The sequence below is a fragment of the Coptis chinensis genome, chromosome 6, assembly GCF_015680905.1.
Source record: "Coptis chinensis isolate HL-2020 chromosome 6, ASM1568090v1, whole genome shotgun sequence".
Classification (NCBI taxonomy): Eukaryota; Viridiplantae; Streptophyta; class Magnoliopsida; order Ranunculales; family Ranunculaceae; genus Coptis; species Coptis chinensis.
The window spans coordinates 82,497,710-82,569,798 of record NC_141461.1 but is presented as its reverse complement, the minus strand read 5'-3'; the positions used below and the strand labels follow the sequence as shown (position 1 = coordinate 82,569,798).

Genomic DNA, 72,089 nt, shown 5'->3' with positions numbered 1-72,089 from the left:
GTGATAAGCTATTATAATTCAACACACTATTATAACAATTATCCTATATTTTAACAAAATTATGTAAAATACGAGTAGTTTCGAGTAGCTCGCGAGCTACTTGATTTCGAGCTCAAGCTTTAAAACGTGCTCATATTTGACTCATTTTTAAATGAGCGAGCTCGAGCCGAGCCCGAAACGAGCCGAGCACCGAGTTGCTCACGAGCATCGAGCCTGATGACCAGCCTGATGACCAGGCTCAAGGTAATTTGCGTTCATTTTCTCTTCCCCACCCCCTCCCCCCCCGTCATGTCCTATAGGACATACAAGTAGTTTTATCAGTTTAATAGGGACAAGTCGGTAATTGTAGTCGAAATGGATGTAATAGCATTAGGGCACGTCTCGGGTAGAGGAGTCAGAAAATCTCTTGGATCAGGTGCTTAAAAAGCAAGAAAAAGGATTGTAATAGTTAAGAAGGCGGTTCTAGTTTTCAAGGAAAACAGAGATAATTTTAAGTGTTCTTTGTTTTTGTTCCAGTTACGATTTTCTATTCACGATTTGGTTTTTGGTTTACTGTTACGATTTTGTGGTCTCAAGAATGTCAATCTAATACTGACTTTATACATAGTTGGAGTGGTAATTGATATGGCCATACGAGGGCGTTAACAATGATTCTAAGTTTCAAAGTTCAAGTCTTACTCTCATGGCAATGAGAATAGAAATGCAGCATATATATATATATATATATTTTTTTTTGCTAAATGCAGCATTATATCTTGTTGAATGGATATTTTTTGCTCTCTAGCTATATAAAGTAATGGCACGATTGATATTTTGTTCAGAACATGCACCATGAGTCCATGATGTATAGGCTATCATTTATATAGAATTATAGATGCTATATGCAGATGTTCATGAATAAAATATGTTTATGCATTCTTTCATCATAGTGATGGGGGTGTTTTATTTTTTTTAGAGAGTTGGAAGCCATAGATTGTGGAAACAAATTCTTTTGGACGATGTGCTGCATAGACTTACCCATCATACGACAAAGATTGTATGGTTTTTGCCCTTTAAAGAAGGTAAGTTATTCTTCTACACCTTTTAATAAATTTTGTTTATTTCTTCCGATGAAGTTTTTAAAATTTGTTTTTGAATTGGGTTGGATATTTGGTAAAAGGAAACATATTTCTTTTGGTATGCAACAAACTTGAGAAATGTGATAGATAGTACTCATGATTAGAATCCCAGGAGTCAAATGAGTGTTATGGGAGACAAGAAGCTTCGTTGAGGCCTCCCAAGGGCTTAAAATTCAAGGTGGGTGGTTCAGAGATTGAAATTCATATTTTCAAAAATCACATGGTGGGGATTGATTGTTTTTGTTCCTTTCAACTTATGAAAGAAAAAGGTTATTGCATGTGTATCAAAACTCCATTTTTGACGTTTGCACTTTGCACCATAAGGGTCTTTCAAATAATTGAAGAGTTGATTAACACATACACCCTCTTTGGTGGTTGTGAAGCGCGATATTATATTAGCATCTATTATGCTATACTTATGGGTCTTATGTGTAAACATAAAATTACATGCTGTCTTCTTAATTCTTCTGGTTTATTGTCCATTTCCATGTTAAGAACAATGCGAAAGTACTTTTTGAATATATATTGTTCCATGTCGTTATGTTCTTTTCCAGAAATGATATGATACATGCTTTAGTGGGACTAAAGGTTTTATTTCTTGTCTTGTTGTGTATTTTTTTTGCTAGTTAAGTTGCTTTGTATATTATAGAATGGATTAAGATAAGAGAAGATTACAAGGTTTCCTAGAATGATTCCCAAGTTTAGTGTAACAATAAGTAGACTACAAGACATTTAATTTCTTAGGCATTCAGGAAAATCTTAAGTAAACAATAGTAGGGTCCTCCCACATATAGATTTGTAGGGGTTTCTCTTCATACAAAACAAACACATCTTTTTGCAATTTTGCTACCTGTTTTGCAGCAAAGTTGGCTTCTCCATGTGTGTATATCATACAAAACTTGAGTTTCATCCGACATAGCTTTCACCTTGTATCAATCTCTAGTTCCTAAGGGATCATAATTGAACCGAATGCACAACCAAAGAGTCAAACTCTACCCACACTGATACTCGCCCTTTCTCTATAGCAAGTTCAATATTTTCAAGTATAGCCACGACCTCAGCTCGAAACTTACTAGTAACCCCCAATCCATTGCTCCCATCGTCCCATTTTTTTGGTTTGTTGAGACCATTTTATATGATATTTTTTATTTAGAATTAGATAATTGGAAACACCACTCATTTATTATATAAAGAAAAGAAGTGAGTGCACATCCTCAAATATAGATCAATTCAACTTTTCGAAGTGAAGGAAATTCTTCCCTAATTTTTTTTTCGAACTGGGTGTCTAGGCTAGCTTACACGCACCTCGACTAATCCCGGGGCCCTAGTTGGAAATTTGACCAGGTACTGCCTCACCAGTGGCCTTGAGGGGAATCGAACTGGTGACCATTGGAGAGCAAACCCAAGGCCAAACCAACGGTGCTACCCCTTAAGGTAAAGCTAGAAAACTGTTAAAAGAAAATCAGTATATTGCTTATTCATGTTTTTCCTAATAAGCAAAAGATATTAATTCTTAAAACCAAAAAAGATTACAGTCCTGCCCCAAGGCCTCATAACCACCCCCACCCACAATACTACAAGTGCAGTAACCAGTACAAACCAACGAGATAACACTTATGACCCAAACCCCAGTCTCTGCATTCTAGCTCCCTCAGCTTAGAAACTGGAATCATAAATCAGTGAATTTGCAACTGGAATCATAAACCAGTGAATTTCCAACTGGAATAAAGTAAAAACGTCCCTTACGTCACGGTGCAAAATGACTAGATTATAACTCCTGAATCCTGATATTAGTTAAATTACAAAGTTGTCCAGAATTGAAATGAAAAACCAGTAACAAGGTCCCATAAAAGAAAAAAAAAATTGTTGTCCATCAACAAGACAACTAGACTCTCAAAACTAGGGCTGTCAATGGATTCCCTGGATCATAGTGAGGGTGATCTAAGATACACTCTGATCCTAACACAATAAGAACTTGTAGTTTGTACAATCCAAATACAATCTGATCAAAACAGGATCAGAATCTACAGATAAGCATAGCTCTGAACCAATTTTTTACATATTTAGTTTACTAAAGAGAATGGGTCAGTATGGAGTGGATTAAGGTTGATTTGAATTTGATCCCTTAATGAATGGACAAATTCACAATAGATCCAAATCCGAGCCAAGAACCAAATATGTTGATCCAAACCAAACTTTACAAGATTTGATTTATGGGGCCACAAATTGAAACAGTGTACCACATTACCCACTACTGAGGAATTTTAAAGAAGATACATTATAAGTTTCCTTAGGCTGAGTCCAATGGCTCCATATCCCTTTAAAAGTAGTGTTAAAGTTAATAAAGTAGAGCTAAAGTCAACAAAATAGAGCTAAAGTCAACATATTTTACTCTCTATTATTATTTTTCTATGTATATATACAAAGGATTCTACTCTCTATCTCTATTTTACTCTCTATATATAGAGAGTAGAGATAGAGAGTAGAATCCTTTGTATATATAAAGAGGAAATTAATGATAGAGAGTAAAATCTGTTGACTTTAGCTCTATTTTTAAAGGGATAGGGAGCCATTGGACTCAGCCTTACATTAAACTGTTCATATTCAAAAATTTGCGTGTACTTTTGAACATATTGGCAGACTACTATAGTTTTCTCTATAAAGGTTATAAATAAAGCGAGTAGCTCTCACGGGTTTGCAATCTTTGCATTAATTTCTAAGTGTGTTTCTTCCTGGTTATGGATTCTTCTTCTTTTTTCTTTCTTTTTGTTGTGGATTGAAAAATTGATCTTCTCTTTATTCAATGGTGTGTAATTTTCAAATCTTAGAGTGTTACTGCAGTTCTTTATGGATGTTTGGTAATTCTTACAATTTCTTTTCCGATTCATTTCCAGATGTGATTGAACTTACCCAGTGTTTTCATATGCTCATCACTATAGATTGAAAAGGCATTTATGGACACGAAAACAGGAGAAGGGGAGGAGCCACACTGTAGTTTGAACAATGACAGAATTAGCAGAAAAGCTTATTTCAGAAACTGCTTCGTCTAAATCCAAATTTTGCTAGGAAGGGTAAAGCAGAAAAACAATTGCCATCTGATTCCAAGCAACAACTTATCAGTAAAAGATGCATACAGCAGTCATTACTTCAAAGCGAACACATAGCAGACCATAGAATCCCCAAATATCTACGTTTTGTAAATCTGGATGAGAAATTTCTCCAGCATTGCTTGGATTTGGTAGAATTTAGAGCAGCCAACTCTTTAAGTATGATATGTAGTCCAGCAGTACCATGCAATGTTGCTGTGAACCTGAGGTCTTCAAAGCAGGTTTTCTATGACAACCATTTGGAGCCACATCGAAACATGAGAAGAAATAGAAGTGATTTGGGTAATTTTGTTGTTCATTGCCCATCAGCAACCCGGAGTGGACAGTGGATTTTGAAAACTGTTGATGAGAATGAGTGTGGGAAAAATGTATTGAACGATTCATTACTTTGCCATTTAGGGGCTTTAGGTAGTAATGTGATGGGGATAGTGGGACTGATTGATGTTAAAGCAACAAAAGACTCCAGTTTTATGAGCTTTCCTTCTAGACCCAGTCTTAGGTCACTGCAGAAGCCAGAGACAGGAACAGTGTATGTTGAGAATCCAAGAAGTGGATTGAAATCATTAAATAAACACATTTTTGCTATCTCAAATGGTGTCTCTACATCTTCAGACTAGTCATTGTCTTCCTCAGCCACTTTTTCTCAAGGTACACTTCAGCATGAGTGGGAGAATGGAGTTCCGAACTTTAAGTACTCGGTAGATGATCGAAGAGTAGTTTATGTTTCTAAAACTGTGGAGTCTGAATTTTCTGAAAATATGCCTCTTGATTGTGTATATTTATTCTATAAGAAAAAGGTTGGTGGAAAGGAAAAGGGAATTTGTGATAAGTCATTGGATCTTGTTGGAAAGATGAATGTAACAAGTTCTTTGACCCTCTACGCAGACTCTGACAATTCGGAAGTGATGGAAACCCAGTGGGTTTTATTTGGTGCTGATGCAAAAAAGTTTGGGAACTTTGCATGTTCAGATTATATCCTTGGCAAAACTAAAGTGTCAGTAAACAAAATGGTAGATATGTTCAGGCCAAAGCATTTGCCCAAGCATAAATCCTGCTCTCAATTTGGTATAGAAAGCTATGTGCGTGAGCATATTTCTTGGGAGGCAGATACATCAAGCAATGTTGGTAGGTTGGGTGCCAAGATATTTCAAGCAGGCCCACCTAATGTTGAGCTTGCTGCCATTGTTCTAAGAGAAGAAGCCCATGACAGTCATCAAGAAACAGTAGTCGGAGGTTGGGGATTGAAATTTCTTCAGAAAGCACGGGTCAGATGTGCTAATACTTCTCAAGTAGCACCTGTTTCTTCCGAGCCTTCACAGAAAAGTAGACTTAGAGATATGGGTGATTGCTCTACAAGCATGAATGTTATAATTCCAGCTGGTGCTCACGGTGGTCCTGGAACCAGAAATGGCGGTCCATCTAGTCTTACTGAGAGATGGCGGTCTGGTGGACATTGTGACTGGCGGTTGGGATATTGGCTGCCCTCTTACAGTTCTCACCAGCCGACCAAGCAAAGAAATATGGACTAATACCAGTGCAGAAGGGGAACACAATTCGCTAGATCTAATAATAGAGGTAATTCCATCTACCTATTTACTTCAGTCTGATTTCATTACTGGTGGATGGTTTCCATAATCAACTTAGAAAAGGTAGCTGCTGGTTACTTATTGTGCATTTTTCATTTATTTCTTAACCAAAACTTCTAGTCTTCTTTTTGATAGCAAAGAAGTCTGTCATTTTAGAGAGAATTCACAGCTCAAACATATCCTAGTTTCAAAATAATCAAGTCATGTCTCATTTGGATAAATGTAGAAAAAACTATAGCATTGACAAGTTGGCTAGAAAACCTATCGTGTTATCCTTTTATGTGCATGAACTTGTTTTGGGAAATATGTTTAGTAATGAACAAAGAGTTTTTTAAACTTTTCTTGGGTGTTTTATATAACGTTTGCAGCATACTTTTAGACGGTGGTTTTGTTTGGAACTGACATAAATCTTAAGATAGTTTTTGGAGGCCCGAAAGTATATTAAAATCAGTTTTTGAGCAATTATGACTTATAGGTTTATTGTGCATCACTAGGGCTGAAACTTTATATATATAAGGAAACCAACTGCTTAAATCATTTAAAAATAGGTACAACAAGTTCCAAATATCCCCACAAATATATATATATATATATATTTGTAAACCAATAAAATCATTTATTATATATATATATATATATATATATATATATATATATATATATATATATATATATATATATATATATGATTTAAGCAATTGGTTTCCTTATTTGTAAACATAATGAGATTTATACATTATTGTTTTCGGATTCTCTTTATTACTGGAGGAATTTTATGCTTGGATGTCGTGGAGACTGTTTTGTGCTCTAGAGTTCCAAGGTGAGTTCTAGATAAGTTCTCTTACTGAAATGGGACAATTATATCATAACGAATGTTAGTTGAACTTGTTGGATATGTTTTCATTGTGCTAGTGTTGGATATGCCCTGGGGATTATATATGATGTTTTGAATATGAACATTATCTAAAGTGAGAATAATGATTATTTTGAGCACGGTTATGTAGGGCAATTATGTTTTTGGTTAAGAGCTACGTAAGACTTGATTATAATCTTGAAAGATTGGATACGTAGGCAGTCTTATGTAAAGGTGTAGCCGCTATAGTACATATTATATATTTAGTTTTTGCGACCGATATATGTGTGCAATGGATGTAGTATTTGTAAATAAATTTGTGTTTTACGTATGAGTCAAGAAACTATATGTTTCTACTTAAACGAGAAACTATTCTGTGAGTCTCGGAAAGTAAGAGGAACTACTAGTCTTGATGTAGGGTTAAATAGTATTGTTGTATGCTTTTAAACTGTTTAAACTAAACGGTGGTCATGTGGTATTATATTTATATGTGATGGCGATCACGCTTGGATTTTATAGAAATTTAATATTTATTAGTGGTGGTGTTACCACGGGAACCTAGGGGTTCCAAGATACGAAAATTGAAATAGATAAAGCTTATATGGATATTGAACAATGGGTATTGAATGATATACCCATTGATATTGATATTGATTATTTGACATTAAACGATATTGATTATTTGATTAAACGATATTTGATAAAGCTTGTATTATTTGATATTGATTATTGGGTATTAAACGATATACCCTCTTGGAGCTTGTAGTGATATTGGTTTCACTTTAGTTTTATTTTGATATGATTCATTGGTTCCTTGAAAATAATTGTATGCTTGTGTGTAAATCCCTAGTCCGCTATAACTCGTTCGATATGAAAGTCATGTAATGACTGATTTTATTGTATGAAAATTCCTCAGGTGAATCTTCTGGGGTGTAGTTAACATGGTAAAATTCTTAGCTTGCTTGATCACGAAATTCCTTAGCTGTATTCTCCGAGGTGTGATTATATATATTAGCCCAAGTGTGGTTGTTAGCCCAAGAGTGGCTGTTGTGATATTTATGATATGATTTAGCGCGCGGATGCATAGATCCAAATTCTTTAGCGCCTGCGGAGCCTGAGTCGATATCCCACTTGAGATGGTTCCCTGTTACTGAGAATGGGAGCTGGTTATGCGAGAAGACACAGATGGATATATGTGTTAGTCACAGCAGTGTGTAGAGGTGCCTATCGTGGTCGCGAATAGGGATATTTGTGTGTAATATTATAATGAATTCAGATATGTAGTTAAGTGTGAATTTTTATAAATGTTAATTAGTTTTACTTGTTTAAAATATGTTTTGTAGAATGGTAAGTATAGTAACCTTCTTGTAGGGGTGTACTATATAAAGATATTTGAACAAGGTAAATCTATTTTATTTGCTGATTAATTTTTTTTAAAAAAAGGACGCCTCATTATGTATAGAGGAACTAACTGTCTTGATGTAAGTTATATAATGTTTTTAGTAGACGTATTAGAGAAACTAATGCCTTCCGAGGGAAGGAACTAAATTGTCTTGAGGCGTGAGAGTGACTTAACTGTTCTGGCATTCATTGAGACGGTTAAGTAGCTAGGTTGAGCAATGAAATATATATTGTTATGATTTACAAGTTATGACAAGATTTAAGTATATGAAATACAGAGGAGATTCTGTCGAAATTTTTGTAGGATTTTTCTGTTTTTGTTTATTTTGGGTTTTGTTTGGTTGTCTCGTATCATGTTCTGAGTTTCGTAATGACTGTAGATGTCATGTGTCTTTGGTATTTAGGCATTACAAAATTTGGGGCGTGACAGATTCCTTTCTAAGATGGCTTGTAATTCATTGTGATTTTCTTTCCCTTTAGTTCTTTGTTTTTTTGTAACTAACTTCACTTTTTTTTCAACCTATGTTTTTGGAAGACTATATGAGGCATTGCTAATCACAATGATTGAAATACAAAAAGATAAACGAAAATTTGAGTGTTGAAATATGAGGGCTAATCTTTTTCCTTATAGTGGGGAGGGCTAATCAAAAGCGGGGAGGGTGTCTAAATTTATCCCAAAAAAATATTGAGCTAAAGCTTTCTATGATATTGTGGTAGTACTTTTTCGGGTTGCTTATTTCAATTATAATTGTAGCGGAAGCAATTTATTATATTGTTAAATGCGTCATGTGACTATTCATAGTTTTTGATAATCTTGAATCATACAAGAAACTTATGTTATTACATAACACATACTTATATTTACGACATAATACTTGTTAAATTGTTATATAAATTGATCTGGCATGGGGATTATTTATTGGCTGCATATATCAAGGCATCATGCTTTTGTTGATGAACGTATGCTAACTCTCAGTGCTAGTCAAGTTGTTGGTAGGTTAAATTTCCTAGCCTACATTTTCATCACTAGAAGCTCAAGATCTGATGATGGTCTTTTGTGTTCTCCTTCATTGTAAATATAACACTTTATAGATTGTGCCATTGATTTTTAGTTGACAATTTTAAAAATTAGAGATGTGTTGTTCTTTTTCATCCTTTTACAGTTTAATTTGGTGTGTTTTTTCTTATAGCAGTTTGAGGCATCTAATGTTAGTACATGTTATGAACACATTTTTATCAACATCACATTTTGTGTAGTACCTCTAATTACTATTTTGTTGTGGTGATTAATTTGGTTATTTTAGATCTTTGTGTTTCTATTAAACTACCTTTTATTGAATGCAATTACTCTTTTACTCTTGATGATGTTAGTTCAAATACTTGTATAACCATATTCTAAGGATTTTATTTACAAGTCCGTTATGGATTGAAGCTGCATACCTTAATAATTATTATGATTGGTATCTGACAGTCCTGTTTCTTCATCTGGAAAAAAAAATATCTCGTAGCCGTTGGATCTTGCAACTGGGGGGTTGGGTTGGGTCTAACACTAACTGCAACTAGTAATGGGGGTAAGTCTAACTAACTAACCCTTAAAAGAATGTGGATTGGTTATATAGAGTTTCGATGTTTATTATTGGTTGAGTAATTTATTTGGTTTAATTGTGTATCTCGATGTGGTGGAGGTGGATTTGGCTTTATTTACAAATATAAGGATTTAACTATTGCGAGTATTTCAATAACTGGGCGAGGACAAGTGGCGTATTTCGAAGTTGATTTATTGCGGAGAAAGTTGCAAAAGAAGAGTTGCACCAGATTGATGATAGAAGTAGACTTAACATGCTACAATTACATCTTTCAATGTGTAATTAAGCCTAGATGGGGCAAGAACCAGGAAGCTAATGCCCTTTAAGCTCACGGTTGGAGTGAAGACGATTCCTCTTAATATGTTGTGGTTATGACAGAACATGTAGCATACATCGGTGTAGTTTTTAATCATACATGCCCAAATTATAATGTCATTTCATATGACATACTTAAGTTTATGAGAAAATAACTAGCGTGACTTAAAGTATGATGAATATATTGTCATAAGTTTTGCTACATGAGCAACATTACAGCTCGAGGTGATATTTATGATCCCAGTATTATCAATTGTACTTAGATTGATTTTTTCTTGGTAAAACAATTTATTTATTATGTGTCATATAGCAATAAGGGCAGTTGACATTAGAATATGCCCATTTTTGTTGCATTATACGTTTTTTTTTTGCTAAAGGAAACTTGATGTGTCATTAAAATAAGAAGGAAAAGCTAGGGTGTTGAGGATCAACATATGAAAAAGTAACACCAAAATTATGTTAGTGTCTTGTTTTTTCAATTTAGTGTTATGAGACCAAACTTGGTGTGGCATTAACAAAGGTTGTACTTATGTGATTACAAATTGCATAATATAAGTATGTGCCATTCCAAATGATATATAGGTACTTAGCGTCTTTAGGTGGAGGCAAATACATGAGTTTGCCTTTACCAATTCGGAATTTATCAAAATTCCATACCTAGGTAGAGGCAAATCTAGCCTCAAACCACTCTATTCGCATCTGTATTTGCAAATTTGACATTTCATTTGCTGATATGGCGCGACTTTGGCAATGTCGTGTGGGTATTCTTTTGACTTTTCAACTTATAGGGGCGACTTTGGGACTGTCGCGAGGGTTTTCTTTCAATAAACTATTGCCACTTTTTTGGCCAAAAGAATTTTTAAATAATTAAAAAACTAACTTGGGGCCCACTTTTAACAAAAAATAATTATAAAATAAAATTGGGTCCCACACTTTATTTCATTTGGTTGCTACCACCTAGAGTTGGAGACGGTTTGTGAGTGACTATTTATATTGGTGGATGCAAACTGTGGGAATTTGCCTCCACCACCTAGAGATACTCTTATGTCATTACAAATTATGTAATATAGGTCTATGCCATACCGAATGATATATGAGTACTTATGTCATTACAATTGCGTAGTATAGGTCCATATCATTCCAAATAACATATGGGTTCTTATGTTATTACAAATGGAGTAATATATATATGTCATTCCAAATGATATATTAGTACTAATGTCATTATAAATGGCGTAATATATGTATATATCATTCCAAATGTTATATGGGTACTTAACATCTTTAGGTGGATGCAAGTATATGGGTTTGCCTCCACCAATTTGGAATTTACCAAAATTCCATATCTAGATGGAGGCAAATCTAGCATCAAACCCCTCTATTTGCATCTGTATTCGCAAATTTGGCATTTTGTTTGAGGATATGGCGCGACACTACACTGGGAGTGTCGCGACTTTGGCAATGTCGCGTGGGTATTCTTTTGACTTTTCAACTTATAGGGGTGATTTTGGGAGTGTTGCGCGGGTTTTCTTTCAACAAACCATCGCCACTTTTTTGGCCAAATTAATTTTTAAATAATTAAAAAACTAATTTGAGACCTACTTTTAACAAAAAATAATTTTAAAATAAAATTGGGTCCCACTATTTACTTGATTTGGTTGCTACCAATTAGAGTTGGGGATGGGTTGTGAGTGACTATTCACATTGGTGGAGGCAAACTGTGGGGATTCGCCTCCACCGTCTAGAGATGCTCTTAAATCATTACAAATGACGCAATATAGGTCTATGTCATTCCAAACTAGTGAATGCCCGTTGCAGTCGGCACTCTAGACACATTGCTTTTGAACAACACCCCAAGAGACCATCTCTATAGTAGCATTGGATCGATGATATAACTATTTTCAACAGTTTTATACTTCTTAATCATTTCATACGCATACTTAAGTGAGCTTAATTATTGCAATTCTATGCATTTCATTTCTCACAAACCAACTCATTACACATACCTTAATTCAATACATATCAGAATGAGAATGATGAAAATAAAGGGAGAGAGTCTTCAATTAAAAGCATCATCATTTTTTTTTTTAAAAAAAATTCAGCAGAGTCTCCTTTGTATTTTCAACATTTCAAAAAACTAAATCCTGTCATAACCTGAAAATCAAACAATACAATTGTCATAATAGATCAACCATACCAAAATATATAACTTCATATTTATATACAACACAAATTATTTCTAAAACTAAAAGACAACTCATTAAACATTAAAGAAGACTTTGCATAATGTTTCACCTGGGGATAATTCTAGTAACGAAAGGGAAAAATTAAATAAAATAAATACTCCACGCCCACTGATCGAGTTCCTCATTTCTCTCATTCTCCCCTCTATGCATACTGTTCACACCATTCTACTACCATATGGATAAATGCGCCATAGAGCAAATACTACAATCATGTCGCTGAAAAATTATAGCAATTTAACTTGGTCCTGCAAACAAACCACATACACATGATTTTTTTTAGACTTGATACATTTAACATATTGTTTACAAAAGAGATGGTTCTCAAAATAAAATAATCTCTATTATTATTTTTAAGTATCCACGCTATCATAAAAAAAAATAATAAAAAAAAAAACTATCATAAAAACTTACATAGCATATATATGGATACAACATATTATTTAATTTCTAAACCAATAAAAGTAACATTCTTTAATTTCTCACTCGCCTTTTCTCATTGGTATCAATGTCTTTAGAGAAGAACTTCTGGGTATACGACATTTGTGGTACAATTTCTTGCATTAGGTGGAAGAAAAACAAATATTCTTTTTGAAGAAGTACATCTGGACATGGCCACATAGAGTTGCCCATGACTGAAAAACCGGTGTCCTCAAATTAATGCCAACATATTTCACTGACTGGCCTTGTGACTTATTAATTGTCATGGCATAAGCTAGTCGAACAGGGAATTGTTGCCTTGATAGTTTGAAAAACAACTCTGAATTTGAGGGAGCCAGAGATATTCTTGGGATGAGTACCGGAATTCCAGCTTTCTCTCCAGTCAAAATTTTGGCTTGAAGGACTTTACTCGCACATTGAAGCACCATAAGTTGTGTCCCATTGCAAATGCCATCTTTAGGTGCTATGTTCCTGAGCAACATTATAGGGCATCCAGGTTTTAACTTGAGATTGAAAGGTGGTAAGCTAGAAGGGTCGAGGGAGTTCAGAAACTCGGTGGGATAGTGAGCCCCACTTGGATTATCAATATCATCTTCAATGATTTTATCTGCAGCCAAATACTCGAGCGCTTCACCAGGGAACAAATTCAGTGCAACCTCATTAATTGCACTCACATCATCATTACGGGCAACAAGAATAGTATGATCAGTAAAGAAATTTGGAGACGGTGTGTCCATAACATCCAATTGGGGATAGACAGAGAAGATGAGTTCTTGGATATTGGTACACTTGCATATTCCATTCGGCAATTGTACGCATTCTTTAGGATTCGAACCAATCTAAATGAATCAAAGCAAAAAATGAATTCATTAGTTTCTAAAATAGTTCGTTTATATATGGAACTAATGGAGAAAAAAACATTCTAATTAGAAGGCATTAGTAGCACACCTCCAACAAAAAATCGGCGAATTCGACATTCTCGGACTTTGCCATTTCAAGCCGCATGTTCTGTACCAAGTGAAAAACTTCTAAATAACTCCAAAGGAAAGAGCGTCGTAGTGATGCACCAACAAATTGCTCTCTCTGGCCTAACGGTATAACAGGCAGTGTTTGTCGAAAATCACCACCAAGAACTGTAGTGATACCACCAAATATCTTCTTGTTTCCACAAATATCTTGAAGTGTTCTATCCACAGCCTCAACACAGTATCTATGTTGCATGGGCACCTTGTCCCAAACAATTAGTTTTGTTTCTTTAAATAGGTCAGCAAGGTCAGAATGTTTAGTGAAGCCGCAGAAAGTGGTATCCATCACATCAATTGGAATTTTAAATGTAGAATGAGCAAAGGCGGTCGTCCGCATAACAATAACTTGAGATGCAATTCCGATGATGCCACCATGATGACAATAAGACCCATGTTTGCGCGGTGCCTTTGCAATTGTATTATACAAAAAGTTTTCCTATATACCGCTCCATTCAAAAAGAAAAGTTTGCCCTTGTCACCAAATCTTGAATCGATCCGCGGCCGATGTAAGCATAAAGTTGTTCGTCATTAAGATGACTCACATCAACTGCGACCTCTTCTCCTATGCCTTCATCTTTGAAGTTGGCGTTGCTCCCAAAATGAGCCTATTGCCAACAATTTTTCTCCAATCCTTTTTTGGATTTGGCATGGGCGGGAAATTTTCCAATGTCTTCCCATATTCTAAAAGGACTTGTTCCACCAAATATAAGCTGTAATCAGTTATTGCTCATCAGTTGGATCTGGGATGTCGTGCTTTGTTCGAAGCCAGGTGTCCAAGATCATCACATATACTTTCGATGAAAATTTGCTCCAAAGTAGATCCGGTCGTAACGGATGACACTCTAAAAGAATTACACAAAACAACATCCGCAGTTGATATCCAGTTTTCATTATCGCCGCCTCTTCTAAGCATTGTATCCACTCATCATCAGCTTCCAACAGCCCACGGGCAATACATGTTTCTTTGTATGTGTTGTACATGGTATCACCAACTTTATAAAGATATGCAAAGGAGGTAGGCCCTTTTACAACAGTAAGTAGCAAGCGTAGATAAAACCGCTCCCTGGCATTGGGGATTGCAAAATACATCCTACCAATGGAAGGTCCCTGAGTCCTAGGAGCCACTCTTGAGAGTCTTTGTGGAAAACATAGTGTCGTGGAAACTCTTGATAGATATATGCGCGTGCATCTGGATCTTCAGCACAACGCTTAAAGAAAGCTGTCAGTGTTGAAGTTTGGTCTCTGGCTCGGGCAAGAATTGCATCCATGGGCTCTTTGCTATTGAAAACAACCCTATGCATACCTTCCAAATGAAGCGCCAATCGTTGGACACTTGGAAACTCTTTATGCATTGGATTCTGAAATAGATGTCATGCAGCTTTTGTTGGTCCAATGTACCTTGCATCGATATATTGCTGAATCTCATCATTTGTTCTTGCCCACCACCATTTGCTTTGTCATAGCCTTTGTAGATGTACTTGTTAATATATTTAACAGCTTGACACGATACACAAACTTCAACATTGATATGGCAATCAAACATTTCAGACAGATATGCATTGTAGGGAACAACATCTTCATTATCAACTTTAACCATTTAATTCTTCCTCTTCACAAAATATTTCTTGCCAGTGTCGCACTTTCGGTAAATGGAGTACCCTTTTTTATCCATAATTGTTTCCTCCACAAACTCTTTTGGATAGTCTTTGGTGTATCGACCATTTTCCATACATGAAGCACTCGGATCTCGATCACCACAGGGGCCATGAATCATGCACTTCTTCACTGTTTCAAACAATGCGGGGGGGTGTCGAGTCCGGGAATTCAAAGACATACAAATTTATCCACTTGCTCACTGTTTCGGATCTTGTCATCATGCGCAAGAAATAAAAGGCAATGCATGTGTGGAAGACCGCGCTTCTGAAATTCAATGGTATAGACATATGCAACCACCCGACCAAAGATATCATTCTTCACAATTTCTTTCATAATTGCTTTTCGTTTCAGCTTGAATACCCGTGCAACTATTTCAGGCCGAAGTGTCGGAGTTTGGTGTTCCTTGAGCGCATCTTTAATTTCCTGCCAATTAGGGTTTGCAGTCACCGTAAGAAAAATATTTGGGTGCTTATAGTGCCGGGTGATAGCCATTGAATCTTGAAAAATCTTGTACATGTGCCTTGGACTTCCAACATGCGAGGAAGGCAAAATGAACCGTTGGCCAATTTGATCAGGATTTAATCCCTCAAGTGCAACATCTATCAAGCACTTGTACACATCCGAACGGATGGTGTCTTGATTTAGTCTAATGTATCGCAGTCGGTTCTGTTCATATGCAGCCCAAGCATCAACTAAAAATTCATGCAACAATTTATACCCCAATAAGATAGATGAGTACTCTGTGGGTCGTTCAAACAAACGGTAGGCGTAATACAATAATTGGGTGAGTCTTGCATTGCTTGGAGCATTTCTCTTGACGTCCCACAACTTCAAATCAGGTGACCAACCCAAATCCGCATAAGGAAACAGAAGAACATAATGCAAAGGCAAATAAGCGGGATGACATTCGCTTATCCGTTCCAACTCATGCCCTCCTCTCAAGCGAAGTACAATATCACGCATGGCATCAACCTTACTCCCATCTCCAGGCAATATCACTACGATCTCATCAGTTGTCGGAAGATTGTACTTTCGTCTATCCGAACGCGGATCATAGTGTAGATGGACCGGAACATTGTTATTTTCAGAAGCATTTTCAGTTAAAATCTCAAATGCTTGCTTATAGATATCACAAAACTTGTGGGTATGCAGAAGAGTTTCTTGTACAGTTTTCAACACTTCCTTTGACAAATTCGGGTTGCGATTGTGGCGGTGATCCAAAGTAGCTAGGGGATCATAAATATAAAGTTGTGAAAACTTAGGTTCCATCCCCGGATCAGGTAACAATAAACAGATTTGGTGCTGCAACTCTCCATGAACAGTGAATGAGGTAGGACCACGTCCATGTAACACACGATCGTTAAATTTACAACCAAGACTGGTAAAGGCATTACACACATTGTATTGCCGAATCTGCTCAAGCAATAATCTTGCACGTTTATTAGATCATTCGAATAAAGATTTAAGTGCCGGAGGCAGTGGAGAAAGAAGCGGTAGCTTAACTTTTCCTTGTAAACAGCAAGTTCCAAATAAAGGTCGGTTGCGCTTTGATTTTGATAATTGTTCATCTTTCCAATGAAGGGCCGAACAAAATGGACAGAGAACATCCATCTTTCCCAGAAAGTGGCGGTGATTACTTCTCCCCCTCCCCATCTTCATTTTTTTTTAATACAAAAGTTAGCTCACTAAAAAAAATACTAAAATACCTATTAACAAGCATCAACCTCGTACATATATTGTTTGATAACGGATACATTTTTTATGATCATTGATGAAGAATACATGTTTGAATATGATGTTTGTAAATGACTCAATGAGTAAAGGAATTCTCATTATATCCGAAAATTGGATTATTATTCTTATAAGAGATGAACGCCGCATCTGCATTCAGGTGAAAATTTAAAGGGTTTACCATTGAAATATGCTCTTAGTGATAACGTGTGGCCTGGTGAAAATAATACATCTAGAAACAGATTATTTGCACTCAAGAGAAGAGCTCAATACTTCAATCAATATGTGTACATACAGTTGAACGCAAGTTAGTAAAGTTATCTTCTTATATATAATGGGAAAACTTGCCCCGTTTATTAGTCTCGAAAAAATGGCCGTTTAGTACCATGAACTTTGCTGGTTTTATCAATTTGGGCCAAAAACTTTTTTTTTTGAGCAAATTGGGCCATGACCTTTCTTTTTTGTATCAATTTGGGCCACCGGTGTATTTCCGTTAGAAAATTTGCATATGTGTACAAACGTCTGCTTATGTGTACAAACGTTTGTTATGTGTGCTGGACTTACGCATGGACCCAATGGGCCCAAATCCGCTACATAAAAAGACTGAAACGGTTCATTTTTTTCTAACAAACTTAAGCCCAAAGGAACTTAAGTTTAAGAAGTCGTATGCCCAAACTAAATAGTGATGATGTCATCATGCATCATCTCATCTTCTTCATATGACAGAAAGTAGATATTTTGCTTTAATACATCCCCTTGTAACGAGTGGTTCGTTCTCCTATACATTGTATGCTGGCTATTTGGGTTGGCAATGGAGACGCGTAAGGACTATTCAGAATGAGATTAATCAGCTCAAGAAACAGGTCCTAGCTACACCTGAAGGAACCACACCGATTGTCTTTGGTGTAAGCCCATCGAGACCAATATTCAACAACTCACTGAGGTATACCATATTAAATTAAATCCTAAAACTTTTAAAGTTTTGAACATAATCAACAAGTGTGTGCTAGTGTGGCAAGGAAGTGTTGCTAAACCAAGTTTCAATAGGTTTTTTGTTCAAAACCATAGAACCTTGCTTTGCAAGGAAAAACGTTTTCGATCTTTGGGGTAGCTCCAATTCCTTTAACATAGTATGAGAACGAAGTAAAGTAACTGTTAAAGTAACTGCTGGAAGAAGAACTCCAATTCCTAAAACTCCTAACAGACGAGAATCCTAAAATCAAGAAGCGAGAATCCTACAAGTTCGAATGTTCAGAAACTTCAAAACTAGTCGAACATCTTTCCCAAATGCTCCGTTCTGTTTTCCGACTCACTAGAAGCTCAACTACTTCATTATATGAGCCCCCCTTCCATAGAATTCTCTTTGACCTTACCAAGAATCTTGAACGTGCATTAACACTTGTTAGAAAGTGTAAAAAGAGTGGGGTTCTTCGTCGCGTTGTTATGATAACTTCAGGTACTGATTTCCGTAAACTTTTCAGTGTTCTTGATGCTTCTATTGGTGATTTGAAATGGTTGTTGAGTGTTTATGATTATGGTAATGATAGTAATATGGGTGGTGGGATTGTGTTGTCTTTACCACCTATGGGCTATATATGGCTAGTAATGAATTTGGGGAAACACTTTGAAATTTTGATGCCACGTCACCGGTGATTAGGTGTGTACTTCAATAGTGACACATAAGCATTTGGTCGGACACATATACATCCGGCATGCCAGATAAACATGTGAAGGAACGGAATGGTAATGGTGGCCCAAATTGATACAAAAAAGAAAAGTCATGGCCCAATTTGCTAACAAAAAAAAATTCTTGGCCCAAATTGATAAAACTAACAAAGTTCATGGTACAACGACCATTAGTCTCCGTATTCTACAATTTAACCCAATCTTTTAAATCAAAATGGTACCCCAAAAGTTTTACCCACAAAATTTCCTACATTGCACATTCAAAAAATCAGTCATTGCGTGTTTCCAACACTTAAAACTCACAAAGTTTGGAAATTCTAGTCGCACCGCTTTGCCTACAATTTTCATGAATAAACCGATTAAACCGATAATCCACCCCCTTTCAGAATTCAAAAAAAGGGCCTACCGTTCGTCGCCCTTTCTCTATATTCGTACACTTCTGTTGCAGAGAAAAAAATTCCTTCAATCCATCTTTGAATTCTCAGTTTTAATATATTCCTCTAATCATCCTCTTCTCTTCCTTTCAAATTAATTGTTACGGCTGTTTAACACTGCCGGAATGGAACAAGTTGTTATTCGTATGTTTTTTTTTAAAAATGTTTCAAGTTTTCATCATTTTCGTTCTTTCTTGGTTAATGTGTTATTTGCTTTATTTCGCTGCGTATCATCAGGTATATTGACACTTCAGGATTTAAATTTCATTTCATTGTCACTTTCTTCTTTTTGTTGTGAATGATTTTAATGCCCTAGCTACATGAAAATTTTCACCTCTGGGAATATACCAATCTTTTGTGGGTTTGTGTTTATCTTGCATGTTGATTCAAGTTGTCATAAGACATCTCTTTCCATCTTAAAAAAAAAAAATCCTCTTGCACTATGGATGCATTGCTTTGCCATGGAAGAGGTCAGCTTAGTGTTCATACTTTCAGATATTAGCGTTTAATTAACTTTTTTAGACGACGAGTATCTCCACCTGGAAGCTATGATCAGGGATACTATCTCACCAATGATGGATTCGAGACTCAATATCATGTAAGATTGGATTTCGATCACATAACCAATTATATGATTATGATGCCAATATTCCCTAACATGTACAGGTGTTGCTGTTGTGGCATCATCTCAAGTTTGCCATTCAGTAATAGTCATTCATGTATTTTAACTCCATAATCCTTACAACCCATACATGCCTGGTGCTACAAATGGCATCAATGGCCAATATTTGAGTCCGCATTCATATGTGCTGAGTCCCATGTCTGCACAGCCTATTGCTTCCTCTGGTTATTTCCCAAATCAACATTCTTATGGATTAGATGTGATGCAATCATATGTTTGGGACCCATCTTTTCAAGTTGTGGATGCTACTCAGGGTAACAGCTATGTTGGAATTCCACCAGTTCCTGGCTCTAAACCTATGCACCATTAATGGTGTTATGTAAGTCTTATAAAATTCCAGACATCCAATTGTTGTTTTATTTCTATTAGCTTCAAAATTTAATCCACTTTCACTCGCCTTCTTTTAGTTCTTTCCTACCATTCTTCTGTGGGCTTGACCGTTTGACAAGGAACAAACTTCAAACTTATCAACTTCTGATCTCAGTTGAATGTTTTCGTTTCCTATATTGATAGCATTGTTTTTTGGTTTATTCTGTTATGGTCCCGGTAGCGTTTAATGCAATTCTAAGGATGATTTTTCTTCTTCCCAGAACTATCATTCCAATGTATTTTTTTAGTTAAGGTTGCTGATTCTCATGGTGTTATTATGATGTAGAATGGACAAGAGGAGTTAATATTATATTTCCTCTATGTTTATTGAGAATTTTTATTTTTTTTTAAGTCCCGACTACGTGGTATTCATACCTGTCAAGATAATTCCTCAAATTTTAAATGTATGTCATTCTCTTCTTTCATATATTTGAAGGATAAAAATGGAAGGACTCATCACTCATATCCTGCCGACACGCCGTTCTGTGAAGAGGTACCATTCTTTTCCCTCCTTTCCTTTTGCTTAATAGTTCCGTTGCTTATATAGAAATTTTCTGTTTGCATATATAGAAAACTAGACGTTATCTTAGCTGTTTAAATAAAGTAGGCTAGGTCTCTATCCCCAGATTCACTGATTCAAGGGTTTTAGATGGGATGGTGGACTCATCCAACTCCGTGGGTCTCCCTGACGCCCTCTCGATCTCTTCCTTCTTTGAGTCAACCCCTCGCCTATCGAAGGCAGCAGGGAAGCAGCCTTGAATAGTGTGTCAACTTATAAGAATTGGTAAGGAGCGGCAGATTATACCCCCCTACTTAGAAAAAGTTGCCCAAGCAATTCGCACAAGAAGATATGAAGTGAACAGGACCTTCAAAAGAGTTCAATCGTTGATATTGATTTTAATTGTTTATTGACTTTTTTTTATTTGATTGAAAAATTCAATACTATCTGTAAATCCAGTGATAGCGGTTGTACGTCGACCAATGGTGGCCTTCTTATCACAAATTGTTATGTTGTGGGGGTACACTATTTTGAGAGCCTCTTCTCAGAACCATAGCATTCATTCGGTGTGTTTTTTAAAGCCAATAAATTTCTTTGTTATACATTGCTCTTTCTCATTGTGTGCACCTCATTCGTCTCCTACGAAGGTACTGACATTGCCTATATTGTTACTTAATTTTCTTCCTGTTTTTGGGTATTTAGTTCCCCCTGCATAAATTCTTTCCAGCCAATAATTTAATTTCCAGCCAATAAAAAAGCAAACGCTTAACCAAATTTGGTCGTCTTATTCTTCTAATTGTTCATCTTCTTCACTACCAAAATAACGAATCTTCACCATTGATGATAATATGTTAAATGGGTTTAAGGTCCGCTGATGATAATATGTGAAATGGGTTTAAGGTCATTTTTGTTTCATATTCGTATTTTCGTTTTCTTTTTTAATGCATTAATCACTTTTCATATTGGAACTTCCCTTTCATTCCATTTTATTCTTTTCTTTAATCAAGGCTCCAATTATTTCTGGTGGTTCATTTAATCTACCCTTTTTTTTCAATCAGAAAGCTCATAGTACCTATTGGTATTGATGCTGAATCATGTGGGAAATCTTGGTGAAAGTGTATTGGTTGGTAGCTATGTTAAAGTATATATATGCATAGTAGTATTACAAAATGTATTAATTGACGGAAGTCATTGGTAGAAGTAAATCACCAATTGGGCGGACAAGAAATTCTATCGCAGGCATTTGTGATTTCTCAACTGTATTGAGATTGAAAATATATCTATAATCTTCACTTTGAAGGAATGATCAGGTCTCATACATTGGTCACAATAGCTTCAGGACTTAGGGTGGCGTTGACTATCAATTTGAAGTAAGTCTATCTGAGACTACAAGAGTCGTGCTACTATTACCTCTGCTGGAGCCTCCAAGCAAACAAATCTCACTCTACCACCATAGCTCCCTAATTCATACTTTGGGTCTGCCGTTCTCAGAATCTCTCTGTACTTCTTCTGTAGTGCAGAACATCCAAGAGTAACTGTTTTAAAATTGACAATGTTTGCTTTGAGAACGACGCTCAAGGTTTCAAGCCATGGAATTCGATCTTCTTCTGAAAGAGGGATACTGTTGCCCATTTAATCTATCTTTATTATGTTAGTTGCAGTAAATTATGTTCAACGGAATCACTACTGTGCAACTTCAATGGAAGAGATGAGTTCAACGAGTTTTTATTCTTACTGTTCACATATTCAACCTTCTGATTTATTTATGCTTATGCTACAAATTTTGGATATGCTTCCAGAATTTTTATTCTTACTGTTCCTAAACATGTGATTGCACTCTTAGTTGAATATTTTGTTTTATTTTTAATTGACACTCCAGTGCTTTGAAAACATTTAAGCTTCTAAGAACAGTTTTCTTTGAGGTGATGTCATTCTATATTTCTGTGTAAGGTTAAGTCAAATATGCATGCTAAGCTTGGAGAACAAGGCCAAAAGGAGTGGCGATTGACAGAAGGAGGGTGGTGATGAGAGAAGGTTAAAAATGAAAATTTGTCTACTGAGAGGAGAGTGAGAAGAAAAAAAAACACTTTTAATATAGAATAGAATGGTTTAAAAAGTAGTTTCTTAGGAGGGTTGTTCCTTTGGAAAAGACCACAATCACCTTATTTTGTGTTGATTTGGACTTGGGATTAGTTTGATGACATCTTAGTTGACAAGTCTTGCGGAAACTTTTGGTGGACACAGATGAAGTTTAAGTTGGGACTCTCTATTTAGGCCTAAATCATGGGGAGACGTGGGTTGCAGGAAAGCATCTAAAATGCACAAGGGATTGTTAGTCAAGCATGGCTAAGTTTAATCGACTAGACTCTTTGTGGTTAAAGCTGTGGCCACTGGTAGTAGGGGGTGGCTCAAAGGAGTCAAAGGGGGTGGTAAACTCCTTTCTTGGGCTTCTGTGTTTTGGAGAGCGGTTCATTAGAATCACTGTATTACTCTTAATAAACTGGCCATCATATCTCTTATGCTTAAAAACAAATTTTGAAGGTTAATGACCCTTGACAATGACATAGGTATCTTGGTTAAACCTAGACATACCCCTGATCAACTGAGATGGATGGATACATTAAACTTCGTCTTTCCATCAGAAAGTAGTCAAGAGAACTTGGTTGAACTGCAATAATTTTTGAGTAAACAGAAACTTATTATGGAAGCCTCTTAACTGGGGACAAGCTTAGCCATAGAAATTTTCATGGAAACTTGATTGCTGAGGCCTTTGGTTTGCCTTCACCACTCAACTTAACTAGGTGATTGGACCATGAGAGAGTGTAGTTAACATTGATGAGAACGGGGTTGGATTGGTCGTAGGAGAGCTGTGGTATGGAAGCTCCTTTTAAGATATTCTCCGCAGAAGCTGAACTAAGGAGACCCGTTCCAAATGATGCATTTATAAAAATGTGCTATCATGTTCAGTAAACAATCATAATTGCATGTCTCCATTACATTGTAGATGCTTTAGAGAAGACTAATCCCTTAACCATCCCGGGGGCTCAAGTCCAGTTGCAAACAACAATAAATTCAAGGTAAAGGTGGACATGAACCTCATCCAACCCGGCCTGGGGAAATAGGGGCCTGAAGTGGAATGGAAAGAGCTAAAATACAGAAAAGAAAAATCAAACTCATGGCCGGAACAACACTTGCCGACCATGCAAATTTGCTCACCCCCAAATACACTCCAGCAGCGAAAGTACGTAACAGCCAACATTGTTAATGCAATGGACAGTAGGACCATGCTCCATCTGAGAGCAAAATCAAGCAAATTGAGGTCGCCTAAGTGCGCCCAAATGAGCATAATTGCAGCAACTATGGAGCTGTACATAGCTATGGTGTTGCTTATCCCGAATATATGGAACGTAGATTTTAGTAGAAGAGTTGCCTCATCTTTGTCAGTGTCATCGTTGTTGTGACCTCCTGGTAATGTAAAACCAGCGGCAAAGGTGATGGTGACAATTTGTGTCGCCATAAGCACTAGGGTGCTAATCCTGTCCCGAAAGTTTTCAATTGTGGCTTTATCATCTGGTGCATTATCTTGAACATTCTTTTGGAAGAATAGTCGGCATTGGCTCCTTGGTGTATTAGCATATTAAGGGCTACTACAGATAGAATCTGCAGAAGAGTGAAAATGTACTACTATGAGGGCTATTAAGATATCAAACAGTACATTACATGCTTTTATGCCCAATTAACTACTTAATGCATCTGAATGCACAATCACGTAAGCCATAGTTAAGCCTGTAATTGGTCTTTAGGGTTTGCATGAATTTAAACTTTTAAAGTAGCTTAGATTGCCATTCGATCACTCATATTCTCTTTCTGATTCATTATGATGCTATTCAGATTTGCATATCTTGCGACACACTCCTACAAGTACTAACTCATGTTCTTACTGAACACATTTGAGTTGGTCTTGCTTGAACCTTTTTAGTGTAAGCACAATTAACACGAAGGTATGTCTGTCAACTTTGTGATGTAGTCCTTTTGCATCAAAAAACTATTTAAGAGATGCCTTATACATATAGAACCTTATTTGTTCATTTAACAGGTGCACTATACATATGGAATTTTGCTTTAGCATTTGTCAGGATTATATAGAGACTAAACTTGAGTAATAGTATCATTTTCCTAAGTGTCACTATAAGAAGATTCGCCATTTAGTTCTTCTTAGAGCAGTATGTAAGCTTTGGCTTAGTAATGGGAAAAAGGATTCATGCTCCACTCTTCTTCATCCATATTGTTCCCCGACTTTCTCAAGCTCTTCTTTACTCACGATGGGCGAAAGGTCCACAGAACCTCACCGGTTCATCACTACATCCATGGAAATTCAGTCTAATCAAAGGTATGACTCTCCATCTTCTTCTTAATAGCATCAGTTGCTTATAGTTCTGTTTGGAAATATTCAATCTCATTGGATTTACAGAGCTTCGAAATAGAATTTTATCCACGGGATTGGTTTGTCTCTTTTAGGCGAAAACCATTTGTTTGATGCAGTTCTTAGGCTGTTGATGTAAATTGCTAAATATCTTAATGTTACAAGGCAATAGTTGAGTTTGAAGGTTGCCTGTTGTAGGGTGTTTCCTTCTTTCTTTTGTTGCTTTTTTATTTCATTCGGCTACCGTCTTAGTTAGCTGCTTCCATAGGCGATTGTTCTTAAAAGTGATTGTGTAGAATATGAGTCAAGGGGTATTGCACAGTTTATGTTTGGCCTGTGGGTTGGAATGCAACAACTCTCGAGTTAGAATTTGTTATATATATTATATTCTTTGTGATATGAAAACTCCTTGAGGGTTTTTGGGTTTTCTCATTACCCCTTGGAGATTTTGCAAGGAAGGTGAAGTTCTGCCATGATAGATGTCAAAGATGATAGGTTCGGTCGAAGAAAAAAGAAATCACAAAGAAAAAGCATCTTTATGGTTATTTTCAAATTCTGTTTTTGAAGTTGTTCCAGTTTTCATCGCTCTCGCGTCAAACCCCATCGTGCAACCTAGCAGAGATACAATTTTTCCCGTTAATTTTCCCCTACATTTTTTTTTATTAACCCATAAAACTAATTTAGTTATAAACTTGCTTATTATTATTGATGAGGTATAAATTGAGTAATTTTTTATTGATGATATTATTACACGTCAAATGTTGCGAGTAAGCAACACTTATCTGTATTTGACACAAACCATATACTGCTCTAGATGTGAATCATCTTTAAAAGAGCATATACAAGTGCTGAAGCATATTTTGAGGATGTTTATAGTGTACTGTGGGTGATTACGGGTCACATTGTCTAATTATATTTTCAAGATTATGTTTAGAACTTGGTAAAATTGGTTTGGAACATTAAATATAAACCGTTTTAATGGTCTATTTTTGTTGTCATGAAGGATATGTTTTTCAGACTCCTGTGAAGAGTATGAATGGTTGTTATTCTTCTCCTAGATTTCCTGTAGTAAAATGTGTCTATGGACATGTTGTTTATCTGTTTGGTCATTGCTACACATTCTGCTTCTCTTTTTGAGATGTTCCTTTTTCCTATTGGATACACCATGGTCAGTTCGTCTATTGAGATGTCGCATGGTCTACTTAATTCTTTTTCTACGTCTATGTTCTCATACTGCTTGGCCTCCATTATTCATTTCTTTTTTTTTCGAACTTCAGCTTTAACACGCAGAATGAGCCGACAGTAGACGGAGGAGGCAATGGGGCAGCAGGAGTAGTGGGGACAACTAATGTGGCAATTTTGCTTATTGCCCTTCATCTCTAAGTTTGTGCATTTTGTATAATTTTATTTTATTTCATTTTTGTGTTTGTTCATGTGATTCGACGAAAAACAGAATGGGGCTGGGGCAGGAATCATCCGGGATGGATTGGGTGCATATGGAGAGAGAATTCTTGGTTCGAGCTCTAAGTATGTGCAAAGCAATGTATGTATCTTGCTGATAAAATATTTCCAGAGTGCATTAGGCAATGGGATATACAACTGAGTTGTGAAATTTATGGGAAGTAAGATATTCTAATTCTTCTTTTATCCTTTGATCAGGTAAGAGAGTACTTCTCTGATCCTCAGTACTACTTCCAAGTGAATGGACAATACGTGAGGAACAAGCTAAAAGTTATTCTTTTTCCTTTTTTACACTGAATAAGCACAAAGTGATTTGAAATTTCTCTAATGCTGTTTTTTTAAAAAAAATTTCTCTTGGGATTTTTGTTTTGTTCTTTTATTAATCCACTTTTGACTCTTCTATTCAGGGCCATTGGACAAGAATAACTGAACCAGTAGGTGGCAGACTCTCCTATAAACCTCTAGCTTTTGACATAAATGCTCCTGACCTGTACATCCCCCTGATGTCATTCGGTACCTATGTGGTCCTTGCTAGCTTCAAATTAGGCCTCATTGGAAAGTAAGACTGCATAATTAGGGCCATACAATGTTTTCTTCCCCTTACGTATATGTTTCCAATGTTCCTCATTTCCTTCATGTGATGTAGGTTTAGCCCAGAAGCATTGAGCCTTCAGTTCACAAAGGGACTACTTGGATGGTTTCTGCAGGTACTGCTACTAAAGGTATCATTGTATTCATTGGGGAGTGGGGAAGCACCGTTGTTGGATACTTCTAGCAAGTCCCAAAATGTTTGTAAAAGGCAGGAGCATGAAAACAGAAGTTCTCAGATAACATCTGGAAGCGATACGGAATCGTCTACTTCCAATTTATGCATGAGCGTGGCAGAAGTTCTGTTTTATGTGCTTATGCATTGGGGTTTTCTTGGTAAAGACCATGAAGAGAATTCTTTATGGTTTTGGCCCAGTTTCCATTTTTCATGTGGCTTGGTGTTCTTGGGGAGTACAAGAAGAAAGCTTCTATGGTATGTTACTTCTATACATTTTTTCCTTTTAAAAAAAAAAACATTCGCTTATACTCTTTCTACTTATTTGTCAAAGGCATACTCGATTGGCGTATCAAATGAACCTTCCCAGACTTCAGCTACAAGAACTCCTTCTAAAAGGGTGCGCAAGATAAAAGAATATAAGGTATTTAAACTTGACTTAAAATATCCAAATTATTCCACTATTTATTCTACACGATTATTCGTACTAACTAAAACCATATCCAAATACGCTTTGTTTATAGGATTGAAGTCGTCAAATAATTCTTAGGCAATTCCTGATGGGTCAGATCAATAGCAGCATCGTCTGTTTTCCATTTAATTTAATTTTAGATCCTAATATTTACTTAGTAGATTAGACTACAAAAACTCCTTTGATGGTTTATGTTCTTTTGTTACGATATATGTGTGATGTGGTACTGTTTGGACGTATAACAAAAAAAATTGCTTTGTTATTGTTGTATGTCAATTCTATTAATAAAAGGGGGTTCAATGGTTCATTTTATATAATCCTAACCCTCTTAAATGTTACCTGGAGGAGATCAGCGAGTGGGTACAGGCAATAAAGCATGATGGGGTACGAATACCAACCCACAAATAGTTACTGGACACGCGGGAGGCGATACACAAGGCAATGGATGTTGTTTATTCATCTACAACTATGAACGCCTCAGGAGGTACATGGATGTGTCCCTCACATCTAGAACATGCCACACATACCTAGGAGGTATTAAATCATCGATCACAGCTGCTTGCCAACCATGTTGTCCATTTCGTTGCTGGTGCTTGGAGGCCCCACAATTTTGTGCTTTATGTCCAGTTTGCCCTATATGCGCCTCAGGGCAGTAGCCACAAACTCTCCCAAAGTATTTCTTCATCAGCCTCCCTGCTCCGTGTCTCATCTTCTCCCATGCTTCAAGTGTCGCTTCAGCAAGTATGGCTGTTTCTTCAGCATGGTGATACTATTTTTGAAACTGGTATTTCAGTTAAGATTGTTTCTGGGCTAACTTCCGGCATAGGATCTGGCAAGTCATCTTCATTAGCATCAATGATCTCACTCTTGATAATTCGGATGACGGGCTTCCTCCTCCTCTTTGTGGGGAGCTCGGGCAGATTGACTCCTGCCTGGATGCAGAGCTCATTAACTGCTGGGATCCTTGGGATTGAAAACCTTTCCTCATGAGTAATACGTTTGCCGAGACGATCATAGAGATGGTAGGCCTCAACCGGCAATATTAGATCATCAACGGTTGCCTTTGTCCACTAACGAAGGCCCTCACGACGCTCAGTTTGATGTCCTCTGCATGACTTGAATGGGTGCCCTGCAGGACCCATGTGGATTTCGTTACACCACCTACCAAAACAGAGAGAGATTACTATAGTTCCAATTTTCTAACCCAAACTGTAATACGTTTTTGACTCAAGGAAGAAGGCTTGACAACTTGCAACATCCAATTAGGTGTTTCTTTAGGGCATTTAACAATATGTCATAGCCATCCAAGTAGACAACTTTTTATACCCATTGTATTTTTTCCTTTCCAAGTAATTTGCAGCATTATTTCTAATCATACAGACGTACATTAGACGTCGATCTCCAGTCTTCCAAAAGCCTATCTATTGGCACAAAAGATCTCTAAATGCAGCAATAACTACGGTTTACAGTCAATTTGCATGTGGGTCACAGTGATGTACAATGCATATGAACACCGTATTATGATGTTTTTATACAAATGTATATTTTTCGAGTCTGCTTACAAAAGTCAGTGTTCCTAGAAAAGTACCGAGAGGAAACTGAGGTCGAAAATTACTTGCAAGATTGTACAGGTACAACTGTCATAAGCCTTTTGACATTGTTGATTAGTGTGATTCTTGCATTGAACACTTCATATGCAAGAGGTATCAAGCGTCTCACGAGCAATCCATTTCTTGGTGGCGGGACATGTTTCCTCGGTTGGCCCTTTAATTATATTCAGTCACATGGATCATTAGAGTCACCTGGAGGCACTATTGAAATAGGAGTAGCTGTTTATCAAGGTACTGTGTCGAACTCATTGCACAACTTTAATTAATTTAGCAATCTCACTGGCAGTGTTGAAGGATTTTGGAGGACCTGATGGATCCCATTTGGGATTCATGGCAAGGAAACAAAGGATAGAAGCATCAATTGGTTACTTACTTCATTGCTATGTTGAATGTTATATGGCAAGCTAGAAATAAGTGGGGAGTTTAAAAAGATTTTAAGTTCTCATGAATCTATTCTAAACTTAAGGCTTTCTCTGAAAAATGGACAACTCTCTGTGTGGAACCAGCTGAAATTAGGGCCAAAGATACTGCCTGCATTAGTCCACCTCTTGGTTGGGTTAAAGAGAACTTTGGTGCGGCTTTTGTGAATGATGGCACTCATGCTACGGTACCCTTTAAAACTCTACCATACAGAGCAAAGGAGATGCAAAGGAGTTCATAGATGCTTGCAGAGATGGAACTGATAATGCACCCTGGATGTGGAGACAATTCGTCCCTAGATTCACATGATGGAGGTACCATAGTTGCATAGGTTTGGGCCTGCTGCTAATCGCTTGCTGGAGGCTTATAAAATGCTTTTGAAGGTATTTCATTGGTGAAGAGTGGCGGAGCCAGGGGGGCCAGGGTACACCCTGGCTCACCCTCAATTTCTTCCTTAAAAGTGACTAGTATATATATGAAAATGATTTTGTTACTAAAGCCTCACTGTAACCGACCAAAAATAAAAACCCCCTTCCCTTAACTAACATGAGAAAGTTTTCCATCTCTAATTTTATGTATTTTGATAAACAACACTTTTGGCAAGTGTTTTTTCTTGTTTGGAAAAACAAAAAAGATGAAAGAGAAAAAAAGAGTAATAACATTCTAGTCTCAGTCCCAATAATTCATATGTATGTTTATTGGTATGTTTTCTAAACCTTAATTCCCCAATCTCTTATTTTTTTAGTTTTTTTTATAATGAATTTTATTAGTTATAATTCAATTTTGTATGTAATGAATTCAATTCATCGGTTACTTGAGTCCATTACAATTTTAATTTGTTGCATAAAATTGTAGTAAATTTACTTTTGAATCTACTTAAGGCATTGATTGGAATTTTGGGATTGAATGAAAACGAAAACAATTAAAATAAATGCTAAAGTGACACAAAAAAAAATGTACTGGTGTCTAAACATGTACAGTTTAAAACAATGGTGGAATTATAAACCATGTTGGCGCAACAAGCTAGTTTGAAAATCCAAATTTTGCTTACCCACTATAGATTTTTGAGAAAGCGTAAACATGAGAATTATATTTCCAATCCAGAATTTGTAAACACTTTGTAAGTCTGTAACACCATTTTTTGCTATTAATATTAATTACCTTTTAGCCAAAAAAAAAAAATGTCTAAACATTTTATAATATTCTTTATTGCTCCTAAGTGCTTATATTTTTTTCCCAATGCCTTTTGGACTATTTTTCTTACAGTTCCAAAGAATTCATTGCTTTTTTCATTTGTGGAATTTTAAAGTGGTTTCCATAAGCATATATATTTGTAAGAAGCATATATTTGTAGGCACTTTCTTCTTAAGTTCCTAATTTTCTAAACTAAATGTCCGTGTATTTTTATTTATTTTTTCCTCCTAAATCGATCTATTAAGCAATCTAGTTTTTTGTAATTCCAAAATTTACATGTCTTTTGTGATGGGATTCGAATTGTGTTTTTTTCTTTTTTACTTTTAAAAAATATGCAAGGGAAAACAAAAATTCGACAAATTGGGTGTTATTTTATTTTAGTTTTTATATAGTGACTAGTTGTGGCTCACCCTCACCCAATTTCCTGGCTCCGCCACTGTTGGTGAACATTCTTTCATTTTACGTAAAGAACACAATTTATCTCTTCTTTATCTGATATGAAGTGCTGACCGTGCTACCAAGAAACAGTCAACCAGAGCTCTGAACACACAAATTTTCAATTTTTACATCGCCCATCAATTTCTTTCTAGATATGCTATTGTACTAAGAAAAGCCTGATGACATTAGTTTGCTTCCTACATATGCTAAATGGCTCATATTTGTTATGCTTAAAAAAGAACAACATCTTCCCATGATTGGCAATGTTCAAGGTTCCAAACTCTTATTTGTTCACATCATTCATCAGGGTATTCAAGGCTCTTCACCTTGAAAAGAGACCATTTTCCCGTATTAGAAGCTAATGCTACGACTCATATAGTTAGAGCTAGATAATTTCTGAAGACATTTTATGTTTCGTGTTCAATTTCAGTTCCTTTGGACCTTGAGGAATATCTAAGATTCACATGCAACGGTGTGAATCATGCAACGGTGTCAGCAAGATCATCTGAATCAACTAAGGATCAGCCCTCATTCATCACAAGCTCTAGTTACATCTGTTATCAGGAACCATAATAGGGAAAGGGGTAACATACTGTTGAAGAAAGGCAAGGAAGGATGTAACTCTAAGGGGAAGATAATGATGCCAACCACCATCTGAGACTATTCATGGTGGGAGGTGATTGTAATTGGAAAATCTACAGAAAAAATAACAAACCTTCTCACATAAGCTTCCAAAAAATGCCATGTTGCTGCTAGATCATTAGAGTCAGGTGAAGGCAATGGGACAGCAGGAGTAGCGGGGACAACTAATGTGGCATTTTTGCTTACTGCCCTTCATCTCTCAGTTTTTGCATTTCGTCTAATTTAATTTTATTTAATTTTTGTGTTTTGTCACACCTCGACCTGTATTAATCTAAAACATGTTACATATTAATTTTCTCCACCCAATTTTCTCACCTAGCACGTGCAACGCACGTGCCGGTTTACTATTAATGCAAATTTAATCGAAGTGTATGCATGATGACAAGACAACAATGTTATAGGTTTGTTCTCTTGGCCCAACTCTAGCCATTCCAAGATCTTGACGTTCTTGGAAGTTGTAACTGAATTCCTCCATCGTGCTACTCTTAGAACCCAAAGTTTCCCAGTTCAAGCGCATAAAAACCTGACACAAATAGCTCTACCCTCTGCTGCCCTGACTTTTTATTAAAACATTTATCAAGTGAGAGGAGCGAACGTTCTGGGCCGGGGGTATGTGGACAAAAAGTCATTTGGTTGGTTTCTGTTTGTTCTCATTTCTCATCTCTTCTCTTCGTCTCTCTCCCTCTCCGCTCACGCCCCCACTACACAGCAGTATACTAGTTTTAAAATCCGAATGATCCCCAGTTATAAATTAAGACCATAACTTAGCACCAGCTCTGCAGAAATTGCTTTCTTTTCTACCAGCGCTGTAAAACTATCACAGGGAGTGCGTCTTTTCTCCACCGACTCATCGTAAAGCTCACGAGCTCTTACCATGTTACCATTCCAATAGTGGCCGCTGATTAATGTTTCATAAATAGTTTTATTCGGGTTTATTAGCCGCCTCTTTCATAACTTGTAGATACTACTCTGCCCCATCCTTCAATTTCCCAACTCGGCATAGGCTTCTGATGATCGATGTGTATGCCATAAAACCGAGTGAGTGCTTCCTACATTCCGTTTCATAGTAGAGCTTAAGAACCTACTGCACCTCACCTTCCGTCCCATATCCATCCATAATGTATAGGAGTAGCCAGTAGGTGGCCTCGTTTGGGAGGAAACCTTTCTCCAGCATAACAGTTAGCATGGCATTGGCTTTCTGCACATCTCTTATATATATATATATATATATATCACACAACTTTCTAATTACCACTAGTTTTTGAACCCGTTCTACGAACGGGTGCCGTTATATTAAATTATTGTAAAAAATATTAGCAACTATGCATAGCTATGAGATATGAAAATTATATTAATCAGTCATTCAAATTTCTTGCACCACTTTTTATAAAAAGAAAGCACCAAACCTTGATAAAACTCATCGACTTCTTTTTGTTGTTAGGTTAAATAATAGAAGTTTGATTGAAACTTTGTAAGAATGCCCAATATGACGAAGATAATATTGAAGTTACTTGAATAGCATGACATTCTTAATCATAATAAAAAAAATTATGATAAACACTACTTAAAATGCAAAACTATATTTGTCGAGACATTTATTCCTCCTACATATAATACAAACATGTTTTAGGGTTATTAGTTCAATGCATTTGCATCAAGTTTCTGATTTTCCATTAATTATTCTTTGAGGTTAGTTCAATGTAGTACGTTGCATTCAGTTTCCAATTTCTCATTAATTACTTTTTGAGGTTAGTTCAATGCAGTTGTATCAAGTTTCCGATTTCCCGTTAATTATTATTTGAGGTTAGTTCAGTGCAATTGCATCCACTTTATAATTTTCCGTTAGTTATTCATTAAGGTTAATTCAGTACAGTTGCATCAAGTTTTTGACGTTTCGTTAATTACTCTTTGTGATTTGTTCAATACATCTGCATCCAGTTTCTGATTTCCTGTTAATTGTTTTTCTAGGTTAGTTCGATAGTTTACAATTTCTAGTTATTTATGCTTTGAGGTCAGTGCAATACAGTTACATCCGGCTTCCGATTTCCAATTCACTATTCTTTGAGGTTATTTCAATGCATTTGCATCCAATTTCTGATTTTCCGTTAGTTAATCTCTAATTTTAGTTTAATGTAGTTGCATCCATTTTATGATTTTTCGCTAATTATTCTTTGAGGTTAGTTCAATACAGTTGTATCCAATTTCCAATTTTATGTTAATTGTTTTTTGATGTTAATTCAATGCATTTACATCAAGTTTTTGATTTCATGTTAATTATTTTTTAAGATTAGTTCAATGCACTTAGATCAAATTTATAATTTCCTGTTAATTATTCATTTAGGTTAGTTCAGTGTAGTTTCATCCATTTTTCAATGTTTTGTTAATTAGTCTTTGAGATTAGTTCATTGCAATTGCATTTAGTTTCTAATTTTCCGTTAATAATTCTTTAAGGTTAGTTCAATACATCTGCATCTAGTTTTTGATTATTTATGCTTTTAGGTTAATTCGATGCAATTACATCATGTTTCTGATTTCCCGTTAACTATTCTTATAGGTTATTTTAATGCATATTTGCATTTAGTTTCTGATTTCCCACCAATTATTCTATGAGGTTAGTTCAATGCAGTTGCATTCCATTTTTGATTTTCTGTTAATTATTTTTTGAGTTTAGTTAAATGCATTTGCATACAGTTTCTGGTTTCCCATTAATTATTATGTGAGGTTTGTTTGATGTATTTGCATACCATTTACGATTTTCCGTTAAATATTTTTTAAGGATTTGCATCCAATTTCTAATTTTCTGTTAGTTATTCTCTGATGTTAGTTTAATGCAATTGCATTAAGTTTATGATTTCTAGTTAATTACTTTTTGAGTTTAGTTTATTGTATTTGCATAAAGTTTTCGATTTCCCGTTAATTACTTTTTGAGTTCAGTTATGTATTTGAATCCAATTTTCGATTTCCTTTTAATTATCCAATGTGGTGTGTAATACCAACTTCTACTGATCCATCTGTAGTTTCCTTGCAAACATGACATAAAAAATAAATTATGTTTGATTTACTATGTGGGATCATCAAAGATTATCTAGTTCCCGATTTCCCATTAATTATTCTTTAAATTATGCATGACTCACTATTTGAAATCTTCAAAGATTATCTACGAACGGGTGTTATTATATTAATTATTCTAAAAAATATTTGCAAATATGCATAACTATTATATATTAATATTATATTAATCACTCATCCAAATTTCTTATAACGTGTGTTTCGACCAGATATGATCAAAACATCAAGTGTTGATAAAAGAGACGAAGAACGTAGAAAAGTAATTGGAAAAATGATGGTGAGCGGGGGAATGATGAGACTCACCTTCTTGGGTTGCTTTACGCATCAAATTATCAATGGAATCAAGTCTCAAGAACGTAGTTCTGAATGAAAAATAGTTTGGTATTTATATAGGTAGAGTAGAGAGTCCTTGTAGCTCAAGTAATCTTGTAGCTTGAGTAATTGTGATAGACTATAACTTTCAACTGATAATTATCTCTTTGATAAGAAATGAATCTGGACATAAATCAATGTATATTAGTGGCAAACCATATGGCTAAGGTTCAGCTTTAGACACATGAGTTAATGGCCCTGTACATTGATCCATGGTATTGCAAATTGGGCTTTAGCCCTGTCGATTAAATGAATAAAATAGAGACCCCTAGTAATGGACGTTTGCCACGTAGGTGGGGGTTGAAACACCGCCCCCTCTTTGTCATGCGAACAAAATTCACATGGCAAAGAAGAGAAGACAAATGAGCGGAATGTATAACGAAGTGTCGTGCGAAAGGAAATGATAGGAAAACTGATTGTCAAAAAATCGTGAATTATCGGGAACGAAAAAATGTCAAACTAACATATACGGAACGTAATTAAATAAAAGATGGCCGAAAAATGCACGAACGCATCACGTAACAATACGAAAGTTGATTACGACGACGTGTGCCAGCGGAATAGCGATACTAGGTATAGACCGATTGAAATTAAACGTAGGGGTAGTATAGTAATAATAGTAATAAAAGGAAGTTAAATACTAATTGGACTCAAATGTTTCGGATAAGATAAGAATTGAGAGTAGAGATGAAATTGGAGTTGGAGAAGAATCCCACCAGCACTGGAAAACCCGCTCGTAAACCTATATAAGTGCTGTGCCGCATATCCCAATTCAAGAAAAAACCATTACGCTCATCCAATAGACGTGGGCAAGAAAAGTTTTGGAGTCGCAGAAAGCTCGTCCTCTTCCGTAGTACTGCCGCTCTAGAACGCTATGTTCCGTCTCAATCAGGTACGTTCTCTCACCATCAGCTCTTCTCATATATCTCGCTTTGACACTGTAGGCTCTTGATGACTCACACTTGGGGCTCTAGAATGTCCTGCCCTTGAAAGTGGAGAAACCCTAGCTTGACCTTCACGCCATAGCAATCCGTTCCCAGCTACGTTGTTCCGCAGAACCAGCAGAGAGGGTGCGACAAGCGTACTACCCAACATCTAACTCATCAAGCCTGCGGAGTAGGAGATATCACCAAACACCCCTTGGCCCCGAAGATTCAACCCGTCTAGGTGGGGAGCTCGGGTGGTATGAGGGAGATGTCTCTTTGTCGACTTCGAGAAACCGGTGGGGAAAAAATGCATGGCGGTGCTGATTTTTAGGTGGGTCGCTTTCCATCAGCAGCGAGCATCGCGAAAAGAAATCTCGCCGTCTTTGCCCATAGAGAAAACGACCTTACCTTGGCTTGTGTAAGGGTCAACATAGGTGGCGACAAAAACATATTAACTTTGGTTTGTTTGTAGACCCTCCTCAAGATCGGCCGAGAAGATGGTGAGGTGGCCCATCTTGATGGCGCCGATAAAAGCGAAAACATGTTACAAAACAAAACAAGACACGTCAAGCCGAAAAAAGGGGCACCGTGACTTGTTTTGCCTTAAACCCGACCGGTTCCAATCGGAGTTAATAAATCCGGTTTTGAGCAATCGACCCGTTTTTTTAGGTAGAAACTACCGCATCTATACTGGCGAAAAATACTACCGAAAGAAAACTTCGATGACGATCACAGACTTGGTGAGGTGGAAAGAAGGTGACGATACTGGCGACTACACAAAACCGCGTCGATGGTCGCTTAAGGAAATACAGAAAATACTAGTACTCGAGAAATTTGAGATGGATGAAGTGTACGAATTTGAAACGAAAGTTGAAGAAGATGAAGTAGTAATGGCTTACACACAATTAAATTGCAGGAGTGCAATTCCGTTGAGCAAAGAAATTGCGCAATTATTGGAGTGGTGGCAAATTGCACCGGGACAACTGCCAATATCGTTCTGGTTAATCTTTACAAGAGCACACTGTTTTCAAAATGAATTTAACAGAAGGTTTGGGGCTCAAGAAATCTTTGCGTTGATACGACCGAAAGCCATACTGATGAAAGGGTACATAAAATTTGAAGTTGAATTCAAGGATTCAAACAGAACTTTTAAGGGTTCCCAAAAGTATACACCAGATGGGATAGATTTCTGTACCGCTTGCGAGGGAAGTGGAATCCGACAGATTTTAAAGTGCCGAACAAATTTCGAGGTAAGCCAAAACATAAGTATTGAAAATTGTACTACGAGTAAACTGTTGACTAACACGAGTTATTTTGTGTCTAACAGAAAATACGAGTACACTACCAGACATTGAATTGGACAAGGAAGTGGATAACAACCTTCGTTTCTTCTTTCATGAATGTTCTGACGAAAGATTGGTAGATCTGAGCTACTTTGATGATATTGTTGATTTTCGACACTATGGGGGTAACGAACAACAGCCCGATAGGTCCAAGGAGACACATAGTGAAATGGCGAAGAAGAATAAGATTCTCAGAAATGCAATATTTGGCAGCGATAGCGATAATGAAAAAAAAGATGGAACGGAATTAACACAGCGAGAACTAGTGCTGAGCTTGCCAAGCACAAATAGCGAATTGTACAAAAGAAGATGTTCCACAAGAAAACGGGTGAACGGAGACCAAGAGAGACAACCAACATTACAATGTATGATGCCTCGAGGGACGAGACTACAATGCACAAAACATCCCAGATGAAATATAATACATTCTCAACATAAAGAGGAAAAGGTATGTACAGTAGAAAACACATATATGTAAAAGTGTGGTGAGATGTAATATCTTGCTCTGGTTTGGTATATACAGGAAAAGAATGGTGGGGAACAGAACGAAACAGTGATACTTACAAAAGATAGTGCAGCGAAGAACACAAAGTCGGTAAAAGAAAACAAACGGCAAAACAAAATGCAGGAGCAAAGAATCCAACCACCACTGGCAAGTACTATCAGGGGTAATACTACTCATGGAGGAAAACCACAGAATCTGTTAACAGTAAGTTGACCGTTGACTTTTACTATTGCGTTAGGACAGTAAAGAAATTTATGTCCAACACTAAACAGATGAAATTGGTAGATGAAGCAAATATGTTCAAGTCTGGAAGACGAAGCGAAGGTATCGCCAGGGGCCACGCCAATGGAGGGGCTCGAAAAATATCAAAACTGTGACCAGAATACGGAGAACATCGGAGAATATGACAGAGCATTGTCAATGATTTTCTATAGTATGAACCAGGTATGATAGTATTTTTTTTATCAATTATTGCAAACTTATGTTTAAGTCTGAAAGATTGATGAAATCAGATATTTTTTGCCGTAGGTTAAAACGACGGTAGTACGGGCCAAAGAAATTCATGAAAAAGTTGTGAAGAAAAGTATCGTTACGAATGAAGTCAATGCCGTAGAAGAAATAGAGAAAGTGAAGATACTCAACCGAAAATTGGAAGAGCCAAACAAAGCGTTAAGCGGAACCAACAGAGAGTTAGAAGACGAAAACAAAAACTTAACTGAGCGGACGGAAGAAGCCGAGTAGAGATCGTACGAAGACTTTGGGAAAGCCTGTGAGATAATGGAAGAACACAAACACTTAAAAGCAGATGTGATAGAATTAAAGTCACTCGTGGCGACCAAAGATCAGGAAGTTAAACGTGCGCAAAAAAAGGCAGAGAAAAATAACAAGCGAATGACAGATTTAAACGAGCGGCTCGGCAAAGATCACGTGCAAATGGCACATTGTGAATCGTTCGTAAGACAATTGACAGACACTTTAATAGAAACGGGAGATGAACTAGAACGTGAGAAGATGAATTACAAAGATTTGTACGAGTTGTATATGCGAAAAGTTTGTAAGGAACCGTTGGATTTGCCCAAACCAATGATCATGTGATTGTGCGTTTGTAATACCATAGAGCTAAAAATTCGTTTTTAATAAAATAAAGTATGTGTTGGCAATTGAATATCATTGTGATGTCAGATAACATACCTGTGGAAAATGGACAATGTTGTTGAATTATATAGATGACTCGAAATAGAATGAAACGCCCCCAATACTAATTTTAAGCTTGCAAAATTAGATTGAGCGAAAAAATGCTCCGACGCAGAACTGACGAAACGAAACGGGGTAACTTCATCAGATGTTGACATAGCGCGAGTAACCGACTAAGCGAGCGTAAAATCATTCAATTTAGACTGACGAAATTAAATGTGGTAAGTTTGTCAGATGTTGTCGTAGCGATAATACGACTATGCGAGCGTAACAGCATTCAACTTAGACTGCCGAAATTAAACGTGGTAATTTAAATTTTTTTTGTCGGGCGATAATAACGACTAAGCGGCGTAAAAAAGCGTTCAACTTAGACTGACGAAATTAAACGTGGTAATTTCGCCAGATTTTGTTGTAGCGATAGTAACGACTGCGGCGTAAAAGCGTTCAACTTAGACCCGACGAAATTAAACGTGGTAATTTCGCGGATTTTGTTGTAGTGATAGTAACGACTAAGCGGCGTAAAAAGCGTTCAACTTAGACCGACGAAAATTAAACGCGGGTAACTTCGCCGATTTTGTTGTAGCGATAGTAACGACTAAGCGGCGTAAAGCGTTCAACTTAGGATCGACGAAATTAAACGTGGTAACTTCGCCGATTTTGTTGTAGCGATAGTAACGACTAAAAAGGCGTAAAAGCGTTCAACTTAGACTGACGAAATTAAACGTGGTAATTTTGCCAAATTTTGTTGTAGCGATAGTAACGACTAAGAGAGCGTAAAAACGTTCAACTTAGACTGACGAAATTAAACGTGGTAACTTCGCCAGATTTTGTTGTAGTGATAGTAACGACTAAGCGAGCGTAAAAACGTTCAACTTAGATTGACGAAATTAAACGTAGTAATTTCACCAGATTTTGTTGTAGCGATAGTAACGACTAAGCGAGCGTAAAAGCGTTCAACTTAGACTGATGAAATTAAACGTGGTAATTTCGCCAGATTTTGTTATAGTGATTATAAGGTTCGCTAGAACCAAAATCATACCATTGGAACTGAAGTGAATGAACTACTTCTTTATTGATTACCGAGTCTTAAAAAATGCAAAGATAACAACGGAAAATACATGCCTGAACTGGAAACAAACTAAATATTGTATTATTTTATTTCTCCAGGATAATAGAAAAAACACAACTAAAATCTATTTATAGAATTTGCGCAGATGAAACGCATTCCACGGCTTACCGAGAACATTCCCATCTAAATCTCGGAGAAAATAAGATCCTTTGGTGGCAGGGCGATCTATGATGTATGGACCTGTCCAGTTTTCTCCAAATTTACCGGAATCTATCAACCTCGTCTTTCGACAGAGTACCCAGTCATCTTTCTCAAACACTTTAAGTCGAACTTTCTTATCATATCTTCGTTTCATATCAGCTTGATAACGAATTAACTGTTGAAGACCAACATCTCTTGTCTCATCTATCAAGGCTTTGGCTTGAGCAAGTGCTTGATCATTCAACTCCAATTCCACGTTAGAAGTTCGTGTGGTTGGTGACATCAACTCTGTAGGCAAGACCGCTTCCGTTCCGTAAGCAAGATTAATCGGAGAAAATCCAGTTGAATGCTTAGGTGTGATTCAATAAGCCCACATAACCGCAGGAAGTTCTTTAACCCAATTTCCTTTGGCCTGTTGAAGTTGTCGTTTGAGCATTGCAAGAATGGATTTGTTAGTAGCTTCAGCTTGTCCATTAGCTTGAGGATGGTATGGTGCCGAGAAATTGTGATTAATTCTCAAGTCAGAACAAAATTGTCAAATTTCTTCAGCATCAAATTGTTTGCCATTGTCGGAAGTCAATGATGTTGGAATACCGAAACGACAAACAATGTCTCGCCATGAGAATTTTTTAACATCAGAAGCATGGATCTGGGCTAAGGGCATAGCTTCAGCCCACTTGGTAAAATAATCAGTTGCGACGAGTAAGAAACGAACACTGCCAGGAGCTTTCGGAAGAGGACCGACGATGTCAAGACCCCACTTTGCAAACGGTCAAGGGCTCAAGATTGGATGAAGTTCCGTTGCTGGAAGATTTCCCATATTAGCATATTTCTGACAAGGAACACACTTCTCAGACAAACGCTTAGCATCCTTTTGCATGTACGGCCACCAGTATCCTTGTGTCATTGCTCTATGAGCGAGACTTCGCCCCCGGGAGTGGTTCCCACATAGGCCTGAATGAATTTCCGCCAGGACGAGCAAACCTTCAGCTCTGCTGAGACAACGAAGCATAGGGTTAAGACTTGTGCCTTTGCGATAAAGTTGCAACAGACCGTTCGAAGTCGATATGAGACAATATTTCCAAGCATCGCGTTTGACACGATCACCCACTTTATGATCGGGAGGCAAGATGTGATCATGTAAATATGTGATATAAGGAAGACGCCAATCATCTTCGTCACAAGGTGTAAGCGGAAAACTTAGCTCTATATCAGGAACCTCTGGAGCATTGTCAGCTTCATGATCGTCGTCGGTATGGACCGAGACAATATCATTGACAGGATCATTATGGTCATCTGATAGCATAAGTTGTGGATCAAGCGTTTTCTCTGCAATGATAGCTTGATTATCAAGATCACGCTTATAGCGCTTCGAGTCGACCGCGGGAGATATCAAATTGGCATGACGTGATTCCTCAGAAAATGTCTGAGTGAAAAAACAACTCTGAGTGATGTACATATCGTGCACATCCTCGATGGACAGATCGATACTCGGTTCCTTTTGAAATTCAATGGTAATATGGCAAGGCTTATCTGACTTAACTGCCGCAGATAAATATGCGAGAGAATCCGCATGTCACACGTCATGACGCGGACGCTGCACAATAATGATAGAATCAAAATTTCGAGCTATCCGATGAATTAAGTCCACATAAGCCGCCATTCTATCGTCACGAGCTGGATACGATCCACCAAACTGGCTAGCAACTAACTTAGAATCTGTGAATAATTGTAGCTTAGTCGCCCCCAAGTGAAGAGCAGTGCGCAAGCCACAAATGACAGCTTCGTACTCGGCTTCATTATTTGAAGCGTCAAAACCCAAACGCACTGACTTCTCAATTTTTTCTCCATTCGGTTGCAAGATTACACACCCAATACCGGAGCCATACTTATTATGCGAACCATCAGTGTAAACAATCCAACAATCAGCAGATACATCTGATAAGTTTGGCAAATCATCGTCCCTACGAGGTAATGGCGTGTTGTCGACGACATTCTCTTCGTCTAGTAATTCGTCAGACATAAGAATATCCTCAATTGGAAAATTAGCCATTAGTGAAGCCAAAACTTGTCCTTTCTCAGCTGTGCGAGTTTCAAACACAATGCTATAAGCGCTAAGGTAACTTTCCCATTCTGCGAGGTGACTTGATTCCTGAGCATTGCGAAAAAGCTTTCGCAGTGGATATTCGGTATAAACTTTGACGACTAGTCCCTGGAAATAAGGCTTAAGACGTCGGGCAGCATGAACCAAGGCCAATGCATTTTTCTCCACTCGAAAATATCTTGTTTCAGCAGTTGTAAGAGTCTTGCTAACAAAGAATATAGGATGACCATCGCCACCGTTGACAAATAAGACGGCACTTACGGCATGATCAGTAGTGGCTAAATACAGACCTATAGGCTGCCCCGTTACTGGACTGGCAAGAACTGGAGGTTGGACTAAGTATGCTTTCAAATGATGAAATGCAAGTTCACAGTCCTCTGTCCAAATTGATGCGTCTTTCAATGTTTGGAAAAAAGGACGGCATCGATTAGAATACCGAGAGATAAAGTAATTTAGGGCAGCCAAGCGTCCTGTAAGTCGTTGAATTTCTTTCTTTGACGTCGGAGAAGGCATTTCAAGGATAGCTCGAATCTGATCCAGATTTGCTTCAATTCCGCGTCTAGTCATCATGTATCCTAAGAATTTACCAGATGATAAACCGAAAGAACACTTAGCCGGATTCAAACGAATGTTGACATTGGAGAGTCTGTCGAAAACAACTTACAAATCAGTAAGATGATCAGGTGCTTCTGTAGATTTGACAACCATGTCGTCGATGTATGCTTCGACTGTCTTTCCAAGTAGGTCAGAAAAAATAGTGTTGACTAGCTTTTGATATGTGGTTCCAGCGTTTTTCAAACCGAAAGGCATTACCTGGTAATAGTAAATGCCTTGGTCTGTAATGAATGCAGTGAACTCTTGGTCCTCAATGAATAACGAAATCTGATGATAACCAGAATAAGCATCCAAAAAAGACAAACGTTGAAAACCAGATGTTGCATCGACCATTTCAGATATACGAGGCAATGGATACGAATGAACCGGACAAGCCTTATTGAGATTTGTGAAATCGATACAAACACGTAATTTACCATTCTTTTTAGGCACTGCGACAACATTTGACATCCATGTTGGATAAGTCACATGCCTTATAAAGTTAACAGACAAGAGAAGGTTGATTTCGTCTTTCACTTTCATCTTTCTATCGGGGGCCATCCTTCGGGGCATTTGTCGAACTGGCTTTGCATTGGGATCAATGTCGAGTTTATGACAAGCCACCAAAGGATCTATACCAAGCATTTGCTCTATTTGCCAAGCAAAAACATGATTATTCTTCTGCAATAACAAAATAAGCTCTTGTCTCTCTGCTTCTGGAAGTTCGGCTGAAATAAAAGTAGTCTCTTCAGGGAGTTGGCCAATTTGAACTTCTAAAAGTGGATCGACTATCGGGGGTCCTTCAACATTTCTATTGGCAGAGTAAACTGAAGGTCCCGGATGCTGTAATTACTATTTGACGGCGTTGGAACTTAGAATAGTTCGTCCAACAACTTCAGACTTCTTATAGTCATCGAGAACATTGTCGTGGCAAATTAGAGATGCCAGTTGATCGCTGCGCACCTTACAGACTTTTTTATTGAATGGGAACTTGATGGCTTGATGATATGTTGAGACGACAACTTCCATATAATGAATCCAATCGCGACTAAGGATGACATTGTAAGGGGATTTACAATCCATCAATAGGAAATCAATATTGACTTCCTTCTGCATAAGAGTGACCGGGAGAGACACCTTTCCAATGCAATGAGTAGCGGTACCATCAAAACCAACGATAGGCACATTTTCAGGGGTGACCAAGTTATCAATAAAAGGAATACTTGATAACACTCAGAAAACATGATGCTAGCTGAACTACCAGTGTCGATCATTATATGTTGTACGCACATACAGCTGATATACGCAGTTATCATGACAGCATCATAAAGAGGAATATGCACGCCCATTAGATCTTGGTCAGTGAAACATAATGGTTCATCTTCAATAGTCTCTGTGCGAAAACCTTCCACGAAATTGATCCCGTTAACTTCGTAAGAATTAGACAGATATTTGACTTTAGAACGACGAGCATTTTTCCGCTGAGTATTGGACAATGAATCAATGATGGCATGTCCAACCTTAATGACATTGTGATCGATGATAGTTAAAGCTTGAATTGTTACTTTCTTCGCGCATATTGATCAAGTTTCCCATTCTGCACAAGCTTTTCAATTCTTCCCCGCAAAGACCGGCAATTCTCCGTCTCATGACCATAATCATTATGAAATTTGCACCATAACGATTTATCGCGAGTTGTTTTAGTGTCGTCGCGCAAGGAAAACGGCGGAGTGAGCAGACTCTTATCCTTGATTTTGTCGTAAACTACCGCATATTTGGTATTAAGCGGAGTTAATTCAAAATCAGTAAAAGGCTTTCCGGTCCTGCTCGTGGAGTCTTCTTTCTTATCACGAGGCTTCCGACCGGGTTCTTTGTTGATCAAAAGTCGAATTCTTCGTTTATTTCGCTGATCATTGAAATCCTTTCCTTTATTATCTTTGTCACGAGAAGTTCGAGCTGCCGTGTCGTCTTCAACATTGATAAATTGTTGAACTCGTTGGTATAATGCACGTCTGGAAGATGGAATATCCCGAACAAGAGAATTGTATAACCCATCTTTATCGAACAAGATAACTTCTTTAAAAGCGTAAACCACCATTAGATCGGATTGTTCAGATATCTCAGCTGCAGCTTGGCAGAAACGAGCGATAAAACTACGGAGAGTTTCCTCACGTTGTTGCTTGATGTTGAAAAGAACTCGGACTCCATTTGGACGTTTTAGATTATGATGAAAACGTCTTGAAAACTTTTTGGTTAAGTCCTTGAACCGACGAATAGAGCGCGGAGGTAATTCTCTAAACCATACCAATGCTTCCCCTTTTAATGTAGAAGGGAAAAATTTGCATTTTAAAGCATCATCACCTCCCGATAAAACCAGTTTGTTTGTGAAATTAATCACATGAAGCATAGGGCAACCCTCGACATCATCATATTTGTGTGATGATTTTTCCTAATCAAGAAACACAAATATTTTGTTGATGATCAAAGAACAACTAGAAGTATTGAATCAATAAGAAGAAGAGATTTAGAAGATGATGAGTTGAACCACGTTCTTTAATGGCTGCCTACGTATCCTGTGTATAGGAATCAAACTCAAAGCGTAGTTCAACTATTCTATTTATAAGAATAGATGAGGTTTCCCAATTAGTGTTTAACTAGGAGACCGTCTCTTGTTAAGTATCATCTTGATGAATAGATGAGATTTCCCAATTAGTGTTTAACTAGGAGACCGTCTCTTGTTAAGTCTCATCTTGACTTTTCTAGAAGCCTCATGTTTCCCAAGTCAAATAGGTCTCCTTTATTGACTTAAAAAACTGAAAAACATATTTTAGGTTCGGATTGGGAGTTGGAGTTTCAAACTTAGTAGTTCCGGATTTGGTGTTCCTAGTCAGGAGTTGGTTCTCCGAGCCTACCACTCGAACTAGATCTGAACCTCCAGTTTTCCGAGCCTACTACTCTAACCGGTTTCGAACCTCCAGTTCTCCGAACCTACTACTCCAACCGGTTTCGAACCTCCAGTTCTCCGAGCCTATTCCAACCAATTCCGAACCTCCTCTTCTTATTTCACTCCTAAACCTATGAGGTGAGTTAGTCAGGACCTGGACTTAAAGTGTGTTCTGATACTTCCTACCCACACTAAGACCATACCCGAGCGTTTAAGAAGATGTTGTCACGTGTTACATATTTATTTTCTAAAATATGCACACAGATGCCCCCCTTTTTTATTCATGGGTTGTGAATCAAACCCTTAAAGAAAAAGGCCGGGTACAAATGTATTTTAGTGTAAGGAATTGTAAATTTAGACCTGCCATGACCATGCCCCCCGAACCTTGTATATTAGGCCGAACCTAGTATATGAGGAGCTAGCTCAAGAAATTGAAATTTGTCAAGTCCGGACATCCCAAATATTATAATGATCCGGACTTGGACATTAGGAACTTGTGGAACCCGGACCTGCCATGCTTTGTGATTACCCAGACCTAGAATACTAGCGCATGTAAGGGACCGAACATGGTCAGATGGTCCGGACGTAGGTAGATTTCATCAAATCACCTTGACTCGGAAGTGCAACCCGGAGCTGGAAGTGAAATCCGGAGCTGGGCCTTGCGAAACTTGAGTTGGGCCTTGCAAAATTGAGCTGTTGAACATAACAAAAGGATACCCTTCGTTAACTTCTTCCTTCATCCTTTGAGTTTTGCCCAACACGAATTCTCGCCAATTTTCTTGCTGCCCCCACTCAAATAATGGATGAATCAAATAATTTGAACATAACAACTGAAGAAACTCTACCAACAAGAGCAGTATGAGGCTCGCAAAGTCATTCTCAGTGGAGGATGAATCATAGGTAACAAACTCAAAGTTAGTTTTGAACAAGCTAGGTAGTGCATCGGCACATGAAGCAACAACTTGCAATAACTCAAAACCACACTCATTCATCCGAAGTTGGGAATACTTGAGCAGGAGATGTGAAGCCCACTACTCATCCGGAATTGAGTCATCCGGAAGAGAGAATAAAGGAGAATCTTTATACTTGTGGAAGGATTCATTTTCTTGCTGAACTCCTTTTCTCTTTCTAGAATTTGTTTCCTCGCTGAACTCCTTTTCTCTTTCTATTTGTATAGCTCTTTTATAGTTCTGAACACTATATAAACCTCCTGTGAGCCTCCATTACCACCTCAAATTTATAGTTAGACTTTTCTGTGATAATTTCTCCATTAGCAGACTGCCAGACACAAGGTGTTGAACCTGTATTTTCTTCGATTGATTGAGAGATTGAGTCCAAAGTGTGCTAAGGTTTGTGTAGAAGAACTTGAAGTTTTGGGTGTCAAGGTGTCAACAGCCACGTTTTTCTGTCTAAAGTTTTACTTTCAATGTCTCACCCATCAACGGGTCCTTTAAAACGGCAAAGGCAGTTTCGATTCAAGATATTGGGCAATGCCGTTTCGTGTTCAATTGCTATAGCAGTTCAGGTTATAAAGCAATTACCGATGTTTCTCTTTCGACCGCGCTGAAAACTAAAATCCCCACTTTTGACTGGAATATTATCCCATTCAGTGATATTTCTGATTTGGAAAAGATCCGTAACACATTTGCAATTCCAAAAGAAATCAAAATTGAATATCCATGGATCAACCTTGGAACCGATGAAAATCCCTTGATATTCCTTGGCTGAAAGTGGACTCGACTCCCCTTTGCCTTCGTTTATGGCGGATGCCCTTGAGTACTTCCAAGTCTCGATCAACGAGTAATGCCTTGGTTTGTTCGCAATGTCACATACATGCAAATATTGGGACGAAAGCACAATATATTGGTGACTTGTGGAGTGATGTCATACTTCTATAAACCGATGATCCTAAATAATGGAGATCGTGACTCTTTCTACTAAACCAGGAGTTGAACGCTGTCATATTATCACGAAGGTAAAACAACGATGACTACCGGGCGTAAATATGCTATCCGTAAACGGTGGTGAATGGGGTGATGTCACCTTTGATAATAATCGAAAAGGGATCCGGTCCGGCTTTTCTTTGTCAAAGGAGAGAGTGGGCGGGGACTCCCCGCTCTAACTCTTGTGGAATGAGATGCTTGTGATAGCCCTTATTGCACTCCCAAACTCGAGAAACGCCTCAAGTCCCATAGTTCCAGACCCATTATTAATCTCAGAGTATCTGACTATGTCACCAATGGAGTTGCAAGCTTTGGAGCCCGGAGTTGGGTATATGGGTGGGAACCCCGAAACTGCTAAAGCTTCGTACCCAAGGGAGGCCTTTATGGCAAAGAAGGTCCTTGGTCTTATTTCCAAGTCAAATTCTATCATAAAAAAGGGAGCTCCGAGCAAATCAAATAAACCTCCTCCCGAGGTTGTCAGGTTTGCGAAGGTGAGTAAGGCTATAAAAAAAAACATACCGAACGAGGAATTGGGCAAGCTTCCAACGCTATCATTCTCAATGAAGATGAAAATCCCATTAGAACTGAAAGTCTAGAGTGCGTTCAATCCTCAGGAATCAAGAGTACAGTGGAAACACCGAACCTTCAACTTTCTGTTTATGATACAAATAAGTCAAATGTTGAAGTGGGTGGTGACACTATGGGGGTAGATAGTAATGTCGAGTTCCCTTTGACTGATATTGAAAATGTGGACTTCATGCAATCCGATCCGGAATTGATAACGAACCTCGAAAATGTGGAACAAACCTACTCTACCAGTATTGTATCTGACAATAACCGTGTTCCATCCATTGAATCGAATAAAAGGAAATCTCCTTCTCCAATTTCCCAAGATGAGGACATTCGCTTAAGGAAAAAGAGTAAATCGACATCTTTGAACTCTAAACTTACTCCAAACCCATTTGTTCCAGTTCCGAGAGTGCTTGGATTACCAGAGAATCCCTTGATTACTGACCAAGATACACTTAAGGACCCTGGAGTTGCTTTGGGATTGGTTGAATCTATGAGGCTTCCTAAAGAGAAAGCAAAACATAAAGAGTACTTCGCGCAACGGCAGGCCTGGAACGAATGTGTCGACATATGTTGAAGGTAACCATTTTGTACTTCAATTCCTTACATCGTTTCCGGTTGTCTTTTTGTTTATATACACTAGCTCCTGATACATAAATTGTAATTCTTCCGCATCGCAGGCTAGCATGGATCGTCCACGACTTATGCTCATTAAGTAAGAATCGGGATGAAGTGGATAAATTCACAAGAGAGAAAGGTGACTTGACGAAGCAACTCCTCATATCCAACCAAAAGATTAAAAGATTAGAAGGTGATTATGATATAAGCAAGAGGAAGAACGAAAAGCCTAGCCAATGAGATTGAAAGGTCGAGCCGTTCGAGAGATCTTAGAAAGACCGTGAGAGAAGAACAAGAATCTTGAAAGAGACCTTGAATTCACTAAACTTGAGCATCAAGAAGTTCTTAAAGTAAAAAACAACTTAGCCGAACGAGCTTCCCACTTTGATGGTTGTCGTGAGGCATGGCAAGCTGATCGAAACCGTTTGAATGGCAAGTTTGCAACGTTGAAGAATCAGAAGATGTATTATGAGGATAAAGCCACGGATTTACAAAAAGAACTGGACCCTTTAAAAGCCGAGCTATCCGAAGTTAACAAAAGTGCCGCGTTGACAGAACTAGAGTTGATAGGCTCTCAGTTGATAAATAAGGAGTTGGGAGAATCACTAAGCAAAGCTAACGCAGAGCTTGAGTTACTGAGAGATCAACTTGCATCTCCTTCCAATTCCTTGCTTGCCCCCCCGTTCGATTCTCGAAGTTCCCGAAAGGAGTAAAGGAGGTGAACGAATTCTACACCGAGCTAGTTGATGTGGTCAGTTCAAAGCATACAAGAATGGTATCTCCACTGCTTGTCGTCGTGCTTGACATTCTTGAACCGTGAGAGTACGACAAAGCGATATGGTGAGAAACTCGATCAAGCTTGGGCATCTGGAACCCTCCCTCATGATGATGACGTCCTGTATCCCGATCTTGAGATTGATGTTGACAAACTTCAAGAGAAGTTAGATGATGATTTGGCCTCACAAAAGTATCAACAAGGTTCCGATGGGGAAGGTTTGGATGTAGGTTCCGAAGAAGACCATGATGCAGATGTGCATGAGGCGGAGGAATTGATGATAACTTCCAGTAGCTCTGAAGAAACCTGATTCTGTCCCGATAAGTAAATCCTTAAAATGCTATTAAGTTGCAATTTACTTATCTATTAGCAATTGACTTTTGATTAGCTATACTTGAGTATTTATTTTGAGTGAAACTTTGCTAAATTTGATTCAAAATAATCAAGTATACGTGCTATCAAACGTGGAGTTCCCCGACTAGCTAGGAAATGAAATTCCGAACTTGGACAAGTTCCGAACGTGGAGTTCCAGACTAGTTAGGAAGTAGAGTTTCGAACGTGGAGTTCTTAACTAGCTAGGAAGTGGAGTTTGGAACTTGGACAAGTTCCAAACGTGAAGTTCCAGGCTAGCTAGGAAGTGGTGTTATTTTCTCCTTATTTGCATAAATATGTATACACAGATGCCCTACTTTTCTGTCATACGATGGTTGCACATTCGACCATTGAGGGAAAATGACAAAGTGTTGAATTATATTTTATACAAATTCATATTCCGAATCTTAGAAAAACAAGGTTTTGTAGGAAAATAGGTTTGTTCCTGTGTCAATTCCTGTAAATACCTTTAGTTTTGTTAAGAAATAAGACTTTGTAGGAACGTAGGGTGTGCCCCTGTATTATTTCCTGTAGAGTCCTTAAATGATCTGATATCTAATGCATAAAACGACACTTATAAGCATAAGGCATTAGAATTGCGCTTAGCTAGATAAAATCCAAGCTAAGTGTAAACTTTCTTAAGCACACACATGGAACAACATATGAGATCTTTCACTCATTATCCAAAGAAAGCTTTCTTAAGGTTACGATAAAGTGTGGCCAACATATGGGATCTCGCACCCAACATCCAAAAAGTATCCCAACATAAAAATAATAAATTAAAAGAAACAACACTCTGAAAAGAAAAGATAACTTTTACTAAAAATACTTGCGAAATTCGCGCAGTGTTCCATGGGTAACACTCTAACAAAGAGAAAGATAACTACTATTGAAAATACTTGCGCAAGTTTGCGGTATTCCAAGGTTTAACAAAAAACTTCACCATCCATGAATTTAAGATAGTAACTACCATTGCCAACTATCCTATCAACGACATATGGACCTTCCCAATTAGCTCCTAACTTCTTAGGCGGGGTCCATCTGAGGAGGACCAAATCCCCTTCCTTGAAAGATCGAGGTCGTACTTTTTATCAAAGACCTTTTCAGCTAGTCTTTGATAAGATGCCGTCGTAAGGTGCAGAGATTCTCTTTTCATCCAACAAGTCCAATTCCCGACAAAGAATTTCCTCATTGTGGGGTGAGTACTAAATCTAACTTCGGGTAGTGACCCTCATCTCAGTAGGAAGGACAGCTTCGGTAAAATAAGTGAGAGTGAAAGGTGATTCTCCAGTCGAACGTCGAGGAGTTGTTCGGTAGGCCCAAAGTACTTTAGACAACTCCTTAACCCACAATCCGCTTCTCTCCACGAGTTTCCGTTTTAAATTATCCAAAATAACGCGGTTAGAGGCTTCCGCCTGACCGTTACCTTGAGGATATCCAGGAGAAGAGAAAAGTTGCATAATGCCCCAATCTCGACAAAAAGCGTGTGTTTTGGTGCCCTGAAATTGTGTCCCATTATCAGAAAGAATGACTTTAGGTAATCCGAACCTGCAAATGGTATTGTTCCAGATGAACTTCGTGACATCAACCTCCCTGATATTTGCTAAAGGAACTGCCTCTATCCACTTAGTAAAATAATCTGTTGCAACTAAAAGGAACTTCATGTTGCCAGGAGCTATAGGTAGAGGACCAACAATGTCCATTCCCCATTGAGCGAATGGCCACGGAGATGCCAGAGGATGGAGTTCTTCGGCTGGAACATGGATGTAGTTAGCATGTCTTTGGCAAGCATCACACTTCCGACATAAGCGTCCGCATCTTTAAGCATATAAGGCCAAAAGTACCCCTGCGGAGTATCTTGAGTACCAAAGATCTGCCCCATGATTTCCACATTAAGCCGAGTGTATCTCTTCAAGTAAAGTATGAGCCTCGGCATGAGTAACACATCGTAGGTGAGGTCCTAAGTAAGACTTCTTATACAAGTTCTCACCAACAAGTAAATAACGTCCCACTTTGGCTAACAACTTCGTGGCTTCTCTGGGAAGAGTGCCATCTAAAAGATAAGAACGATCACGGATCCATCCAGTCCACACGGAGCTTGCAAAATTGGAGCCACAAGACAAACTAATTCTTTTTCAATACTAGGCCGACCGACATTTCGATATTCGATGGAATGGAACGAGCTTCAATATCCCCAAGCAAAGAAGCTAAGTAGGCAAGTGAATCGGCATGCCTGTTGTCCAGTCTAGGCAAATTAATGAAATTTAGATCTTCAAAATGAGAAGTAAGAGATCTAACCAACTCCAAGTATTGAGCCATACGAGGGTCTCGAGCTTCGTAACCACCCTCAATCTGTTGCACAACTAATTGAGAGTCGCTGAATACTGTGAGATGTCGTACTCCTAAGTTTAATGTCATAGACAAGCCCGCTAGCATAGCTTCGTACTCAGTTTCGTTGTTAGATGCCTTGAACCCCAAATGCACTGATTTTTCTAACTTAGTGTTATCTGGAGTCAAGAGTACCGCACCAATACCTGCTCCTTGGTCATTGGAAGATCCATCTACGAACAACTTCCAACCTGGGATATGACTCCAAGGTCGAACCTGACTATGAGGAAGTGAGTTAGGTTCGTCTAACTCCATAAAAGCAGGAGGTGACTTTTCCGAATCAGCTACCGTTGCCGAGGCTGAGGTATCTAGAGGAAAATCGATCAAGAACTCAGCCAAAGCTTGCCCCTTCTCAGAAATTCTCGGCACATAAATAATGTCAAATTCCCCTAATTGAATGGACGATTTCAAGAGACGTCCGGCCCTATCTGGTCTTGCCAAGACCGACTTCAAAGGATACTCAGTGATGACTCTGATGGTGTGAGCTTGGAAGTATTGTCATAGCTTCTCAGCAGCAAAGATTAGAGCTAGAGCTATTCTCTCAATCTTCGGATATCGTGTTTCGGCATCCAGGAGGGCTCTACTAACAAAGTAGACAGGCTTTTCGATATTCCTCTCATCAATTCGTACTAATACAACGCTGATGCCATGCTCGGAAGAGGCTAAGTATAACCCTAAAACGTCTCCTTGCTTCGGGGTAGTGAGCACGGGAGGGGAGGACAAATAATTTTTTAAGTCCTTAAAAGCCATCTCACATTCGTCGGTCCAATCAAAGAGTATATTCTTCCTTAGTAACTTGTACAGAACTTGACACTTATCCGAACTTCTACTAATGAACCTGTTAAGTGCGGCAAGATGCCCAGCCAACCGCTGTACCTCTTTCGGAGACCATGGAGAAGGCATATCAAGAATAGCTTTGATCTGGTCCGGGTTAGCTTCAATTCCACGTTTAGTAACCAGATGTCCTAAGAATTTCCCGGAGGTAACACCGAAGGTACATTTAGCTGGGTTAAGTTTCATCCGATACTTCCTCAGGATCTGGAAAGATGCACGAAGGTGTACAAGATGATCAGACTTCTGTTTACTTTTGATCAGGAGGTCGTCAACATAGACTTCGACAAAATCACCGATATGATCTTTGAACATAGTTGTGACCAAGCGTTGGTACGTTGCCCCTGCATTTTTTAAACCAAAAGGCATAACCCGATAACAATATGTTCCCTGTGCCGTGATGAAAGTAGTATGCTCTTGATCGGGGGGTACATGAGTATCACAGTTGTAACCGAAAAGCCGTCCGCGAGAAAAGAGAAGATCTCATGTCCTGCAGTGGCATCGACCAATGTGTCAATACGAGGAAGAGGAAAACAATCCTTCTTATAGTGCTTGTTCACATCCGTTATAATCGACACACGTTAAGCCCGGTTCCCATTCTTTTTTCTTGACAGCTACAACGTTAGAGATCCAAGTAGGGTATGTGATCTTTAGTATGTACTTAGCCTTAAGCAATTTATCCACCTCTTTGTCGATAGCCTCAGTACGTTCGGGACCCATCTTTCTGAGTTTCTGCTTAACTGGCACGACGTTCGGATCCAAATTGAGCTTATAGCAGGCGATGGAGGGATCAATTCCAGGCATATCCTCATAACTCCAAGCAAATACATCTCGGAATTCTTGTAAGAAATTTATCAACTCTTCTCTAGTCTTCGGGTCCAACATGGTGCCAATTGAGACTCGTCGAGGTTTGGAACCATCTCCTATGTCGACTTCGTCAACTGGTTCTAATGTTGGGGGAGTCCTCCTCTCATCCGACCCTATAGAATCTAATGGAATTATATCCAAAGGTGCCAACACTATGTCTTGAGAGGGAGACTGGTTACGTAATTGCTATTTGGCGGTGCAGAACCTGCCCCGGTGTTATTGGGCGGTTCACGAACCATTTTTAGAAGAGCTGCATAGCATCGCTTGGAAGCTTGTTGATCTCCTTTGATCACCACGATATTGCCTTGGTGAGGGAACTTCAAGGTTTGGTGATAAGTACTTGGAACCGCTTTCAAGCGATGAAGCCAACTCCTACCAAGAATAGCATTATATTGCATAACTCCCCTGACAATCATGAAGTTGACATTTAGGCGGCGTCGGCAGCTTTGGTGTCAATTCAATCTCTCCTACTGCATCGGCCATGTCACCATTAAATCCATACAAAGAAGATTTCCGGGGACGAAGTTCCGTTTCTAGAATCGGCATTTGTTTGAAAGCATGATAGTAAAGTATATCTGCGAGAACTCCTGAGTCGATGAGGATCCTATGTATATCACACCCAAAGAACTTCTAAGGACGTAAACCAACGATCCGAGTGTGGAAAGAAAACCCCTTTTGCGTTGTCATCGGAAAACAACCGCGGAGTTAGATTCCTTGGTCGGGTTTGGAAGTGACATTGTTATTCTTTAGCCATAAAATGCTTCTTTGTCTTTCACGGTACCTTTGCCCTCTACTCAACTCTTCAAATGGGCGTTTAGAATTGCCCCGAGCGATCGTGTGATCACTACCTTATCCGTTCCTGTCTCTGCATTGTGTACATTGGTGTCAGGAATTGCGGTAGTATTCTGAATCGGAGTACCCTTATATTCATCTAGTAACCCTCGATCTACGAGATCCTGAATTCCATGTTTAAGAGACCTACAATTCTTAGTTCCATGACCGGCCTGTTTATGCAACTTACAGTATACGTTTGTATTCCTAGCTCCAATAGCACCGGGTTTCATCTTTGGAGGGTTCTTTAACATGTTCTTGTTCTTGATGGCATCGAAGATGTCCTCGTAAGGATGAGTTAAAGTGGTAAAGTCCCTATCCAGCGGGGGTAGTTGCTCACTTCCTGACGTGTCACTAACCTTTTGCCTCTTGGACTTATCTTGATAGGAATTCATGTCGACTGACTTGTGCTTCGACTGTGGTTCCTCGGACTTCCTATCATCATAATGACTATCAGAACTCCTACCAACAGGAGCGGAGGGGACACTGGTTATCACTCTTTTATGAGAAGAGTCCCCGTCCAATAGGTCTTCTTCGGTTCAGCATACTTATCAATCCGAGCCTGCAACTCTCTGTCATGTTAAGTAGGCTTCTTTTTTCTTCAAAGGCGTGTATAGACCCGAGCGGGGATCTAATCCTTTTCTAAAGGCCACAATGGCGAGGGTCTCATCAACGTTGTCAACATGCAATTGAACCTCGTTAAAATCTTTTGGTGAAATCCCTGATATGCTCGTCCTTTCGGATTTTCATATCGAATGATGCATCAGCGGTTTTAATGTAGGTTCGGTTGCAACTGAATTTCGCAATGAAATTGATGGATAGCACCTTAAACTTCGTGAATGCTGCCCCGGTAGCCGTGTACCGAGATGAGTGCGAAGTCCGCATCAAACTTGAAGCAAAATACCGGCACAAATAATGATCTTTCGTAGAAAGACCCACCATTAGCTTGGCGATAATCGAGCACATGAGAGACCGGATCTCCTTTGCCATTAAATTTAGAGAACCCGGTGGTTTATAATCATGGGGATGTATCCACTCATAACATGTCGTGAAAAAGGAGTTCCAATGTCACCCTCGATTGCTGACCGAACAACTGACTCATCCATCTTGGTTGGTTTCGAACCTCGTAGTTCCTCTAGTATTTACGCCTTGAGTTGTGCAAGAGTAGTCGGTTCATGAATTGGAGTTCTCTCGTTGTTGTACCTCAGACCTAGACTCTCATAGTTCTCATCTTGATGATAACGTGGTTCCGGTTCTCGAGATCGAGTGGAGGAGTTTACAAAACTGGATCGGGGAACTGAGGGATTCCGAGGCAATAAAGGTTCCCTTGAAACCGAAAGTCTTCTTCGTGCCGAGGTTGACCTTAATAGTTGTGGATTCCGGGCAAACACATTCGGACGTCCATCCCTCGTACCTTAAGAACTTGAATACCAAGAGAAGTCAGTTCTGTGTGAGCTCGAGTGTTGGGTGGGATCCAATTCTGGATTATAATCTGAATCTGGTTGGTCGCTATGATACCCGAAGAAAGTAAGGTATATAAGGTGTAGGGGCGTAACCCTCACGAGTCGAGACTTCGATTGAACGGATGAACTGCCCCTCAGCGTTTCCATCAATAGGTAACACTCTTGGAGGTGAACGACCCTCTAGCGTCGCGGTAGTAGTCTTGTAAGAAACGCAAAATGAGCCTCCCCGTCGACCACGTTAGGCCATCACAAAGATCCATGATGGCTTGGTTAGTTATGGCAGATTGGGGAGTATCGTTGTTAGGCTCATTTTTCTTCACGACCCTGTCCAAAAACGGCGATCTCCTCTACGTTCATATTGTCTTTGAGAAGTAACATGTGGGTTATTGATCTCGTTATTCCCCTCGTTACTTTGATTAAGCATTGGCTCTTGTAGTAACCATGATTTTGAATCAAAGTGAAGAAAATATATATATATATTTTTTTAAAGAACAACCAACCCAAAAATTGGTGGGTAGGAGAACCTAGAACTGAAAAAATTTAGACCAAGAAATCAAATCAATTCGTATAGTTCCCCGGGTGAGCCAATTGTGTGATGATTTTTCCTAATCAAGAAACACAAATATTTTGTTGATGATCAAAGAACAACTAGAAGTATTGAATCAATAAGAAGAAGAGATTTAGAATATGATGAGTTGAACCACGTTCTTTAATGGTCTGCCCTCATTATCACGTGTATAGGAATCAAACTCAAAGCGTAGTTCAACTATTCTATTTATAAGAATAGATGAAGTTTCCCAATTAGTGTTTAACTAGGAGACCGTCTCTTGTTAAGTATCATCTTGATGAATAGATGAGATTTCCCAATTAGTGTTTAACTAGGAGACCGTCTCTTGTTAAGTCTCATCTTGACTTTTCTAGAAGCCTCATGTTTCCCAAGTCAAATAGGTCTCCTTTATTGACTTAAACAACAGAAAAACATATTTTAGGTTCGGATTGGGAGTTGGAGTTTCAAACTTAGTAGTTCCGGATTTGGTGTTCCTAGTCAGGAGTTGGTTCTCCGAGCCTACCACTCGAACTAGATCCGAACCTCCAGTTTTCCGAGCCTACTACTCTAACCGTTTTGAACCTCCGTTCTCGAGCCTACTACTCTAACCAACCTCCAGTTTGAACCTCCAACCGGTTTCGACCCTCCAGTTCAAGCCTATTCCAACCAATTCGAACCTCCTCTTCTTATTTCCTCCTAAACCTATGAGGTGAGTTAGTCAGGACCTGGACTTAAAGTGTGTTCTGATACTTCCTACCCACACTAAGACCATACCCGAGCGTTTAAGAAGATGTTGTCACATGTTACATATTTATTTTCTAAAATATGCACACACAATATTGATCAAACTCTGGTTGTTTGAAGTCTTTGTTATGAGTAGCCCTTTGGACGGCGAGAGAAAATTTGTCCAAAATACCATCTTCAACTGCCAGATTTTCTAGTGTCAATTCAAAAGGATCGTTGTCCAGAAGAGCTTTTTTAATCATTTCTCTGACACGTTGAGGAGTCATCAGATCCGTATATGTTGGATCATAATTATAGTCACGATGACGCCTATGGGAGCGAACGAGCGAGAAAAAACGAAGATTCATCGTTTCGTGTCGAGATGATTGTGGATGGTACGTTGGGCTTTCGATCACGATAATGTTGAATGATAAGAACAGCGTTCTTTGAAGTGTTTCACCATCTTGATGGTTCCGATCATGAGTCGCGATCATTATTCTATTAAGCCACTCGAATTCCTCGGGACTTGCCGATAATTTGTAGGACCGTGGGGTGCGGTCGGACGATTATTAGCGGTTACCTTGCCTCAGAACGCGTGACCAAGTGGGTGGAGATTTCTACGGAGGTCGGGGAATTAAATCGCCTATTACTCTTAACTCGTTGATGGCTGTTGCGAATATCGCGAATCTCATCCTCACCACTTAAATGATCCCACACACTATTATGTCGTTGGCGTGTGTGACATTGTGGTGTGACAGATACAACATCATCTGCGAGTGGAGCGAGTCGTTTAAGATGACGCCTGTAGTAATTATTCTGTTTGTGGACAGTCTTTAACTTTTGAAGAAGTGCTTCTCGAGACATATGACTTACATTATCCACATCAGAGACTGGAGAATCGTCATAGGTAATAATCTCACGCTGAATAATTTGGCGCATTGGTGGAACGACAGTATTAGAAGGTATTATGCTGTCAGTGCCAAGTTGTCCTTGACCATCATGTTCGTGATGATCGTCAGTAATCACATCGGGACCTTGAGCTCTTCGGTATCGTCATAACTTTTCAGAGCGTGATGGTGGGTGTATTATAAGAACCACAGGCGAAGCCAATTATGTTTCGACCGGATATGATCAAAACATCAAGTGTTGATAAAAGAGGCGAAGAACGTTAGAAAAGTAATTGGAAAAATGATGGTGATCGGGGAATGATGAGACTGTACCTTGCGGTTGCCCCTCATTACCCAAATTATCAATGGGATCAAGTCTCAAGAACGTGGTTGAATGAAAAATAGTTTGGTATTTATATAGGTAGAGTAGAGAGTCCTTGTAGCTCAAGTAATCTTGTAGCTTCAGTAATTGTGATAGACTATAACTTTCAACTGATAATTATCTCTTTGATAAGAAATGAATCGGACATAAATCAATGTACATTAGTGGCAAGCCATGTGGCTAAGGTTCAGCCTTAGACACATGAGTTAATGGGCATGTACATTGATCCATGGTATTGCAAATTGGGCTTTAGCCCTGTCGATTAAATGAATAAAATAGAGACCCCTAGTAATGGACGTTTGCCACGTAGGTGGGGGTCGAAACAACATGAAAACCTCACTCTCCATTAAAAAAAAAACTCGCCTTTGATAAAACCCTTCAATTTCATTTTGTTGTTTAATAATATAAATTTGATTGAAGTTTTGTGAGGTTGCCTAATAAGGCGAAGTTCATATATATTGAAGCTACTTGAATAGTAAGGAGTTACCAGTCATACGGAAAGAGATAAGATAAACACCATTTTAAATGCAAAACTATACTTATCAAGACATTCTCACAACATATAATCCAATTATGTTTTGAGGTTAGTTCAATGCATTTGCATCCAGTTTCTGATTTTCCGTTATTTATATTTTGAGGTTAGTTTAATGCAGTTGAATCCAATTTTTGATTCCCATTTTTTTTAGGTTAGTTCAATGCAGTTGCATCTAGTTTCCAATTTCTTGTTAATTATTCTTTGCAGTTAGTTCAATACATTTGCGTCCAATTTCCAATTCCCTATTAATTGTTCTTTGAGGTCAGCTCAATGCATTTGCATCGGTTCGATTTCCGTTAATTATTCTGTGAGATTAGTTTAATGCATTTGTATACAGTTTCCGATTTCTCGTTTATTATTTGATAAGATTGCATTTGCATCTAGTTTTCGATTTCCCGTTAATTATTGTTTGAGGTTAGTTCAATGAATTTGCATCCAATTTCTAATTTCCCGTTAATTATTTCTTAAGGTTAGTTCAATGCATTTGCATCTAGTTTATTTTTTAAGATTAGTTCAGTGCAGTTGCATTCGGTTTCCGATTTTCCGTTAATTATTCTTTAAGATTAGTTCCACGCATTTACATCATGTTTCCAATTTATAATTAATTTTTCTTTGAGGTTAGTTCAATACATTTGCATCCAGTTCCCGATTTCCCAACAATTATTATTTTTATATTAGTTTGATGTATTTGTATCCAAGTTTTGATTTCCCGTTAATTATTCTTTGAGGTTAGTTTAATGTAGTTGTATCCATATTCCGATTTTCTATTAATTACTTTTTAAGATTAGTTTAATGCTTGCATTTGTATCAAGTTTCCGATTTTCCGTTAAATATTATTTGAGGTTAGTTCGATGCATTTACATCTAGTTTTCGGTTCCCCATTAATTGTTCTTTCACGTTAATTTCATTCAATATTATATATGTTTTGAAATATTTGTCATTATTGCTTTGCCGTTATTTTTTTTTTCATTTTCTATTATATATTTTGTGATGTTATTTTTTGTATAATTTAATTTTCCACATGTAATTTGTTTTAGTTTGGTATATAATTTATTTAAGCGCAACGTCCACTTTAACTGAATCTCGTTATTCCGCTGAATTATATATATATTGTGGCCAGAATTATGATATATATATAGTGTTGAAAATTTATAAATTTATAAATTTAATTGGAATCTGTCGTAATTATTGTGACCAGAATTGTGATTTTTGGAATCCTTAACTATGAATAAATGTTTAAATCCTATTGTTGATGGCGCATCAAATCGAAAGAGTTTTAGGAAAATTGTTTTCAATGGAAACTATTGTTTTTAGCAATTTAGTTTTTTGTTTCATATTTTTTTTTTCCGTAATTAGTTATATTTTTTGGGAAAAGTTGGAGACTCTATGAAACTCTAGATGGGATTGTTTTTGTGAAACTCTAAATGGAATTGTTTTTTCGTAATTAGTTGTTTAGGAAAAGTTAGAGACTCTATGAAACTTTATATGAGATTGTTTTCTTATTTATATCCTACTTTTTTATATGTAGTAATAGAGTTTAGAAAAAACTGGAGTCCCTGCGAGTGTTCCAAAAATTAGATTGGTGAGGGTGTAACTAATATATATATATATATAAGGAATTGGAATATGTTGTAATTATTGTGATCGTAATTGTGATTTTTTGAATCCTTAACTATGAATAAATGTCTAAATCATATCGTGGATGTCTCATCAAATCGAAAGGGTTTTAGGAAAATCGTTTTCGGTGGAAATTATTGTTTTTAGCAATTTAGTTTTTTGTTTACTATTTTTTTTCGTAATTAGCTATATTGTTTAGGAAAAGTTGGAGATTTTGTGAAACTCTAAATGTGATTGTTTTTTCATAATTAGCTAGTGTTTAGAAAAAATTAGAGAGTATGTGAAACTCTAGATGAGATTGTTTCTTTATTTATATCATACTTTTTTATATTTAGTAATAGAGTTTAAAAAAAATTAGAGTCTTTGTGAGGGTATAGTTATAATATATATCTCTATATATATATTATAGCTCTCCCCTTATCAATTGAGGGAGAGTTTTGAGAGTGTCCACGTGGGCAAAACTAATTACGATAAAATAGGGAGAGCTAAAAAAATTCATCTACTTTTTTTGTGCCTGAATCTAACCCTAAACTCTAAAAAAACTGGATGATAGATATCTGGAAAAACCCACGATTCAATTTCACGCCATCTACTCCGAAAACCCCAAACTCTATAACCTTGAACTTTGGCTACCCAAACTCTAAAAAAACTGGGCGATAGATATCTGGAAAAACCCACGATTCAATTTCACGTCATCCACTCTGAAAACCCCAAACTCTATAACCTTGAACTTTGGCTGTTTGTTGATTATCCAATTCTCCAGCATCTCGACCAAAATCAAGGCTCTGGAGTTTATCTGAACACTTAGAATTAATAGCAGTCCCTAGCCTATGTCGCCCCAAGGTTTTGGTGGGAAATTATTCCGAGAAGGTGGATGTGTGGAGTGTTGGTGTTCTACTTCATGCCCTCTTAGTTGGGTCCCTACCATTTCAAGGAGATTCATTAAAAGCAGTTTTTGAGGCAATTAAGAAGGTGGATTTAAGCTTTAATGGTGGGATGTGGGAATCTGTGTCTGAACTTGCCCGAGATCTGATTGGGAGAATGCTGACAAGGGATGTCTCCTTGAGTGTAACTGCAGACGAAGTACTAAGTATGAATAGTTTCCCTATTTTATATTTAGACTTTCTATTCGCATGTTTTATTTTGTCTCTCCCCCCTCCCCCTCCTCCAAAAAAAAACAAGGTTTGCTTTACTTCGTTTTATTTTATACGGTATATTTATTTATTTTATTTTTCAAAAAAAAATTCAGGACATCCATGGATTTCATTTTACACGGAGCAGGCTTTGAAGAGATCATTTATCAAGTCAAAAGGCAATAAATTGCTGTAGCAATTTCACGTGTAAGGATATCTGAACCGAAACGGAGCAGACTATGTACGCCATCTAGCCCAATCCAACAAGATTGTTCCTCGACTGTGAAAGCAAACAACCTCTCTATAGCATTTTGATTCTGCTATGTTAACAGCTGACACCACCCGCAGACATTTACAACTCTTAACCTCCAGTGCAACGAAAGATGACTGAGGGCGTCCACGTATGGAAATTTTAAGTATCCAGGTGCTTTCATGTTTACTGCTTTCATAGTTTGAAGTTTAGTCTTTTGGTTTACTTACCAATAGTTGGGGATTCAACCTACTTGGACCGGTTGGATGTGCGAGGTAAGTAGTGTAACATCACACTCGTGCATCTCAACCCAACTTGGAAGTTGAAGTTCCAATCTTTGACGACCAAGAGTTGGGGAGTCAACCTACTTGGACTGGTTGGATGTGCAAGGCGAGTAGTGTAACATCACGCTCGCGTATCTCAACCCAACTTGGGTGTTGAAGTTCCAATCTTTGACGACCAAGAGTTGGGGAGTCAACCTATTTGAACCGGTTGGATGTGTGAAGTGAGTAGTGTAACATCACGCTCGCGCATCTCAACCCAACTTGGGGGTTGAAGTTCCAATCTTTCTTTGATGAACACTTTCCAAGCTTATACATATTTTGTATAATTAATCATTAGTTAATTAGCTAAGTGAAGAGTTGGGGAGTCAACCTACTTGGACCGGTTGGATGTGCGAGGTGAGTAGTATAACATCACGCTCGCGCATCTCAACCCCAACTTGGGGGTTGAAGTTCCAATCTTTCTTTGACGAACACTTTCCAAGCTTATACGTATTTTGTATAATTAATCATTAGTTAATTAGCTAAGCTTAGTTAATTTTCATGTTTACCGTTTTTATAGTTTTAAGCTCACCCACCCCTCCCCTCATATCCTCTGTTCTCATAAACAACGCAGGGCACCAATCTAATTGTAGAAGTTCAGAATGAGGAAAACTAAATAAGAAGTTTGATTCTTAGAATGTATAAAGCTCAGACAAAGTTTAAGTTTTGGAAGTTTAGTCTTTTGGTTTACTTACCAAGAGTTGGGGATTCAACCTACTTGGACCGGTTGGATGTGCGAGGCGAGTAGTGTAACATCATGCTCGCGCATCTCAACCCAACTTGGAGGTTGATGTTCCAATCTTTGACGACCAAGAGTTGGGGATTCAACCTATTTCGATCAGTTGGATATGCGAGGCGAGTAGTGTAACATCACGCTCGCGCATCTCAACCTAACTTGGAGGTTGAAGTTCCAATCTTTGACGACCAAGAGTTGGGGAGTCAACCTACTTGGACCGGTTGGATGTGCGAGGCGAGTAGTGTAACATCACGCTCGCGCATCTCAACCCAACTTAGGGGTTGAAGTTCCAATCTTTCTTTGACGAATACTTTCCCTGCTTTTACTTATTTTGTATAATTAATCATTAATTAATTAGCTAAGTGTAGTTAATTTTCATGTTTACCGCTTTCATAGTTTTAAGCTCACCCACCCCTCCCCTTATATCCTCTGTTTTCATAAACAACTAAATAATATAGTTAAAGAGGAATATCCTCTCTAATTGTAGAAGTTCACCATGAGGAAAACTAAATAAGAAGTTCGATTCTTAGAATGTATAAGGCTCAGACAAAGTTTAAGTTTTGGAAGTTTAGTCTTTTGGTTTACTTACCAAGAGTTGGGGATTCAACCTTCTTGGACCGGTTGGATGTGCAAGACGAGTAGTGTAACATCACACTCACGCATCTCAACCCAACTTGGAGGTTGAAGTTCCAATCTTTGACGACCAAGAGTTAGGGATTCAACCTACTTGGACCGGTTGGATGTGCGAGGCGAGTAGTGTAACATCACGCTCGCGCATCTCAACCCAACTTGGGGGTTGAAGTTCCAATCTTTCTTTGACGAACACTTTCCATGCTTTTACGTATTTTGTATAATTAATTATTAATTAATTAGCTAAGCGTAGTTAATTTTCATGTTTACCGCTTTCATAGTTTTATTGTCGAACTCAATAGCCCTTTGCTAATCAATTCCCCACCCGACTAATAACATATTACAAGAAAAGATGGCAATTCACATATTCCTTCTCCTTTCTCTAAAAATTGCTTTCTATCTCTTCTCCACGAACAGATTTTGACACAATTTCTCCAGTCGATGAATGATCTCAAATTAATTGTTACTTTTTCTTCTTCGATATGTGTTTTTCTAAAACATGTTCGGAGTTGAAAAATTATAGAAGTTGAACATTGATCTAATAAGGATCAACTTTTTATGTCAATTCGGATTTTTTTTTGGATAAATCCCCTTTACATGGTTTTTTGTTTCTCTTTTTGGGAATGGAAACCGAAGTTTAATGTGCATTATGAAAAATCAGGGTCTGAAAATGTTAATGCCCCATCGATTGCTCCTTACGGGTTTTGATTGTAGGTTCTTTTCATTATGAGAAGCAATTGAAGGATTTGGGTTCGGAATATAGAGTATGGGCAGTGGATTTTCTACGACAAGGTATGTCGTTACTGTTGAAGACCCCCGCCTTTGACCAAGGATAGTGCTTGGGAGAGATGGATTTGGTGTGGGGTTTTGGAGATCAAGATGAGCCCCCGGGCAAAGGAGTTGGTGTACTCGATTGATCCGTGAGGGACCAAGTTAGTCATTTAAGTAGAAGAGGTACTTTTCTGGTTTATATATCTACTATAATCTAGTATTGTTTCAATGCGATATTAGTGTCATGATCATCTATTGTTCGTGGTTCCTTTTTTTGGTATTTTTGTCACTCTTTGGAGAGTTGGTTCAAACTTTTACTGTGCAGTTGTGCCTACATACATACTTTATTTGAGACCCTTTATCATGAATTTTATCACCATGAGGCGTTAAAACAAGTTTGTGTGATGTACTTACCAATAAGTATGATTGATGACTGTGGTTCGGTATTTTGTGCCATGGACGACAGATACATATCACTTTGTAGTTGTACCTGTTTCAAGAACTACATTTGTAAGTTCCCAAGAGAGTATGTTCCATTTCATTAGAGCAAGGGTATCAAATCCATAAGAAAAAGAAGTCTGGACTCTGGACTTCTGAGAGCAGTGAATGTTGAGGCATTTCAAATTTCAATGCATAAGTGCAACGAGTTTACAACATTTTTTTGTGGATTAGTACATGTCCTCCAAAATATTTGCATATTTGTTGTCCATAATCCAAATGGGAATTAATGGTTGAGCAAAAGTCATATATGCAGATATGCTCTTAATGGGAAATCTTAACATAGCAAGTGGTTTATTCTGCATTTGTTTGTGTGCAATAGGAGCATAATTCTGTGTTGCGCAGGTACTTCAAATTTTTTGGTTATAGGAGTTTAAAGGTATTGGGGTTTTTCTTATTGTCAAAAGTTTATTGCAAATTTTAAGGTATTGCTTATCAGAGTGCTCGAGGAACTGGTAGAGACTACCCTAGCGTTATACAAAGTTATATAGGCCTTTCTGAACAGAAATGTTTAAGTGCTTTACAAGTTGTAATTCACTGCAAACCGACAGCCACATCCCCACAGCCTTATCGACACGCACTCACGCACGCACACACACACACAGATGCCTAGAATAAACACATAAATTTTAAAAAGATGAATAAATTACAGGATTAAGTGGAGTATCTACACCCTTGCCCTTGACTAGGGTGTCCATGTCGACAGGGGGATTACGGAAAATCAGGAGAGAAAAACTTCGAGTCTGCGTCTACGATATATGTGTCCAACAAAAACTCCAAAACTCTGAAACTTAGGGATACAGTTGAAGAACCCAAGACTAAGAGTCCTCTCTGCGGACGGAATGAAACAGAGAAACCCCACATACTGAAAACCCATCTTTCTTCACTCTCTCCCTCTCATCTCCACGGTGGTGTTGTCTAATCATCAAAATATAAAGGTACGATTCTTTTTTTCAAATTTTCTATAGTCTCTATACAATTAGAGTTACAACATGTGAGTGCAAAGAGTTCGATCTATGAAACCCGCTTGCTTATTCAATTGCCACTTCCATCTTTGAGCGGAGCTACATCAAATCTGCTAAACTCGCACTATCTTTTTCGTGACAATATTTGCTTTGCTTCCATGAGAACTTGATGCCTTTTCACTGATATTTCGTTCAGTGCTTGCTGACTTGCTGTTGTTACAATTCAATTTGCTCCACTTCATTTCTATGCTCTTCATCATCACTTTGGTCATATATAAGTATACAACAGAAGAAGCATCACTGGTGCTCTTCATCATCACTTTGGTCATATATAAGTATATACAACAGAAGAAGCATCGCTGGTCTGGATTGTCAAATAATCTGCTAGACCTTCTATTTTATCCGTGGCAATCTCTTCTTATTTGCTTCCATGATAGCTAGCTTGATGCCTCTTCACTGATATTTTGTTTAATGCTTGCTGATATTGGAATTCAATTTGCTCCACTTCCTTTCTATACTCTTCATCATCACAGTATCTCACTAAGCTTCAAACGCTCAAGAACTTTGCATGTTGGTGAACTCGAATTTGCAGGGAGTAAATACTTCTCTATAAACGATTTTACTTCCGGATCATTCACTTTAATTACCGATATGATATATTATTCCAGTTGCATTTAAGTTTGAGTCTTACTAGATAGTTAATCTCAATTCTTTTTGTAAGAGTATAGGTTGATGTTTACCTTATGTTTATTCAATTAAGAGTTGAATTTTTACCATATTTTACATTGTTCTGAAGTGAAACTTTAATTAAGGTTGACTTAAATGTTTTGTTTACAAATTTCATTGATGCGTTTTAGATGGAAGATGTTTTGTAATTTGAGGTAATTCTATTTTAGGTTGGGAGAATGGTTGGGCAATTTGCGATGCCGAGATCAGATAATTTTGAGGACAGGGATGGAGTTAAGCTACCAAGTTACAGAGGGGATAATATAAATGGGGATGCTTTTACTGAGAAGGATAGGACCCCAGATCCTCATAGGTTGGTGGCATACTGCCAATCTGTTGCAACTTTGAATCTCCTTAGAGCCTTTGCAATTAGAGGATACGCCGCAATGCAGAGAGTAACTCAATGGAATCTCGATTTTGTGGAGCATGCATAGGGAGACAGGTACAATTTACTCGCTATTAAGTAGTTTTCAAACACATGTCGTAGTATATAATGTTGCGTTATAAAATATTATGATAAATATTATGTTAATTTGTTGATAAATGGATTCTTTGTCCAAGTTCATGGTCTCCATTTTGGACGACTATGAAATAAAATAAAATAAACAAAAAAAAGAAAAGAATTGGATGATTTGTACGTGTCAAACATAAATGATATGATTCAATTGGGCATGACATGGTCCAGTTTGTAGTTTTATTATCAACTGATTGCATATTGTGTTTCAATTGATTAAGTCACTCTTTCGAAGTGTCTAGCACCCTCAAATATACATGTTAAGGTCATAGTTCTGCTACACAAAAAGTTTATTTGAATCAAAGGATTTTGGCTTTTCACGAGAAGGTCAGGAAAGTTGTTCAGGGGAGAAAATTTACTAATTCACCGGATAATTGACGGTTCTTTTTAGAAAAAATAAGTGATTGACTGTTCAAAGTACTCCATGGCTTTTAGTTCATGTCGTAACACCTTAGGTTAGTTTTTATGCTTTGGACAGGAGATGCTTTGCTGCAGGCTTATACCTGATGTAAGCTCACCCACCCCTCCCCTCATATCGTTTGTTCTCATAAACAACGTAGGACACCAATCTAATTGTAGAAGTTCAGAATGAGGAAAACTAAATAAGAAGTTCGATTCTTAGAATGTATAAGGCTCAGACAAAGTTTAAGTTTTGGAAGTTTAGTCTTTTGGTTTACTTACCAAGAGTTGGGGATTCAACCTACTTGGACCGGTTGGATGTGCGAGGCGAGTAGTGTAACATCACACTCGCGCATCTCAACCAAACTTGGAGGTTCAAGTTCCAATCTTTGACGACCAAGAGTTGGGGAGTCAACCTACTTAGACCGGTTGGATGTGCGAGGCAAGTAGTGTAACATCACACTCGCGCATCTCAACCCAACTTGGGGGTTGAAGTTCCAATCTTTATTTTACGAACACTTTCCATGCTTATACGTATTTTGTATAATTAATCATTAGTTAATTAGCTAAGCGTAGTTAATTTCCATGTTTCGTAGTTAATTAGTGTGATTTATTATTGAAAAAATAAATTGCATTAGTGTGATCATAGAAAGAAATAATTTAATACCTTTTACATGTCAAGCTGATACCCTTTTGTACAATTCATTGATCTGAGTCCGCTTCGCATTTTCTGAACTTATTTCATATTGTTATGATTCTCTGAACAATTTCTTATTTAAATGATTATCATTATAGGTGAGGAAGCAGAGGTCGTGATTTTATCAGTGGTGCTGGAGAAACTGAACTCCAGCTTCAACGACGAAGGTGTGCAACATGCTTTTATTTGAGCGATTAATCCTATAAACTCCGGCAGCTTGGTGGGCATATGCCTTCCTATGTATGCTGCCAACGTGAATGAACTAAGATATTGATGGTGAAATACTTAAAAGGTGTTCTTTTTATATATTTATATTTATTTTGTTCTTTCCTTTGGGTTTCTTGATTTCTTCTATAGTTTCCAGTAGGTCTTTCTATCGTTAATCCACTAAGAGTGTTTCAACATATCTTCGATTGTTTTCATGTTTAAATCGACTACTAACACCTTACACAATTCTCTGAAAGAGAGGACATTGTACTATTGATAGAGCTATATATGTCCCTTTGACATAAGCATCTTAGTGGACTCGCTGTTGGTGAAATTTTGATTTTGATTTTTAATTTTTTTTATAATGAGGATGTTCGTATTGGAATTGGTATTGGTAGAACTATCAATAATTAGTTTAATAGTGTGGTGGTTTTGGGGATGCCACGACATCTCTGGCGGGGTTGCTTTCAATACAAGTTTGTCTGGGTAAATGAGATTAGGGGTTGTTTTTGATACAAGTAATTTGGCATGGAGATGCCACTATAATTGGTCTTATTATTTAAGCATGTTCATACTCATTTGCACATAGTTGTGAGCTGTAACATAGAGTCTTTCCCTTCTATTTAGCTCCAAAGGGGTCTAGCTCTCCGTAAAGGTTTATTCTTCAAACATTCACAATGTCTGAATTTCACTATTCAAACATAGTGTAGTTGGTACTGTAGTTTATTTATCAATACTTGAGAAATTAATTGGTTTTGAAAAGTTCTTTAATAATCTTTGGTAGTTTGATTTATTTAATGTAATATAGGTTACTCTTTAAATCTATCATGAATTTCCACAATGTACAAAGCTTCACGGTTCCATATACGATGGTGATAATGTTACAAAATCACCGACAAAAGAAGGAAATATGATGTAAGTCAAAAAGGTTTCTAGGAAATTTAGATTGCATTGCCAGTTAGGCTTATTTATTTGGAGTTGCTAAAGGGCCTCTGGCATGTGTAGTTTGTTTTATCTTCTTATGTGGTTGTGTTCGGAGTTAGTTGTTTATTATTTAAGTTCTCAAGTTCATGTAATTAGTTTGTTTAGCGTGTTTTGTATGGTTATTGACTTTGGTAGTATGAAAATATTCATACATGGCTTTGTTCAGTTTTTTTGTGCGTGTTTAGTACTTGAATTACTGACCATTGAATTTTTTGACAACCTATATGATAACTCAGTCACTATAAATGTTTCATATTATTGGCTTCTCATATGCTACTTGGTTTGTACTTATTGAATTCTTTATGATTTATTTCAGTGACAAGTGATTAAGCATCATCACATAACGCTAAAAGATGAAGAGGGGCAGCCTCCAAATCACTAACATGTCATCAATGGGGTTCAAACGTTTTTTGTGGTCCTCAAGGTATACTTTTTGTCCCATTTTCTTTTTTGATTCATTAGAAATTTGGTAATTTTCTTATTTGTTTTTCTTTACTAAAATTGTTTTTCTTAATGAAATTATTTGAATTGGTTTTTATGCCCAATAGATGCTGTGTTTTCATCTTTCTTCTCCAATGAAACCAACGGATATCCAAGATGGAGGTTTGATCGATTGCTTGCTTAAGTGGAAGAACAAATGGATAACGGTAAGTTCTTCTAATTTATTCACGTTACCTTTGATTGCTTTACCATGCTTATTTCTTGCAATGCCGTTATTGAATTTTTAAATACATCTCTTAAACTTAATTTTTGATCACGTCTCCAATTGGTCAGACAATTAATGTGGTTGGATAAGTGCTTTTGGATGGTAAAACAGATATTTCCCTTACAATGGTTGTAAACTTAGTTTGTTTCATGTTCTGTAGAAAGTCGAGCTTAATTTCTGGAACTAAATCTATATCATTGCCATTACCTGGCCTAGAAAACCATTTAGAAAATTAAATTGCTTGAATTGCAATTAAACTAAGAAGAAAGTAAATAAATAAAATTGCTTTTGGTCAGATGCCTATTTATATAAATGAAAATAATATGTATTTAATGAATGTTGAATTGGCTAAAACGTTCTAGGGCCTAAGGGTTCACACACACCTTATATCAACACATCATTCACATGTGTGAGCTTTGTAACCTTGCACTTATTAGATTCGGTTAAAGATTATACGAACGCACAAAAATTAAATGTTGGTGGCTTGAATATTACTTTAGAAACACATCAAAGAATTACGAATGGTACTAGCGTGGCGTACTGCAACTATCAATCTACGAAGTCTCATTGACAATAACTATTACTTGGATCCAAGATATGTTATTATGTTTGATACATCCTTTGATCTCAAGCTTTCACATACAAGTATTTGGTTGAGTGGGTGACTAAAGATGTTCAATACAATATTTTTTTTTTAGCTGGGATGATTACAGAGTTGCAAGTAC

At 37.7% G+C, this 72,089-nt stretch overlaps 4 protein-coding genes and 2 pseudogenes across 10 annotated transcripts in view; 3 read left to right on the top strand and 3 right to left on the bottom strand.

The window, feature by feature from the left end:
- The window catches only part of LOC147494849 (uncharacterized), a 14,361-nt gene extending 4,097 nt beyond the window's left edge, over positions 1 to 10,264 (top strand). For 5 of the 7 annotated variants that reach the window (XM_086569338.1, XM_086569336.1, XM_086569333.1 and 2 more), the window contains 3 exons: positions 956 to 1,061; positions 4,058 to 5,800; positions 7,581 to 10,264. In XM_086569338.1, coding sequence (XP_086425464.1) covers positions 956 to 972 — 17 coding nt within the window. In that variant the 3' untranslated portion in view covers positions 973 to 1,061; positions 4,058 to 5,800; positions 7,581 to 10,264. Of the gene's footprint in view, positions 1 to 955; positions 1,062 to 2,407; positions 2,446 to 4,012; positions 5,801 to 7,580 lie in introns of those variants that run through there. The other 2 variants (XM_086569337.1, XM_086569339.1) reach the window with 2 other exon arrangements.
- LOC147494850 (uncharacterized) lies at positions 4,387 to 6,187 on the top strand (annotated as a pseudogene).
- Positions 10,265 to 15,499: 5,235 nt separating the features above from the next.
- LOC147494848 (uncharacterized) lies at positions 15,500 to 16,600 on the bottom strand. The gene has a single exon (XM_086568263.1). The coding sequence runs from the start codon at positions 16,598 to 16,600 to the stop codon at positions 15,500 to 15,502; it is 1,101 nt and encodes a 366-aa protein (XP_086424389.1).
- A 7,809-nt stretch (positions 16,601 to 24,409) lies between these two features.
- Positions 24,410 to 28,021, top strand: LOC147494847 (uncharacterized). The gene is made up of 8 exons (XM_086569332.1): positions 24,410 to 25,122; positions 26,433 to 26,505; positions 26,609 to 26,698; positions 26,815 to 26,886; positions 27,024 to 27,175; positions 27,263 to 27,637; positions 27,714 to 27,803; positions 27,904 to 28,021. Exons 1-7 carry the CDS (start codon positions 25,055 to 25,057, stop codon positions 27,790 to 27,792), a joined length of 909 nt encoding a protein of 302 aa, XP_086425458.1. The 5' UTR covers positions 24,410 to 25,054; the 3' UTR covers positions 27,793 to 27,803; positions 27,904 to 28,021.
- A 296-nt stretch (positions 28,022 to 28,317) lies between these two features.
- LOC147494846 (APO protein 2, chloroplastic-like) lies at positions 28,318 to 28,993 on the bottom strand (annotated as a pseudogene).
- A 13,417-nt stretch (positions 28,994 to 42,410) lies between these two features.
- Positions 42,411 to 44,177, bottom strand: LOC147494845 (uncharacterized). Its single transcript, XM_086568262.1, has 5 exons — positions 44,026 to 44,177; positions 43,752 to 43,820; positions 43,526 to 43,584; positions 42,758 to 43,315; positions 42,411 to 42,628 (listed from the first exon to the last, which is right to left on the bottom strand). The coding sequence occupies exons 1-5, from the start codon at positions 44,175 to 44,177 to the stop codon at positions 42,411 to 42,413; spliced, it is 1,056 nt and encodes a 351-aa protein (XP_086424388.1).
- Between the last annotated feature and the right edge of the window lie 27,912 nt (positions 44,178 to 72,089).

Coding starts and splice junctions, on each gene's coding strand:
- LOC147494847 (XM_086569332.1), top strand. CDS start 25,055: ATGGGCGAAAGGTCCACAGAACCTCACCGGTTCATCACTACATCCATG. Junction 25,123..26,432: donor GAAATTCAGTCTAATCAAAG/GTATGACTCTCC, acceptor TTCGAACTTCAG/CTTTAACACGCAGAATGAGC. Junction 26,887..27,023: donor ACGTGAGGAACAAGCTAAAA/GTTATTCTTTTT, acceptor TCTTCTATTCAG/GGCCATTGGACAAGAATAAC.
- LOC147494848 (XM_086568263.1), bottom strand. CDS start 16,600: ATGGAACCTAAGTTTTCACAACTTTATATTTATGATCCCCTAGCTACT.
- LOC147494845 (XM_086568262.1), bottom strand. CDS start 44,177: ATGCTTGGTATAGATCCTTTGGTGGCTTGTCATAAACTCGACATTGAT. Junction 43,585..43,751: donor AAGGCATTTACTATTACCAG/GTAATGCCTTTC, acceptor TGTTTTCGACAG/ACTCTCCAATGTCAACATTC. Junction 42,629..42,757: donor ATCAGATGTATCTGCTGATT/GTTGGATTGTTT, acceptor CAAATAATGAAG/CCGAGTACGAAGCTGTCATT.